The sequence below is a fragment of the Lactuca serriola genome, chromosome 4 (genome assembly GCF_051521515.1).
Source record: "Lactuca serriola cultivar US96UC23 chromosome 4, Lser_US96UC23_V15, whole genome shotgun sequence".
NCBI classification, from domain to species: domain Eukaryota; kingdom Viridiplantae; phylum Streptophyta; class Magnoliopsida; order Asterales; family Asteraceae; genus Lactuca; species Lactuca serriola.
In genome coordinates, this window is record NC_136411.1 from 275,541,494 (window position 1) to 275,613,582 (window position 72,089).

General features: G+C 37.0%; 1 protein-coding gene across 1 annotated transcript; it reads left to right on the forward strand.

The window, feature by feature from the left end:
* Window positions 1-39,337: 39,337 nt before the first annotated feature.
* Window positions 39,338-47,106, forward strand: LOC145097046 (MATE efflux family protein). Its single transcript, XM_079034530.1, has 4 exons — window positions 39,338-39,425; window positions 39,503-39,605; window positions 39,693-40,574; window positions 46,383-47,106. The coding sequence occupies exons 2-4, from the start codon at window positions 39,543-39,545 to the stop codon at window positions 46,878-46,880; spliced, it is 1,443 nt and encodes a 480-aa protein (XP_078890656.1). The 5' UTR covers window positions 39,338-39,425; window positions 39,503-39,542; the 3' UTR covers window positions 46,881-47,106.
* The last annotated feature ends 24,983 nt before the right edge of the window (window positions 47,107-72,089 follow it).

The window sequence follows — 72,089 nt, forward strand, 5'->3', positions numbered from 1 at the left end:
GGGCGTACGAGTGTACGTTGGGCGTAACTCGGATTGGCCCGGTGACTCCTCCTTCGGATAATACCGAATTTTGATTTAAAATTTATATTTTTATTACTTAATAAACTTCAAAAATTCATATCTTCTTCATACGAACTCCGTTTTCGACATTCTTTATATCTACGCGTAGATGAGACTACGCTCTACAACTTTCGTTTAGACGTCGTCGGCAAATTTTGAAATTATTTTTATTATTTATTTTTAAAAGGTCGCGGTAAGAAAATTTAGTTAGAAATTCATAACTTCATTATCCGACGTCTGTTTTTGCCAGACTTTTTACCATTGAAAAACCATTGTCGAGACCTTCGATTCTCATTTAGGTCATTCAGGCCAAAAGTCGCTCGATCTCTGTTTCGAGTTTTTAGTTGTTTGTCACTATGCCGAACTTGGAAAAATCATAACTTCTTTATACGAAGTCAGATTTGGACGTTCTTTTTATGTACGATCACGGTTTAATGATATCTAACATAGTAGGTAATCAATTAGAGACCTTTGGACATTTTTTTTCCAAGTTAATTTCATTATATCAAAAGTGGTTACAATACTTGACTTTTTAGGTCATTACATAGAGTTGAAATATCGGGTTGTCACATCATCCCCCCGTTAGAGGGAATCAGAGAAAAAGATGAGGGTACTTTTGTTTTATCTGATCTTCACATTCCCATGTGAATTCAGGTCCTCGCTTGGCGTTCTAGAAAACCTTCACAATGGGTATGCGACTTTGTTTCGTTCGTTTGACCTCACGGTCCATGATTTCTACCGGTTCTTCCACAAAGTTGAGGCTCTCGTTGATCTCGATCTCGTCGAGTGGAATAACAAGATTATCATCGGACAGACACTTTTTCAAGTTCGAGACGTGGAAGGTTGGATGTATGTTACTAAGTTCACATGGTAGATTGAGTTTGTAAGCTACAGAGCCGATTCTGGCGAGAATCTCGAAAGGCCCTACGTATCTTGGATTAAGCTTTCCACGCTTTCCAAAGCGTATCAAGCCTTTCCAAGGTGAGACCTTAAATAGAACGCGGTCTCTCACCTGGAATTCCAAAGGTTTCCTCCTTTGGTTAGCGTAGCTTTTCTGTCAGTCTCTAGAGGCTTTCAACCGTTCATGAATCTGAACGATCTTCTTTGTCGTTTCTCGTATGATTTCCGGACCGGTGAGAGTGCTTTCAGGAACTCGTCCATTAGCTAACTGTGTGTCGCCAAATTCAACCCAACACAGAGGGGGCCTGCACATACGGCCATAAAGGGCTTCAAATGGAGCAGCCTTTATGCACGTATGATAACTATTGTTGTATGAAAACTCGACAAGGGGTAAATGGATATCCCATGCCTTTCCAAAGTCAATCACACAGGCTCTCAGTATATCTTCCAAAGTTTGTATCGTTCTCTCACTTTGCCCATCTGTTTGTGGATGGTAGGTTGTACTCATGTCCAGCCTAGTCCCCAGGTAACTTTGTAGTGACTGCCAGAACCTCGAAGTGAATCTACTATCTCTATCGGAGATAATGGATATTGGAACACCATGCAGTCATACTATTTCCCTTATGTAAGTTTTTGTAAGCCTTTCCATCTTGTCAGTCTCCTTGATTGGTAGAAAATGCACGGATTTGGTCAATCTGTCGACGATGACCCATATGGTATCGAGTCCACCCGTTGTATTGGGCAACTTGGTTATGAAGTCCAGAGTAATTCGTTCCCATTTCCATTCTGGTATCTCCGGTTGTTGTAGTAATCCTGAAGGTTTCTGATACTCGACCTTAACCTTAGCGCAAGTAAGGCAATTACTTACGAAGGTAGCAATTTCTGCTTTCATGTTAGGCCACCAGTACAGTTTCTTAAGATCCAGATACATTTTGTCTGAACCTGGGTGAACGGAATATCTCGTGTTGTGTGCTTCGGTCATGACCACGTCTCTGAAGCCACCATGTTTCGGTGTCCAGATACGGTCCATGAGATAATATGCTCCGCCACCCTTGATTTCTAGATTCTTTTCCATTCCTCGTATGGATTCACCAGTCACATTTTCAGGTTGCAAAGCTTCCATTTGTGCCTCCTTAATTTGTGTGGATAAGTGGGAATGGATAGTTAAAGTTAGAGATTTGACTCTCCGACCAGTGTATTCTTTTCGACTGAGGGCATCAACTACTACATTGGCCTTGCCAGGATGATAACGAATTTCGCATTCGTAGTCATTGAGTAACTCGACCCACCGTCGTTGTCGCATGTTGAGCTCCTTTTGATCGAAAATGTGTTGAAGGCTCTTGTGGACGATGAAAATAGTACTTTTTGTTCCATATAGGTAGTGTCTCCAGATCCTCAGAGCAAATACTACTACTCCTAACTCAAGATCATGTGTTTTATAGTTTACTTCGTGTATCTTAAGCTGATGGTCGGCATAGGCAATAACCTTCCCTCTTTGCATAAGAACACCACCAAGTCCTTGATTTGATGCATCGCAATACACTACGAAATCTTATATCCCTTCGGGGAGGGATAGTATCGGTGCGGTACACAAGGCCTGTTTCAGTGTTTGGAACGCCTTTTCTTGTTTTGCTTCCCAGTCAAAGGCCACGCCTTCTGGGTTAATGTAGTAAGAGGTTTCGCAATGCTAGAGAAGTTCTTTATGAATCTGCGATAGTAGCCAGCGAGACCTAGAAATTGACGAATCTTTATAGGCGTCATCGGTGCCGACCAGTTCTCAATGGCCTTAATTTTGGAGGCGTCCATGTGTATCCCTTTTTCGCTAACAAGGTGGCCCAGAAATTCGACTCTTCGAATCTAAAATTCACATTTAGAGAACTTCGCATAGAGCTTCTCCGATCGTAATGTTTCTAAGACTTTTTGTAGGTGCTGACTATGCTCTTCCTTACTTCGGGAGTAGATAAGTATATCATCGATGAAGACGATGACGAACTGATCTAAGTAAGGATGACACACCCTATTCATTAGGTCCATGAATACCGCTGGTGCGTTGGTTAATCCGAACGGCATCACTACAAATTCGTAGTGTCCATAACGAGTTCGGAAGACTGTCTTCGGAATATCCTCCTCTAGTACTCATAATTGGTGATATCCGGATCATAGATCTATCTTCGAGAAGTAGTTTTCTCTTTGAAGATGATCAAATAGGTTGTCAATGCGGGGCAGAGGATAACGATTTTTGATAGTAAGCTTGTTCAGTTCTCTATAGTCAATGCATATACGGAACGATCCATCTTTCTTCTTTACAAACAAGACCAATGCTCCCCAAGGTGAGAAGCTTGGTCTAATGAAGAATCCTTTTTGGTGGAGTTCGTTCAGCTGACTGGAAAGTTCTTGCATCTCTGCTGGTGCCAGACGATAAGGTGATTTTGCTACTGGGGTAGCCCCTGGAACTAAGTCGATTCTAAATTTGACTTAACGTTGCGGTGGTAATCCCGGTAGTTCTTCTGGAAAGATATCGGGAAAGTCGCGTACTTCTGGAATGCTCTTAATGTCCTTTACTTCCTAACTCGTATCGACGATGTGTGCAAGAAATGAATGACAATCCTTCCGCAAACACTTTCGAGCTTGGATGCACGAAATGATGCAAAGGTTTGTACTTGATTTGCCGCCGTAAATTACTACTGTTTCATCGTAAGGGAGATTAAGACGAACTGCTTTCTCAAAGCACATGATGTCGGCACGAAGAAGACTTAACCAATCCATGCCGACTATGACGTCGAAACTTTTAATTTGGACCGGCATGAGATTGATTGGGAAAGAATGACCGTCTAAAGTTAATGTACAACTCATGTATATGCAGTTAGTGTTTTCCGTTTTTCCGTTTGCCATTTCTACAGTGAATGATTTTTCTAACATGCTAGGTTTATGTTTAAGTAAGTGAATAAATTTTTGGCTCACGAAGCTTCTCTCTGCTCCACTATCGAATAGTATGCATGAATAAGAATTATCGAGAAGAAATGTACCAGTAACTACTGTAGGATCAGCTACGGCTTCTTCGTGACCTATAGCCAAAACTCGTCCCACTCCACCGGTATTCGCTGCCTTCGGGCAGTTTCTTTTATAGTGGCCCATCTCACCACAACCATAGCAACTTTGGCCTACACCAGCATTGGGAACTGGAGTGATCGGTTTTACGGGGGCTTTGTAGAAGTGGACAGTGTGTCCCTTTCTGTCGCAGTTGGAGCACTGCATTTCCCGACAAGGCCCATGGTGGTGGTAAGTGCATTTGGTGCACTTTGGAAGGTTACCCACATATGACTTTGTTGGGTAGAGATTTGTAGGAACGGTAGTAGGTACAGTAGCAGCATTCACTGTAATGAGTTGTTGTTTCTTCGAGGATTCTTGGGAAGACCCACCCTTCCCCTTATTTCATCCTCTCTTCTTGTTATTGTTGTTGTTGTTTCCCTTTTGTGGTTCTGGTGCAGAAATTGTTGAGTTCTGATGACTTCCGTGATCAATAAGAGATTGTGCCAGCTCTTTGGCACTTTCAAAAGTGTCAGGTTTTGAAGCTAACACGCTTGACTGAATTTGGGGCGACAGTCCCCAAATGTATCTCTCTATTTTCTTGCTCTCAGGAGCAATCATATATGGGCAAAGGATTGCCAGATCGCAGAATTTGTTGGTATAGGTTGCTATGTCAGTACCAATCATTCCATGAGTCCAGAGTTCGTGCTCGAGTTTTTGAATCTCTCCTCATGGACAGTACTCTCTCATCAGCATGATTTTCAAGCTCTCCCATCTTATTGAATTCGCCACTATCAGAGTAAGTACCTTAACGTGGCCATTCCACCAAGTTAAAGCTCCATCAACAAGCATGTAAGTTGCAAACTTCACTTTGTTGTGCTCGGGACAGGAGCAGATTTCAAAGACTGATTATGTCCTTTCGATCCACTACCTCAAAATCATCACACCACCAGTTCCATTAAACATCTGGGGTTTGGCATTCGTAAAGTCTTTATAGGTGCACTCTCGGGGTTGCCCATGACTCTCGCCATGGTTGGAAGGAAGTGTGCCAATTCCCGAACCAGTAGTAACAGGGGTATTGATTTGTGACATGGCAGCCACCACAGCTTCTGTGACTGCTGCTTGGAACATGGCAGTATCAAATTGAGGAGGTGGAGGCGGTGGTGGTATAGGTACTTCCCCACCGTTGTTTCGTCTCGGGTTTCTATGCGGAGATGATAGTATGAATGTGTTTCATGAACTAAATCGCTATAGTTCAACAACAGATGATAGTATGAGTCTCAAAGATAGAAGAATAGAAGTTATTTGTAAATCCGAATATATGAAACAAGCGTATAGTTTCTCCATAATATTTTAAGGAATGAATGAAATACTCAATGTAGTAATAATAGCGTGCCAATTATATTAATATAATAGTTGATACAACGATCACGAAAATTTGACCCTTATAAGGGTCTCCGGTTACAATGTTTAAGAAAATAAAACTTTTAGTCGAGGTCCTAATTTATAACAAAATTTGGGATTTGGCAAGCACTACTTGCGACATAGGTTGCGCTTGGAGCTTGACTCCACATCCGATTGCTTTGATTCCATAAGAAGCTTATCGAAGGCGGCTTGTTGCTCCCTCATCTCGGAGAGGGTTGCAATCATTTGAGCTTGGAATGCTTCGATTTGGAGTTGGGCATTGTCCTAAGCTCTGTCCAACCTACGGATATCAGAAGTGTGAACCTGTACTTCAATGTTGACTTCCCGAATCCGGATAGCTTGAACTTCGGATTGGTAGGACTAGTTGACTAGTTTGCCCACCATGACTGGGAGTGCTCGATCGGCTGAACCTCCTCCGCGAACATCGTAGAAGTATCGACACCTTCCGTAGGGAGAACGTATCCCCTGTTGCTGGCTCCAATGGTGGAGGTGACTTCCCCAAACAGGATTCGGTCGTTGAAAGTTTCTCACGAAGACGGGAGGTTGAGCGGGTGGTGGGTTGATTACTTCCGGCTCTGAGTCGGTACCGGAGTCCTCCTCCTCATCCAATTCTATGGGTTCTTCGTCCTCCTCGGGATCCTCTTCGATCCATCCCCTGTTGCCTTCGTTGGGATAGTAGGGGTCGCCAGGGTGATGAAATCCAGCCATTTGACTATACGAGAATAGGGTTATAAGAATTGAACAAAATTTGGAACATGTAAGACTAAACATGTATGTTAAACTATTTTATGTATCAAATACTCCTATAGTATTTAAATTCGTGTGTTCTCAGATAAATATAGTTGATCATGCTATATTTGGCCCAAATCTGATTACATATATCGAGTCTTAATCATAGTTTCCAACTTGTCTAAATACTTCTTGTATAGTTATAATCATGAAAATAAGTTGTTGTATGCATGTATTTGTACTTAAATGAAGTAACAATTTAAGTTAAACGAAACACGGCTTAGGCGTAAAAAAATGTTTTGTCAGAGAGTATTAGTCCCTTAAGCATTTATAGTTTGTATATCTTATGTGGTTCGATATACTTAGTTCACTATAAACAATGCTCTGATACCAATCTGTCACACCCCCAAACCGGAATGGCAGAAACGTTCGGGGGCGGATGACTTCATGTAGTACCATAACAATTGAATACATAGTAAAGAAAGCAATAAAACCACCATATATATAATTGAAAGTTTACATTATTAAAAGCTACATGTTCAAAACCAATTAGAATATGATGCCAAAATATGAAATTAAACTGGCGACGCTGCGTCCCTTCTTCAAAAGCTGTTTGTTACCTGTTATTACTGAATTCCTGGGACATACAAGTAGTTTTGAAAGAGTAGATCAACATTATTCCTCGATATACATTGGTCTGATCTCGGATAAATATAGTTGATCATGCTATATTTGGCCCAAATCTGATTACATATATCGAGTCTTAATCGTAGTTTCCAACTTGTCTAAATACTTCTTGTATAGTTATAATCATGAAAATAAGTTGTTGTATGCATGTATTTGTACTTAAATGAAGTAACAATTTAAGTTAAACGAAACACGGCTTAGGCGTAAAAAAATGTTTTGTCAGAGAGTATTAGTCCCTTAAGCATTTATAGTTTGTATATCTTATGTGGTTCGATATACTTAGTTCACTATAAACAATGCTCTGATACCAATCTGTCACACCCCCAAACCGGAATGGCAGAAACGTTCGGGGGCGGATGACTTCATGTAGTACCGTAACAATTGAATACATAGTAAAGAAAGCAATAAAACCACCATATATATAATTGAAAGTTTACATTATTAAAAGCTACATGTTCAAAACCAATTAGAATATGATGCCAAAATATGAAATTAAACTGGTGACGCTGCGTCCCTTCTTCAAAAGCTGTTTGTTACCTGTTATTACTGAATTCCTGGGACATACAAGTAGTTTTGAAAGAGTAGATCAGCATTTAAGCTGGTGAGTTTCATACGTATTAAATGACAATATTTGTATGAACTAAAATGAAATGGTTTGTTTTTGTTTGTTTCTTCCTAGAATATCCCATATTTTCTACTGATATAAATGTAGCCTTCTATCAAGACCAATGTTTGTTTTTAGAAAGTTATGTTTTTCCGTATGTGGGTGGCAGTTTAGAAGTTCCAAAACTACAACACAAGAATGTTTTTCATGCCTAAAGTAGTTAATTTATCTACGTGTAAAGTCGCCAAGACGTCTGAAAAACCCCGTAAATCAATGTGTTTTTAATACTCCATGTGAGTTTTATAACCATGCTATTGACTGGAATTGCCTATACACAACGTTCTTCAGGCGTTGGAATGTTCTGACGTTTGTCACCCCAAATGGTGTACTGTAGCTAACAGTCAGGGGGCAGGGTTGTCAATACCGTATAGATCTATACACAAACACCGTGCTCCCCCTCCAAGGGATTCTGGTATATATTACAGGACTTAAAATGTGTACTCGAACGTACGTGAAGTTTAATGTCTCACAAAATTTAGTATAAAACAGATTTACGTATGAAAATGTTTGTTTGCTCTTGTATATGAATGTATCTCTTTGAAATAGTGTTTTTAGTATGTAAAAGTTCGTGATGTTCTCGTAAAACTATACCTATTATATGTTTATAAAAGTGTGTCTCGTTTGTATAGTAAACCCTAGTGAAATGCTCACTTGTTATGAAAGTATAACTTTTGTAGTGCCAAAAATGGACACATATACATACAGTACAAGCAGAGTGATTGATTTATATATATATATATATATATATATATATATATATATATATAACAACATTTTTTATTTCAAAAGACAAGATGTTATCGTGATATATTTTGCATACGAAAGTTTCCCTAATATAGTTATAAATCACATATGATTCCATTGATAAAAAGTGTATAATGAAACTTTATATAACACACGATAATAATCGTGTGTTTTACTTGTATCCCCCCCCCCCTTAAAAGCATATAAAAGCATTTATAAAACATTTAAAAGTGTGGATTATAGGGGTATGAACTCACTTGAAAGATCGGAGAAGGCGAAATGAAAACCGAGCAGAACTTCGACTCCAGAAAGCGGATTTTCTCGGGATTCTCGAGACTCTCGGGAGCACAAACGACCTTTGGGACTTGAGCAAGGAAGTCGGGGCTTTGGTATATCACGTGTACGAAAAACGAGGCAAAAACGCAAGAAAGATGAAAGGAATTGTGTGACAACCCGGTATTTTCATTCGGTCAAACCCTAAAAGTCAATTACTCCATATTATAAGTCAAGTTCACTTTTACTTGTTTTTAGGAAATTAAAGTTCGTTTGATTATTTTATTAATTAATCTTTAAACGAACGAGTGAACGGATGGGTCATCTTGGGACTTGAAATTTCTAAACCGAGAATATCACGTAGCTTAGAAGTTCACGACCAAACTTTTATGTTTGGGCCGTAAACAGCCTCAGAAACCATATACTCATGCCTTAAGCATGAGTTTACTCCCCAAAGTAGATCACTTTTCACTTTCACCCAAAAGAGTAAACTCCAAAAACTCTCTCAAGTATCATCCAAGTTTTTTCTCAAAATCATCAATCTAATAAGTGTTTCTAGCCCTTTCAAGTTAGTATAACACTTAATCTAGTGACTGTACATCTTTTCATCCACCCATTTATGTGTTTTGACTAGATTTCCAAAACACCAAGAACACCAAGAACACATATTAGTGTTCTTGGACTTTAAGTTCATTTCAAGCTTTCCACAGAGTAAGTACTTTTATCCTAGAGTCATTTAAATCTTGCTATACATATTTATACCAAGGAAAAGTCCCAAGAACACCAAGAACAAGGTGTTCACGGTTTTGGGAGGCTCCCAAAACCGTAAACACCAAGTATAGTGCCATAAGGTGCTTTAGGATGTCTAGATGCTTCACAATGCCTTAAGGACTTGTCTAGATCCATCCTTGATGTGTTTATCAAATAAAAGAACAAGAAAACAATCATTTATATGTGTTTATGGTTTGGGATCTCCCAAAACCGTAAACACCCCAAAAGGTGTTTAAATGTCCCATATTTACTCCTAATGCCTAGAATCTAACCTAGGCTTTTACCTTGAAGTGTTTAGGACTTGAAAACACCAAAATACCTTAGTCCATAAGAGTTTACGGTAGTAAACTCATGGAGAAATGGTTCTTAGACCGTAAAATCCATTTAGGAGTCTTTTGATGCCACACAACACTTCGTAAGCCTTAAACATGAAGTAGGAATGCTTGGAATAGCTTAGAAGACTTCAAAACAACAAATGGTCAAAAGGTTAGGAGTTTACAACCGTAAACTCAAGATTTTACGAGCGTAAACTCAAGGGGTGTTGGTCTTTAGGGAGTAAACTCATCTTAGGGGTTCCCTTGAACCCTAAAACCCAATAGCCTTGCCCTACAACACTTAGATGCACTCCTTAGCACTTATAACACTTGTGCAAAGTGTTTGACATGTCCTAGAGTGTCTTGACTTGTTTATTAATTTTTTAAATACTATTTGTTTATATACATATGTCTTTATATGTTATTAGGATCTTTGTGCGTGTCCAAGTCTCCACTTGACACCAAGCACTTATCCGACACTTCCTTCCGATCCACTCGCAACAGGTGAGTTCATACCCCTTGAATTATCCTTTTAAATGTTTTAAACGTTTTATGGGGGGATACAAGTAGAAATCATGCTAGTTATTATATCAATCACATGTGATAATAAGCAGCATTCAAATGATTTACTACTAATTAGCCGTTTTACCAAACGGATTTCTTCAAATGAATTTCATAAACGTTTTATATGTTTAAAACTCCTTATTTTACATTGTATTGTCATTTCAAACTCATTTACAATTGTGTTTCCACCAAATGTTTCTTTATACTTAAACTGTTTTATCAAACCCATGCTTTCAACCCGTTTTATAGATTGACAACAAGTCGATCTTTTCTTAGATAATAATCATGTTCAAAGGTTTTACTAAACTTATTTTATCCTTTTATATTATCAATTGCATGCCTATGTATGTATAGTTATATAAGAAATGTTTAAAAGGCTTAGGAAGGCCTGCCCGCCCTATTTCCTTTTCGCGCTTGAGATGTGGTCTGGTGGAACATCGGGTATCCGTCCGAAGCTTGTTTAAATATTAGTTATATATCATGTGTACATATATAGTCATAAAGGTTTTCCCAGTTCATTCAATACCCTTGGGTAGCAAGGGTATACTTCCATGTTCATACGTGCCAGTTACATTACTAGTAAGCTACCATATAGGTAGTTTAGGAAGATACTAGAACTATTACTAGAACACGATATCATACAATGAGTCAGTTCATTCATGAGTCAATACTTGCAAGATAGAGAGAGAACACACGTCACAGCTAGTACACATAGTACATTACTATACTATTACATAGATATGTTTACATGATTACATTTACATGAGTACATTTACATGATTACATTTACATGATTACATTTACATGATTACATTTACATGATTACATTTACATGAGTACATTTACATAGATACATCTACATGAGTACATTTACATGAGTACACTTACATGAGTACGTTTACATAGATAACATATGATGAATTACTAGTACATTTTATATGTATCGATTCTGTTATATAATCCTCATTCTTATCTTCACTTTGTGATACAATCACATAATTGGCGAGATGGATTGGATTTAATATCCTAGTACCAAAGGATACTTTGCGGGATTAACCATTCCTAAAATCTCTGTTAGCTACAGAGGTAAAAGCACATCCACGGATGTCAACGGTTGATACCATTACAGGTATACTTTAAGGGACTAACTATTCCTATACCCAGCTGTTAGCAACAGAGGTAAATGTACATCTACAGATGTCTTCAGTTAACACTGTTAGTTACCCTAGTACCAAAGGGTAATACTTAGGTTATTTATATTATTACCTTTATCTTGTGAGTCATTCACATAATCGATGAGGTGAATTATATTTAAGTATCCTAGTACCAAAGGATACCATTTTTATAATAATAATAATAGTAGCACAGTTAAGTCTTGGTAGAAGACTACATTCATAACAGTCAAGTCTTGGTAGAAGACTACATTTAGAACAGTTGGGTCTTGGTAGAAGACTACATTTAGAACAGTTAAGTCTTGGTAGAAGACTACATTTAGAACAGTTAGGTCTTGGTAGAAGACTTCCTTTTATAATAGTAGGAATCATAGGGATTTCTAGGGTTTTTCAAATGTTTACAGTGGTTTTTACAAACCTTTTCATATTTACACGAACTTTCTTTCAAAATATTTTCAAGTCTTTCATTACATGTCATACAAATACTTACATACAAATTAATACACATTAATATTTATGATCTCACCAGCTTTAAAGCTGATACTCTCTTTCAAAATAACTTGTATCCTCAGGTCAACAGTAGACAGGTACCGATGCAAGGTTTAGAGAAGATGGAGCTCGTTCAAGACTCATCTTTCATTTTGATTATACTTTAGTGTCTACTATAATTTGACAGAACACTTGTATTAAAATGATATTATTAATGCAATGGATGATGTACGTTGTTGCTTGTTTACTACTTTTCATTGTTGTGATACTGTACATGACGTCCTCCGCCCCAGAACGTTTCCGCCGTTCTTGGTTTTGGGGTGTGACAAATTGGCCCTTTCTTCGGAACCCTCGCATCGCTTTTATAGGGGCTGGGAACCGCCTCGGTACGCTGGGCATACGCGTGCATCATGCATGACCGCATCCTCGACTGGTTCGGAACTTCGGATGGGACGATGCATAGCCTCGCATAAGGGCGACGTGGACGATTAAAGGCCTAGTCCTCGAGTACGTTGGGCGTAAAAGTGTACGCTGGGTGTAACTCGGATTGGCCCGGTGACTCCTCCTTCGGATAATACCGAATTTTGATTTGAAATTTATATTTTTATTATTTAATAAACTTCAAAAATTCATATCTTTTTCATACGAACTCCGTTTTCGACATTCTTTATATCCACACGTAGATGAGACTACGCTCTACAACTTTCGTTTAGACTCCGTCGGCAAATTTTGAAATTATTTTTATTATTTATTTTTAAAAGGTCGCGGTAAGAAAATTTCGTTAGAAATTCATAACTTCATTATCCAACGTCTGTTTTTGCCAGACTTTTTACCGTTGAAAAACCATTGTCGAGACCTTCGATTCTCATTTAGGTCATTCCGGAAAAAAGTCGCTCGATCTCTGTTTCGAGTTTTTAGCTGTCTGTCGCTATGCCGAACTTGGAAAAATCATAACTTCCTTATACGAAGTCAGATTTGGACGTTCTTTTTATGTACGATCACGGTTTAATGATATCTAACATAGTAGGTAATCAATTAGAGACCTTTGGACATTTTGTTTTCGAATTTAGTTTCATTATATCAAAAGTGGTTTCAATACTTGACTTTTTAGGTCATTACATAGAGTTGAATTATCGGGTTGTCACATCATCCCCCCGTTAGAGGGAATTTCGTCCTGAAATTTAAAGTAAGAAAGATACTTGTGAATCAGAGAAAAAGATTAGGGTACTTTTGTTTTATCTGATCTTCGCGTTCCCATGTGAATTCAGGTCCTCTCTTGGCGTTCCAGCGAACCTTCACGATGGGTATGCGACTTTGTTCCGTTTGTTTGACCTCTCGGTCCATGATTTCTACCAGTTCTTCCACAAAGTTAAGGCTCTCGTTGATCTCGATCTCGTCGAGTGGAATGACAAGAGTATCATTGGACAGACATTTTTTCAAGTTCGAGATGTGGAAGGTTGGATGTATGTTACTATGTTCACGTGGTAGATTGAGTTTGTAAGCTACAGGGCCTATTCTGGCGAGAATCTCGAAAGGCCCTACGTATCTTGGATTTAGCTTTCCATGCTTTCCAAAGCGTATCAAGCCTTTCCAAGGTGAGACCTTCAATAGAACGCGGTCTCCTACCTGGAATTCCAAAGGCTTCCTCCTTTAGTCACCGTAGCTTTTCTGTTGGTCTCTAGAGGCTTTCAACCGTTCACGAATCTGAACGATCTTCTCTGTCGTTTCTCGTATGATTTCCGGACCGGTGAGAGCGCTTTCAGGAACTCGTCCATTAGCTAACTGTGTGTCGCCAACTTCAGCCCAACACAGAGGGGACCTGCACTTACGGCCATAGAGGGCTTCAAATGGAGCAGCCTTTATGCTCGTATGATAACTATTGTTGTATGAAAATTAGACAGGGGGTAAATGGATATCCGATGCCTTTCCAAAGTCAATCACATAGGCTCTCAGCATATCTTCCAAAGTTTGTATCGTTCTCTCACTTTGCCCGTCTGTTTGTGGATGGTAGGCTGTACTCATTTCCAGCCTAGTCCCTAGGGAACTTTGTAGTGACTGCCTGAACCTTGAAGTGAACCTACTATCTCTATCGGAGATAATGGATATTGGAACACCATGCAGTCGTACTAATTCCCTTATGTAAGTTCTTGTAAGCCTTTCCCTCTTGTCAGTCTCCTTGATTGGTAGAAAATGCGCAGATTTGGTCAATCTGTCGACGATGACCCATATGGTATCGAGTCCACCCGTTGTCTTGGGCAACTTGGTTATGAAGTCAATAGTAATTCATTCCCATTTCCATTCCGGTATATTCTGTTGTTGTAGTAATCCTGAAGGTTTCTGATACTCGACCTTAACCTTAGCGTAAGTAAGGCATTTACTTACGAAGGTAGCAATTTCTGCTTTCATGTTAGGCCACCAGTACAGTTTCTTAAGATCCAGATACATTTTATCTGAACCTGGGTGAAAGGAATATCTCGTGTTGTGTGCTTCGGTCATGACCACATCTCTGAAGCCACCATATTTCGGTGTCCAGATACGGTCCATGAGATAATATGCTCCGCCACCCTTGATTTCTAAATTCTTTTCCATTCCTCGCAGGGATTCACCAGTCACATTTTCAGGTTGCAAAGCTTCCAGTTGTGCCTCCTTAATTTGTGTGGATAAGTGGGAATGCACATACGGAACGATCCGTCTTTCTTCTTTACAAACAAGACTGGTGCTCCCCAAGGTGAGAAGCTTGGTCTAATGAATCCTTTTTGGTGGAGTTCGTTAAGCTGACTGGAAAGTTCTTGCATCTCTGCTGGTGCCAGATGATAAGCTGATTTTGCTACTGGGGTAGCCCCTGGAACTAAGTCGATTCTAAACTCGACTTGACGTTGCGGTGGTAATCCCGGTAGTTCTTCTGGAAAGATATCGGGAAAGTCGCATACTTATGGAATGCTCTTAATGTCCTTTACTTCTTGACTCGTATCGACGATGTGTGCAAGAAATGCATGACAATCCTTCCGCAAACACTTTCGAGCTTGGATGCACGAAATGATTTGAAGGTTTGTACTTGATTTGTCGCCGTAAATTACTATTGTTTCATCGTTAGGGAGATTAAGATGAACTGCTTTCTCAAAGCACATGATGTCGGCGCGAAGAAGACTTAACCAATCCATGCCGACTATGACGTCGAAACTTTTAATTTGGACCGACATGAGATTGATTGGGAAAGAATGACCGTCTAAAGTTAATGTACAACTCATGTATATGCAGTTAGTGTTTTCAGTTTTTCCGTTTGCCATTTCTACAGTGAATGATTTTTCTAACATGCTAGGTTTATGTCTAAGTAAGTGAATAAAGTTTTGGCTCACGAAGCTTCTCTCTGCTCCACTATCGAATAGTATGCATGCATAAGAATTATCGAGAAGAAACGTACCAGGAACTACTGTAGGATCAGCTACGGCTTCTTCGTGGCCTATAGCCAAAACTCATCCCACTCCGCCGGTATTCGCTGCCTTCGGGCAGTTTCTTTTGTAGTGGCCCACCTCGCCACAACCGTAGCAAGCTTGGCCTACACCAGCATTGGGAACTTGAGTGATCAGTTTTACGGGGGCTCTGCAGAAGCGGACAGTGTGTCCCTTTCTGTTGCAGTTGGAGCACTGCATTTCCCGACAAGGCCCATGGTGGTGGGAAGTGCATTTGGTGCACTTTGGAAGGTTACCCACATAAGGCTTTGTTGGGTAGAGATTTGTAGGAACAGTAGTAGGTACAGTAGCAGCATTCACTGTAACTAGTTGTTGTTTCTTCGAGGATTCATGGGAAGACCCACCCTTCCCCTTATTTCATCCTCTCTTCTTGTTATTGTTGTTGTTGTTTCCCTTTTGTGGTTCTGGTGCAGAAATTGTTGAGTTCTGATGACTTCCGTGATCAATAAGAGATTATGCCAGTTCTTTGGCACTTTAAAAAGTGTCAGGTTTTGAAGCTAACACGCTTGACTGAATTTGGGGCGACAGTCCCCAAATGTATCTCTCTATTTTCTTGTTCTCAGGAGCAATCATATCTGGGCAAAGGATTGCCAGATCGTAGAATTTGTTGGTATAAGTTGCTATGTCGGTACCGATCATTCCAAGAGTCCAGAGTTCGTGCTCGATTTTTTGAATCTCTCCTTGTGGACAGTACTCTCTCATCTGCATGCTTTTTTTAAGCTCTCCCAGCTTATTGAATTCGCCACTATCAGAGTAAGTACCTTAACGTGGCCATTCCACCAAGTTAAAGCTCTATCAATAAGCATGTAAGTTGCAAACTTCACTTTGCTTTGCTCGGGACAGGAGCAGATTTCAAAGACTGATTATGTCCTTTCGATCCACTGCCTCAAAATCATCACACCACCAGTTCCATTAAACATCCGGGGTTTGGCATTCGTAAAGTCTTTATAGGTGCACTCTCGGGGTTGCCCATGACTCTCGCTATGGTTGGAAGGAAGTGTGCCAATTCCCGAACTAGTAGTAACAGGGGTATTGATTAGTGACATGGCAGCCGCCACAGCTGTTGTGACTGCTGCTTGGAACATGGCAGCATCAAATTGAGGAGGTGGAGGCGGTGGTGGTATAGGTACTTCCCCACCGTTGTTTCGTCTCGGGTTTCTACGCGGAGGCATCCTTCAACTATAGGTTGAGAAGATAAAGATAAGAATTTCATAGCATAAAAAATGAATGTGTCTCATGAACTAAATCGCTATAGTTCAAAAACAGATGATAGTGCGAGTCTCAAAGATAGAAGAATGAATGTGTCTCATAGAAAATGAATGTGTCTCATGAACTAAATCGCTATAGTTCAACAACAGGTGATAGTGTGAGTCTCAAAGATAGAAGAATGGAAGTTATTCGTAAATCCGAATATATGAAACAAGCCTATGGTTTCTCCATAACATTTTAAGGATTGAACGAAATACTCAACGTAGTAATAATAGCGTGCCAATTATATTAATATAATAGTTGATACAACGATCACGAAAATTTGACCCCTATAAGGGTCTCCGGTTACAAAGTTTAAGAAAATAAAACTTTTAGCCGAGGTCCTAATTTATAACAAAATTTGGGATTTGGCAAGCACTACTTGAGACGTAGGTTGCGCTTGGAGCCTGACTCCGCATCCGATTGCTTTGATTCCATAAGATGCCTATCGAAGGCGGCTTGTTGCTCCCTCATCTCGGAGAGGGTTGTAATCATTTGAGCTTGGAATGCTTCGGTTTGGAGTTGGGCATTGTCCTGAGCTCTGTCCAGCCTACGGATGTCGAAAGTATGAACCTGTACTTCCACGTTGACTTCCCGAATCCGGCTAGCTTGAACTCCGGATTGGTAGGACTGGTTGGCTAGTTTGCCCATTATGACTGGGAGTGCTCGATCGGCTGAACCTCCTCCGCGAACATCGTAGAAGTCTCGACACATGCCGTAGGGAGAACGTATCCCTTGTTGTTGGCTCCAATGGTGGAGGTGACTTCCCCAAACGGGAGTTGGTCCTTGAAAGTTTCTCATGAAGACGGGAGGTTGTGCGGGTGGTGGGTTGATTACTTCCGGCTCTGACGTTTGTCACCCCAAATGGTGTACTGTAGCTAACAGTCAGGGCGCGGGGTTGTCAATCCCGTATAGATCTATACACAAACACCATGCTTCCCCTCCGTAGTTTGTTTTTGCCAGACTTTTTACTGTTGAAAAACCATCGTCGAGACCTTCGATTCTCATTTAGGTCATTCCGGCCAAAAGTCGCTCGATCTCTGTTTCGAGTTTTTAGCTGTCTGTCGCTATGCCGAACTTGGAAAAATCATAACTTACTTATACGAAGTCAAATTTGGACGTTCTTTTTATGTACGATCACGGTTTAATGATATCTAACATAGTAGGTAATCAATCAGAGACCTTTGGACATTTTGTTTTCCAAGTTAATTTCATTATATCAAAAGTGGTTACAATACTTGACTTTTTAGGTCATTACATAGAGTTGAAATATCGGGTTGTCACAACGTAGAATAAAGAAGTAAGTCACAGTAAGTTCATATGTGAAATCGTAGGTGTACAAAACTCCAAGATGTCTTGAGAAATGAAGAAGTAGTCTAAAGAATCATAAGTAATCGAACAAAAACTGACCTGCGATTGGTATAAAATCTATATTTTAGGGAAAAATATGAAGAAAAAGTTGAAGACTCTTATTAGAATAAAAGATTGTAGCTCGAGAGACTCGTAATATGATTCCAATAGGAATGAAGAAATTAATACATGTAGAAATGTGTATTATGTTGATAAGGACAACACTATTTTTATAGGAAATATGTCATCTGATTGGTGATACAAGTTCAGGTAGGTGATTGTTTCCATGGAAGAAATGGTAAGAAGGAAGAATGAAAAACATTTGTGAAGGTTGATGGAACTTGTAATGTCAATAAATGACAAATGAATTCCTTAAGGACCGTAAGATGGTGATATATTTATTGAGTTGATAATTGAATATTTGAATCAAAATTGTTTGAATCAACTATTGATTAGAAGTAGTACAATTAACGAAGATATATTAAAGGCATATAAGTGTATATGCAAGGAAGTAATGAAATTACTTGACTTTAAGTATTTTAAGTTTCAATTCTTATGTGAATCATACATTTTGTGAAGTTATCTATTTAACAAGTAATCCTGGACGATAAGGAAGTTTTAACTGGAAGTCGAAGGATTGATAATAGTTTACGATTATTTAATAAGGTAACACTGATGTCGAAGTAATTGCATGCCAATTGTTAAATAGTCTGAAGTTATTTTTTTTAGTAAGAGTAGTGGGGTATCTAATTATATATTTAAGAAGTTTTGAAGTCTTAACTAGTATCGATGTTCATATAGTTGGTAAATTTATTCATGATATGTTGGGTAAATTAAATATTATAAAAGAAGGAAATTTTTTAGAAGTAAATAATACCATCAGGAGGAAGTTTATCAAAAGTAAATAATTTAACCTGAAGGAAGGTTATTAGGAAAAGGAAGTTTGCTGGTGAGCCTATGTGGCAAGAGACAATGTGATTATTTACTTTTGAGCCTATATGGCAAAAGACAATGTGGTTGTTTACTGTTGAGCCTATGCGGCAATAGATGGTATGATTATTTATTAGTGAGTCTTTATGGAAAGAGCCAATGACGGTTATTTGAAGTTAATAATGTTACCTGAAAAAAAGATTATTTTGAAGTGAACTTATTATTTGAAGAAAAGTAATTTGGTTTTATGTGAATCAACTTATTATTAAAGTAAAGTGAACTATTACTTTGCAGTGAAGCAATTTACTTATTATTTGAATCAAAGTAAATTAATATTGAGATGAAGTGAAGTGTATTATTAATGAAGGGAAGAGTTTTATTAAATAAAGATATGTCTCTTATTAGAAAGGAAGTATTTCACTAAAGAGAAGTATCAGCCACAAAATTACTAATCAAAGGAAGTACTATTTAAAAAAGGGAGTGTCTTACTTAATGAAGAGAAGTGCTTGATTGACTAATACTTTTAAATAAGTAACTATATTATTACAAATCATCTTACTATCAAATATGTGTATCTCACAAGTCTTGCAGACTTACGTGTTGTGTGCTGTCTAATCAAATTAAGGAAATTAATGAAGCCATAGACTTATATTGATAGTTTGTGTTGGATATAAATAGTTCCAGAAAGAAATCCTACTCATTAGAATGTTGGGAAGAGATGATAAATATGGATAATCTTAATTTGTAGAGAACTATAATGATACACCATTACATAGTATAATAGTTACAAGTACACATTGTATACTTAATGAAAATGGAGGAATATCATGTCGAAAAAAGAGTATGATATTGCTTAGGATGTTGAATGTATTTGGTGGGAAGAATATTATCCACTCATTGGAAATGAAGGGATAGTTGTAATTTACCCACAAAACTTCTACGACTCAACGCCGACAAGCATGGCAACGTACAACAACATGCTGGTTCAACCATATTTGGCAATGGAACAACCCAATTGCCACTATACCCAGCAAACACCGAACCAAGATTGCCTCCCAAGAAGCATAACCTCGCCATTCGTGAAAGATCTCTTGGACTATGAGATACCCAAAACTGAAAAGTTACCCAACCTCAAAACCAACAACGACACCACGGACACGGACAACTATATCAACGCGTACGAATGGACCATGACATCCCTCAAACTTGATGAAAATTTTTGGTGTACAAATTTCTCTACAATGCTTGATGGTAACACAAGAACGTGGTTCAAGACACTTTGACTAAGAAGCATTTACAACTTTGGCCAACTAAAGTACCTCTTCTTAACTAACTTCATGCAGTTGTGCAAGTACAAAGGAGATTCACACTCCATAGTCGGATGTAAACAAAGTGAGGGGGAGACAATCAAGGAGTACTTTTCCCGGTTCACAAATGCAAACCTCGAAGTGCCAGGGCACGGCGAAGGATTGATTGCAGGGGCATTCACATGGGGCATCCTTCCTGGCTCGCTTTCCTAGAACTCATGAGAAAGAAACCCTAGACGCAGGCAGATTTGAAAGAAAAAGGTGGAAAGATACTTATGACAGAAAGAAGAGGAGGCCTCAAAACAAGCGTACCTAAAAACCATGGCAGCCCCAGCCACAAAGAGCCACCGACCAAGCTGGGACAACAAGCGAGGATGGTATAGGTACCACAGACGAGATAGACGGTTCAAAACTTTCACAAGAGTCGACAGAGGGGACGACGAGAAAAAATATACATTGTTGCCGATAAACTGGCAACCAAAGGAACGAAAACGCGCTGCTGTGAATATCACAAGAGCAGAACGCATGCCACAAACAACTGCTCGGTCCTGAAATGCAAAATGGAAGAAAAGCAGCTAAAAGGAAACATAATGGAGATCGCTCGAATCCTACGCTCGAAGTTCGACGTAGAAAACCCTAAAGATAACACCAGTGGAGGAAATTGCCGCCAGGAGATTTTCACGATACACCACAAGCGGGGATGGACAAAACATGCAGGGGACGTAAGTGGCATTACAGAGGCAATGCGAGGCTTGGATTTCTCAACAACTGACCCAAGGCCGCTGGACTGGAGAGGGGATGACCCACTAGTAATTCATGTGTCCATACGGGACGTAACCATTTACTCATATATGTCGATACAAGAAGCGCAACGTATATCATATATGAGCACTTCTTTTGGTTGCTCCCGGACAAATGGAAGGGAGGTTTGAAACCGGTGCCAGGCCAGCTTACCGGGTTCATGGGGCATAGCATATGGCCCCTAGGTACGATTCATTTACCATTCACACTCATTAACCATGAGAAAAACAGACGCAATACAACCCTCATTGACTTCGTCGTTGTACGACACTCCTCCAAGCACAATGTCATATTGGGACGGACAACCCTACTTAGATTCAGGGGAATGTCATCCAATATCCATGGGGTATTGAAATTTGGATCGAGCCAAGGGTCGGGAATAGTCTTGGCGACCCCACCACAAGTTCTAAAGAGATATGAGATCATGTAACCAAAAGAAATCTCCAAAGAATCAAAGAGGTCTCACGTGGAAGGACCTGAAGCGAAGGAGGTCATCAACCGGGATTACCCAAACCAACGAGTCAACATAGGGGTAACCCTTCCCCAAAAGACAAGACAAGCATTGATAGAGATCCTAAAGAAATAAAAGCATGTATTCGCATGGACTCTCACTGATATGGTCAGAGTCGATTGAGGAGTCATAGAACACAAGTTGATGATTAGGCCCATGACCAAGGAGATAAAACGGGAAAAACATGTCCAAGGGGGAGACATGAAAAAGGGAATAAACACAGAGGTGGCCAAACTAACCAAATATGGCATCCTTCGTGAAGCAATCTTCCCATCATGGATTGCCAATCTGGTCATGGTCAAAAAAACACGACGGGACATGGCGTATATGTATTGACTAATCAAACTTAAACAAGGCATGCCCCAAGGACCACTATTCGCTCCCAGAAATAGACCAAAAGGTATAATCCCTGCATGCTTTCTAGTGGAAATGTTTCCTAGATGCATACAAAGGGTACCACCAGATCCTCATGAGCAAGGAAGACGAGCAGAAGTGTCACATACCCAAATTTATGGTCATTTTAAAACTTTTATTTATGCTTAATTAAAAATCAGAGTATTCATTTTAAAGAATAATATTGCGGAATTTGTTCACAGAAAACATGATAAATATATTATCAAAGCGTTTTCGAAGAAAATGTATTTTTTGTTTATATCAAAACTTTGGGATGTCATCGTCAATACAAAAACATAAGCATAAATAAACCTTAGATTCATTTACACTAGTGATTTACATCTCCTTTAATCTCTCAGTGTAATGTAGCTTCGTATCGACACCTGTGATACAAATAAACTGAGTAGGTAAGGTTGGGAAACCTAGTGAGTACATATGTTTTTCAACCCACAATAATAAATTTATTATGTTTCATCATCAAACAATTAACCTAATTACCCATCCCCATTATCTTCTTTATTCTCAAGCATCTTCCCAAAGAATCAACTAATCCTCGTTATTTATTCCTGAGGGTTGTCCTAAAGAATAGGAACGAACTCCATCGCTTTCAGGGTTCATCCAACATGCAATAAGTTCATAGTGGTCAATGTTATTTGTTAGACATTAAGTCCATAGCTGCCAATATCCATTTATAGGGCATTAAATACATGACTGAATTGATGTATTCAATTAAGTTCCTTGTCATTACAATCAGAAATCGGGAAACAAACTGTTGGACAATGAGAATGCCTCTATTCCGTTTCATTTTTCTACATGATATCTTGCAGAACGGATAGTTATATGACCACTTATCTTAGGACACATTACTGACTAGGTCAGAGTTCAATAGCGGCTTTGAAAGCTACAATTTGCTAGTCAATTTTTGAAGTTATACTTGCAATTATAGTTATTACACTTATTCAAGTGGGAGACTCTTGGATTAGGTGTCTAAGCCTATAACTATAATCGGTATATAGTTGAATTGATAGTAGCACAGTCCTTTTGGGTTGCCTTCACACTAGCAACTAGACGGGATCACATATTGAGAAAGAGGAAGAATTTATTATTTGGAATAATAAATTAATATAGGAAATGATTTCTTAATGTATTATGAAAATAATATATTAATTAGAAATCATATTATTAATTAATATTTAACTAGAAATTAATTTGAAATTAATTTCAGGATTAAAGGAATTAATTAAAAGTATAGGGGTTGTTTAACAATTAATTAATAGTTGTGGATTTGGGCTCTTGGACCATCCTAGAAGGGATGGACGAAAACTTCTAGGGAGTACCTAGAATTTTCTTCCATGGTCTAAGTGATGGGGAGTCCATGGGCTGCTTAGGCCTTAAGCTGGAAATTAGGGTTTCATCCAGCAAACCCTAGCTTTGGCCCAAAGCAACCAAAAACTATATAAAGAGCCCCAACCCCTTGAGATTTCGGACACATGCTTCCAAACCCTAGAATATCCAAATTCTAGGGATTCCTCCTCCTCTCTCCTCTCATCCTCTTGCTTGTTGTGTTTATGAGCAATTAGAGGTGTTACACTTGTGACACTTGCTCTCAAAGTTCAAGATCTTCAAGGAAACCATTGTTATTACTACATAACAATAAAGGTATCTATCCTAACCCTAGTATAATGTAAATTTCGAAAATTGTAGTTGCCTCCTAGGGTTTCTTGTTTTGTGTTCAATGTTTTTATTTCTAATAGAGAAAACATAGATCCAACAATTAGGGTTGCATGCACACATATGATTGTTTTCTATGCTCAAAACCCATCAGTAAAATTGTCTTTTACCCTAGTTTAGACTTTTTGTGTGAGTTGGGATCCAATTACTGACTAGATGATTATTTGGTGATTGTTAGCGCGGGGATTTGAGCTGGCCAGCAACTAGAGATTTTGTCTATGAGATTCGGCAGTGTGAGGTGAGTCTCCTCCCTGTATCCATGGGTCGAAGGAACCATGGCCGGTTCACAATCCGGTTATGTAGTATGCTAGTTTTTGTGTGATATATGTTGTGTTTGCATGATCGGGTTAAAATATACCCTAGGTCGGGGACCAATATGGCATGACGGGTTGAAATATACCCCAGGGGGGCCATTATGAAATGTTCGGGTTGAAATATACCCCAGGGCAGGGCCCATTATGATAAGATCGGGTTGAAATATACCCCAGGGCAGGGACCATACTTGCTTTTTGGGTTGGAATATACCCCAGGGCTAGGCCCCGTTGTATGTTTGGTATGTGGAATTTTGTGGAAACTCACTAAGCTTTGTGCTTACGGTTTTCAGTTTATGTTTCAGGTACTTTTGTTTTCAAAGGGTCCTCGGGATGATTCCAGAACACACACCACATGTTTCCATATTTTGTGATTTACTTTGATATTGATGATGTATTGATACATTTCGATAACCTTGGTTTTATGATAATCATATGGTTTGATGTTTTATTAATCTAAATATGAAAATAGAAAATTATGGTCTTATTTTGTTGGGACGTTACAGTATACGCAGCTAGATAGTTACACCAGTATTTCCAAGTTGATCAAATTAAAGTACTGACAACTCAGCCACTCAAGAGCGTCCTGTTGCGACTTGAGAAATTTGAGAGATTAACAAAATGTGCAATTGAACTTGGGGAACACGACATCGAGTACCACCCTCTAACGAGTATCAAGGGGCAAGCTTTAGTAGATTTCCTGACGGAAATTCCAGACGGGCCACATAGCGTCGACCATACCCACCTGGACAGGATTAGAGAACCTATAGCAAGGAATTATGTCTGGGTGTTATATACATATAGAGTGGCAAGCAAGGAAGGTTCATGGGAAGGCCTCACACTTAGAGATTCTGAAGGCAACAAAATAACTTATGCACTATGTTTTGACTTCGAGACATCTAATAATGAGGTTGTAAATGAAGCATTGCTGATAGAACTTAGGATAGCTAGACAAATGGAAGTCAAAAACTTAAAAGTAATGACTGAATTGATGTTGGTCACAAATCAAGTCAACGGAGCATACAACAAGAAGGATGCTAGAATGAAAATTTTTCATAGAAGCTGTGTATAAAATTTGCAGTGTCTTTCAAAATTTTATCCATAGAACAAGTTAAGAGAAGCGCGAACATGTGAGCAAATTCTTTAAGTAAGTTGACAACCACCGCATTCAATCACCTTTCAAAGAAAGTTTTAGTGGAAATACTTCACCAATGAAACATAGATGAGGAACAAGTAAACACCATCTCCATAGAGGAAAGTAGTTGTATGACTCTACTATATGATTATCCGCCCCATGTCCTACTACCCAATGATGCATTTGAATCACATAAAACAAAAATCAAAGCACTATAGTTCACAATTCGAAATGGAGACCTGTATAGGAAGGGATATTTGATGTTGCATTTGAAATGAATACATGCAAGCGAGGGAAAGAAAGTAGTTGAGGAAATGCACAAAAGTGAAGTAGGGCCTCTACTGGCTAGAGATAAAAACAACAAGAGCTCATTTATTGGCCAGACAGGTATGGAGAAGCAGAGGAAGCCACTAGAAAATTCATAGAGTGTCAAACATTCTCTATTGTGCAGCAAATGCCATCTGCTACATTAAACAACATCACGAGCCCATGCCTTTCCATTAGTTTGGAATCGATATCGTTGGTGATCTCCTAAAAGCACAAGGAAAAAGGAATATTCTTGGTGGTTGTCGTCTACTACTTTACCAAGTGGATAGAAGCAGGACCAATGTTGACCATAATAAGGAGGTCCATGATTAAGTTCATGAGGAATAATATAATAACCCGCTTTGGGACTCACAAAACATTGATCAGCAACAAGGGGTTGTAGTTCATAGAAAATCCTTTTAGAGGATGGTTCCAGGACAGGCACATACAACAACATTTTACTTCAATGGCTCACCTACAAGCCAATGGCCAAACAAAAACATTCAAAAAAAAAACTCTGATGAACGAAATAAAGAAGCATCTGGGAAAAGAAAAAGGAAACTAGGTTGAAGAGATCTCTAGTGTGTTATGGTCCTACCGAACCACTATGCGGAATAGCACCAAAGAGACACTTTTTAGCCTGATATACGTAATTGAAGTAGTGTATCCACCTGAGTTTCTCATGGGATCTATTTGTGAGGTAGAATTTAGTAAGTAAATATTAGAAATCAATCTTTGAAATAACCTTGATCTGCTAGAAGAGAAGCGAGAAAGAGCCTAACTCCATCAAGCATCATACAAGGTGCAAACTGAAAATTATTACAACAAACGAGTACATGGGAGACTCATGAAAGTAAGGGATTTGGTTATGCGAGCAAATGAAATCATCCACTATGAGCCTAGGGGTGTTAAAACATGAAAAGTATCCTTATGCAATGCGAGGTGAAGTTATTCTGAGATTGAAGAGTGTCTGAGATTAAAGAGAATTATGAAGTGAAGACTTGTCTGAGATGAAACATATGTCCAAGATTGTTTTGTGTTCAAAAGTGTATTGCGTCTGTAAACCTTTTCAAATGACAAAGTTTTGTTTTGTATTTTACTATTTGTCTTGTAGTATAGTACAAGAGAAAAGATCAACAGAAATAGCAATGTCAGGCTGTTGATCTTCAGTTCTCCAGTCCATGCACAACTTATCTTAAACCTTGCATCTCTAGTTGTTTCAAAACATGGATATGTTCTTTCCATATCTTCAACAATACATAAGAAAGAGTGTCTGTTTATCTAGAATCTTCTTTGAAATTTGTAACACCCAGAAATTTATAAGGTTAAATATGGACATAAAGCCCTATTTCTAAAGACCAACTCGTCGATTTTAAGGAATAAACTCGACGTGTTGGAAAGTTGGGAAGCGCGTTTTGGAAGACCAACTCGACGAGTTGGACAGGGTTTAGGAAACCCTAGATCCGAGATTTTGCCCCTATTTAAACACCTTATGATTAAGGTTTGGCCTCATTTCCAGCCTCCAAGGCCCAAACCCTAAATCCAGAAACCCTAATTCTATTGTGAGTATTTATGAGCCATTCTAAGTGTTGTAGTGGGTGTTCTGAAGCCATTGGAAGAAGGAAAAGCTTAAGGACACAAGAAGGAGTTGTAGATCCAGAATCTTAGCTTCATTCTCGAAATTTTCTGGTATCAAGTCTGAAACTTTCCTTGTGGTTATTTAGATCTCCTTTTGGGGCTATTTTGAGTGGTTTTGATCCAAGATCATGGTCCTTGGGAGTTGGATGTCCCAAATGAGTTTATACTTCAGATCTACGGTCTAGAAGGATTTCCATGGCATAAAGGGGCCAACTTTATGGCCATGGAAGTCCCATGCAATCTCTAGACCATCATTTTGGTCCTTTGGAGCTTCTTATGGCCATACATGAGGAAAAATCTAGGACTTTACGTGATCATTTAGTCCCTAGAGTCCAGATCTATGATCTTATAGTCTATCTTGTAGATTTGGTGATGTTGGGATTAAGACTTTGGCCTTTTGGGTTAGGGTTTGGACTTAATGGGTAAAGTTGGAAACTTTACCCTTCTAGAAGCATTTTCAGTTGAGATCTAAAGCTTAGGGTCCAGATCCGAAGGATAATGACTTAATGAGTTAAGAAGGGGCTAACAGGCAGAGGAACTCGATGAGTTCAAGGATGGACTCGCCTAGTTGAAGTGGAGTGTCCCTATTTCATTGAAAGGAAGAACTCGGTGAGTTCACGGATGGACTCGACGAGTTGGATCGAGAAATCACGATACCGTTATTCATAGGAACTCGATGAGTTGAAGAGTAAAATCGACAAGTTGAGTTAACTCGGAGCGTTGAATTTGACTTTGACTTGGATTTTCACTTTGACCTTGACTAGACCTTGACCAAGGTTGACCCTGGGAGGGTTATGAAGTATCGAATGAATTCAAAAGGATTGTTCCATGTAGGGGTTGGGCCTAATTTGGAAATTTGGGCCATTGATGGGCTTTTATGGATTCTATGGGTTTTGGGCTAGGGCCTCGATTGTGAGCCTTGTTGGACCAGGCGTAAAACGGTCATTTCACCCCAAGTAAGGATTATGGATTACTGTGTGGAACCTAATGTTCAATTGGGTGATCTTTGGCATGGATAGCTCGGGGAGTCAGCAGGACTACAACTAGGGATTTCGTGCATTGAGCTTCAGTGTTTGAGGTGAGTTTCCTCCTATAGGGATGGGTCAAAGGCATCAATGTCGGCCCATATGTATGATTGTATGTTTTTCATACTAAAGTCGTATGCCTGCGGGGCCCGAGGAATATTTGTATGTGTGTTTCCGGACTACGGTTCGATGTTGGGTGGTACCTGATGAGCATGTGCATGATAAATTATACTTGTTGTCTGTGTGATACTTGTATGTACTTGGTAAGGAGGTGAGTATGGGCGGAGTCCCGTATCTTATCACTAGCTGAGTGTGGACGGGGTTCCATATCTCATCATTAGCGGAGCATGGGGGGCCATGATAAGCGAGGCCTTAGAACTAGAGCATATAGTACTGTGTATAATTCTTTATGTGCTAGTATAATTATATGATATTATTGTATGCATATAGCGGGCGAGACCCAGAGACAGGCGGGGCCTGGAAGAAACATATCTATATACCGAGCGGGGCTCGATGCTAGGCGGGGCCTGATGTTGGATATTGTCTGATGCCGGGCGGGGACCGATGAAGGGCAGGGGCCCAGTTTATGTGATTATATGTATGGTATGTGGTGGTTTGGAGAGACTCACTAAGCTTCGTGCTTACGGTTTTCAGTTTTGGTTTCAGGTACTTCCAGTTGCAAAGAGAAGGGCTCGGGATGACTGCATTGCACACACCATGATGTTTAGCCTGGGATGTTACTCTGATGTTTTGATTTGGGAAATCTGATAATAATGTTTTGAAATACTTTGACACATGTTTTGATGGAATGGTTTAATAATTATGGTTTTATTAATAAATAAAAATGAAATTTTTGGTCATGATTTTTAGGATGTTACAAGTTAGTATCTGAGCCTTCGTTTGAGGGATTCAGGCACACTCTCGGGTGTGTCTGAGCTCAAACTGAGGACTTGGTATGATAGTTTTTGAAAGAAAATCATTTCTATAAAAAGGATTTCAAAAAGAGAAAAGGATGTGGTGCATGCAATTAGCCGAGCTTAAGTAAGTTCTCCCAAATTACCCATACATGTTTGTTATGATATGATATGATTATGAGAACTGCATGCTAGATTAGGGCTAAGGATCTAGGAAGGATGCCTTGTATGGTTGTTGTATGTGTTTGAGAACTGCATGCTAGATTAGGGCTAAGGATCTAGGAAGGATGCCTTGTATGCCTATTGTATGAGCTTATTGAACTACATACTAGTACTGATTAGTCAGTGATATGATGGCCTGATTAGGATATGTTGGGTTTGGGTTACTCAATGCTCGAATGCTGCTTGCTTTGTGATTTTAGGAGTTCTAGTTATCTTTAGCTAACTAGTAAACGAATATGTTAAGTTACATATTATGAGGACTAAATAATTTAAGAAGGTTAGGTTTAGCCCTATTTCGCAGCTCTCGTTTGATTCTAACCGTTGTAGGGAGAGACCTCTCATTTGAAGAATTATTTGGTCTTAGTAATATGTAATGGTATTCGTGTGCTAGTTAGGGAAGAATAACAGGGATTTCTTATGCAGCTGATGGCGGAGAGTGGGTCGGAGATTACCCTAGGGCAAGCCTAGGATGAGATTAGTATTGGGGGAAGTAGTAGTGAAAGGGACTTGGTGGAGTCAAGGTAATTACTGAGGAAAGTACGGATAGATATGGAAGGTAGTATGGGCCCGTACTACTGAAAGCAGAGGATCCATACTCAAGTCAAGGAGGGTTGAGATAAAACCAAGGAACTTGTAATGTGTGTGTGATCCCTTGTTAGTGATGAGTATTTTGATGCTTGTTATTATATGTTGCAACATGGTGACACTACGTACTAGACCAGTTGGCGGTTCAGGCACCGGTGAGGGATCAAGGTCGGGCTTTGGAGTCATGCAGCTCGATGAGCAAATGAGAGAGTTTATTTCAGCCGAGATTAAGTGCAATATTATTAACCAGACTCCTGCGATCTTTGGTATGGTCAAGGAGGGAATATTGGAGATTCTTGATGAGAGGTTGGGTGGGTTCTGTACTGAGATGGCGGCCATGATAGGGGCACGCACGTTGACATTCTGGGAGTTCAGAGCTTGTGGAGCTCCAGACTATCATGGGGCTAGGGACCCCATTGCTAGCAATCGGTGGTTGGCAGATGTCACCAACGCTTTTTGTACTAGCCGATGTCCCAAGGAGGACAAGGTCCGACTCTCCTCCTATCTTCTGAACTACAGAGCACGTGATTAGTGGGAGGAGGTTGGACATGCTATTGGGGATGATGACACTATTGATGTGATGACATGGAGAGACTTCTCGGCCAGGTTCAGGGTCGAGTTTGCACCAGTGATTGAGGTGCAGCAGCTAGCACGGGAGTTCTAGGACCTCCGATAGACTACGGAGACGATGGCTAAAATCACCACCAAGTTTAGGGAGAAGGACCTTCTTGTTCCGTAGTACGTAGCATACGAGGAGATGAAGAAGGCCCGATATCACGAGATACTGAGGAGCGACATCAGGCATTTTGTGATCCGATCCAACTACAAGACGCAGGAGGATATGATCGCTCGAGCCAGGGAGAAGGAGATCGACTTAGAGGCAGAGAGGAAGAGGAAGCCAGACAAGGTTCAGATAGCTGCGAGATCGGGCAATAGGCCCAAGGCCTTGGATTACAGATTGAGGGGTCATCAGGACCGTAGCTGCTATGGCAAGTGCGGTAGGACACACGAGGGTGCATGTAGGAGTGGTAGTGGTGGTGATTCTATTTGCTTCAAGTATGGCCAGATCGGTCATTATAGCAGGGATTGTATTGCTACCACCACCCAAGGATCAGACCTGATTTGCTTTCATTGTAGTCAGCAGGGCCACAAGAAGGCCCAACATCCGAGTTTGGCTGCAGTGGGTCAGTTGATGGCACCTGCCCCTGTAACATTGAGGATCCTTAACGGCCTTCAGGGCCGGGCAGAGGCACCGACAGCGAGGAGCAGGGCTTTCCAGCTGACTACAGAGGAGACACGAGCAACTTCCGATGTTACAGGTGTGTATCTTTTGTTTTCCTATTAGTCTTTATTTATGATTTTATCGCTACTGTCTTGCATCGGCATGAGTAAGTGTATCTTGGAGTTATACTTTCTACTTATGTTTGGATTATATGCCATCTGCATACCATGAATCTTAGAGTAGTAGTGTGAGGTCGTCTCCTTATAGGATGGGTTCCGAGAATGCAGTAGTTGTAGCAAGTGTGATTAAAACTCGGGAGGTGTTTCGTCAGTCTTCAAGAGCTGTACTATGTTAGTGTGGGTTAGGTTTGGAACACTAACAATGGTAAGCGTTGGTTTCCAGCAGATTGATCATTGGATGGTAAGAAGAATTGAGAATCCTTCCATTCTTGTGTGCTATAAGATGTTGGTTGAATCAAAGTGGGGGAGAATCGTTCAGGTATCCAGGAACAGAACAAGGTGCGGAACTAGGATGAGTTTGCATTCCCACTGGGGAGGAAGATGGCTCAATTGGTTGTTTGGATTGAGGAGTGTGTGAGTTGGGAGTTGGGAAACTTCCCAACATTGGGTTCGTGTCTCGTTAGTGTTTGATAGCTGGTGTTGGGGAATCATGTTGGGAATTCCCGTCAGGACGCGAGTTCAGTCAGGATGTTAGACCATGTGTGTGCTCGACTTTGGATGTATTCGGATTGGTAATTAACGATAAGGCCATGTTCAGCATTTGAGTTAGCGTGGGAAGTGTTATAAGACTGTGGGATAGCCATAGCATTCACCAGCAGCCAGATAGCATGGAAAGTATAGTACGACTGTGGGGCAGCCGTAACATTCCTCATGCAGTCAGATATTGTGGGAGAGTGTTGTTATATTGCAGAATGAGTCGTAGCATTCACAGCTTCAATCAAATAAGTTAGGCCAGGGTGGGTTATTTCGTAGGATTGTGGAAAGGCCACAACAGGATCGGAATTAGAAAAGGATAGGTCGTTGGGATTCGAGGTGGAGTTGAGCCTTTGTAGCCATAGATAGGTAGGACCTGTGGGCAAGGCCGCTCCGTGATATGGTTTGGGTGGGACCCGTGGGAGAGGGCCATGTGCTGATAGCAATGCAGGTAGGACCTGGAAGAGACCGTTGGGTCAAGATATGGGATCGAGGATCCCAGGATTTATAGAGCCAAGAGTGGCAATGTGGATAGAGTAGCTTAGATAGCCAAATTTTGCTTCGAAAGTCGCGCGGAGCGACTGGGAGGGTGTTCTTTGGCTTAGAAACCGGGTGGGAATCTGGTATTTCAAATAGTGGAAAAATAAGTTGGAACCTGGGAGGTCTCGGTTCATTCGGAAAATAGATAAGAGGCAGTAGGATGTTTGGGCAACAGTAGTGATGAGAGGAATCTTGTGTGTAGAGTAGCTTATTGATCGAAGGTGCTAAGTCACTTATAGTTGGATTAAATAATCTCTGAGTAATTTATTTAACCCTGTTGCACAGCTCGTATGAGTCTAACCGTTACGGGGATGAATTTTCTACTCGAAGGATTATCTGAGCCTTCTGTTAAGTATAGGTATTCTACTGTTGGCTATGCGTGGGAAGTTTGTCAGGGAGACAGACCACTATAGATTTCAGATTTCGGAAAAGAAAAAGGAGGTTTATGCACGAAACGGAGGGCTCGCCTTTCCTGAGGGTTAAGAAAGAGTCTTGTTAGTTAGGTTCGGTACTGTGGGAAGGCCATCGATTGCGCGGGTGCCAGTACTCATGGGAAACATCAATTAGGTCTTAAGAGATAAGGAGAGCTGCGAGTGTAGGGTGTGAGCAGTTTTCAGGGCAGGTGACTACAACAGACTTCGAGCACGAAATCTAGTTTAAGTGGGGGAGATTTGTAACGCCCAAAAATTTAAAAGGTTAAATATAGAAATAAATCCCTATTTCTAAAGACCAACTCGTCGAGTTTAAGTAATAAACTTGACGTGTTGGAAAGTTGGAACGCGCTTTTTGTAACACCAACTCGATGAGTTGGGGAGGATCAACTCGGAGAGTTGGACAGGGTTTGGGAAACCCAAGATCTGAGATTTTTCCCCTATTTAATCAGCTTATGCTTTAGGGTTTGGCCTCATTTCTAGCCTCCAAGTCCGAAACCCTAAGTCCAGAAACCCTAATGCTATGGTGAGTATTTGTTAGCCGTTCTAAGTGTATAATATGGGTGTTTTGAAGCCATTGGAAGAAGGAAAAGCTTGAGGACACAAGAAGGAGTTGTAGATCTAGAATTTTAGCTTCATTCTTAACATTTTTCTGGTATCAAGTTCGAACCTTTCCTTGTGGTTATTTAGATCTCCTTTTGGGGCTATTTTGAGTGGTTTTGATCCAAGATCATTGTCCTTGGGAGTTGGATGTCCCAAATGAGTTTATACTTCAGATCTAAGGTCTAGAAGGATTTCCATGGCATAAAGGTGCCAACTTTATGGCTATGGAAGTCCCATGCAATCTCTAGATCATCATTTTGGTCCTTTGGAGCTTCTTATGGCCATTCATGAGGAAAAAGCTAGGACTTTACGTGATCATTTAGTCCCTAGAGTCCAGATCTATGATCCCATAGTCCATCTTGTACTTTTGGTGATGTTGGGATTAAGACTTTGGCCTTTTGGGTTAGGGTTTAGACTTAATTTATTTAGGAAAAGGTATAAATGGGTAAAGTTGGAAACTTAGGGTCCAGAGCAGAAGGATAATGACTTAATGAGTTAAGAAGGGGCTAACAGACAGAGGAACTCGACGAGTTCAAGGATGGACTCGCCGAGTTGAAGTGGAGTGTCCCAATTCCATTGAAAGGAAGAACTTGACGAGTTCAAGGATGGACTCAACGAGTTGGATCGAGAGATCACGATTATGTGATTCATAGGAACTCGACGAGTTGAAGAGTAAACTCGAAGAGTTGAGTCAACTCGAAGCATTGACTTTGACTTTCACTTAGACGTTGACTTTCACATTAACTTGAGCTTGACCGAGGTTGACCCTGGGAGGGCTATGAATTATGGAATGAATTCAAAAGGATTGTTCCATGTAAGGGTTGGGCCCAATTTGGAAAATTGGGCCATTGATGGGCTTTTATGGATTCTATGGTTTCGGGCTTGGGCCTCGATAGTAAGCCTTGTTGGACTAGGGGTGAAACATTCATTTCATCCCTAGTAAGGATTATGGATTACAGTGTGGAATCTAATGGTCAATTGGGTATTTTTTGGCATGGAAAGCTCGGGGAGTCGACATGACTACAACTAGGGATTTCGTGTAGTGAGATTTAGCGTTTGAAGTGAGTTTCATCCTGTAGTGTGACATTTCCAAAATCACGGCCAGAAAAGACCGATTTTCATTTATGCTTTTAAAATAATTTCAGAGTAAATCCTTTTGATTTGAAAGAGTTGCGGAATTTGTTCTCAAAAACAAAGTATGATAAAATAATATTTACCAAAGCATTTCATAAAGAAATGTATTTTCATTATATAATCAAAACTCAAGATGTCATGTTCCGATACAGACCATAAAGCATAAACGATAACATTACAAGTCGTTCAAAAAATATATACATATACATACTTGTAAACAAAACAACTTGATGATTCATCCATCTTATGCCCTTGCGCCACTTCCTGTAATACAAATAAAACTGAGTGGGTCAGGCTTGGGAGCCTGGTGAGCATATAGGGTTTTCAACCAGCAATAAATAATTATATTTACTTTTACCAACAACAATAACCCGATTACCCATTCCCGTTATCCTCACTTTACGTCCCTAAAACAACATCTATCTCAAGGGAACTAATCTAGGATTTTCATCGAGACGGACATTATTGCTAAGGGGTTTCCTCAACAACAGATGTCCTAAAGGCAACCATGAGGGGGATAGAGTACACCGGTGAACACATCGTTCACAACACCTACAAGTTATGAGCCTGCTAGCGTTCCACATGACTGTCTAGAAAAAGTCTGTGGTCGTTATCCATACTCCGCTGAATAACTAGATCAACAACAACAACATCGAGGCATCTCATCTGTTTATCACACATCAACTATCTACCCATGTTCTACCCAACATATTAGTAGATAAAAATATATATTTTTATACATAGTTTAAAACCTGTATAGCATGTTCAATCAATACATATTCCACATAACAGATGAGGCACACACACATAACACGTATTTCATAGAGAATAAATCAGATCTATGAGATAGAAGAAAGTGAATATACATTCACACATATAACAACAAAATATACACATAACACGTATTTCGTATAAAATACTTCATAATTATGTGTTAGAAGAAGGTAACTACACACTCACTTGATCAGAAGATGATCGGACAACACTACGACTTGTAGAAGTAGTATTCTTCGGTAGATCTGGAAGATCTTCACAAAAATTGGCTTCTCGTGATCTGCGGGGCTTCGAGACTTGCTTCGTGGCTCAGGATTAATACCGGGGCTTCAGGATATTTCTAGCACGTAAAGCAATGCAAAACGGGGGAGAGAGGAGAGAATTTGGCAAAAGAAGCCGGCTACCCTCGCATGCCTTTTATAGAGTCAGGATCCTCGATTTACGCTGGGCGTAAATCTAGGTACGCTGGGCGTAACCTGGATAGGATCGCTGACTCCCCCCCTTTGGATAATATCGGATATTTTTAATTTAAATTAAATACCGAAATTATTAAATAAACTTCAAAAATTCATATTTTCCTCATACGAACTCCGTTTTCAGCGTTCTTTATATCCCCGCATAGGTGAGACTACGCTCTACACCTTTCGTTTAGACTCCGTCAACTAATTTTGATATTATTTTTATTATTTATTTTTAGTAGGCCGGAACAGGAAAACTCCATTATAAATTCATAACTTCTTTATCCGACGTCCGTTTTCGCCTATCTTTTTATCGTTGCACTACCCTTTACGAGATCTTTGATTCTCATTTAGATTGTTTCGGCTAAAAACCGCTCGATCTCAAATCGAGTATTCGGGCTGCATGCTGCTAAGTCGAAACCTCATAAAATCATAACTTCCTCATAGAAAGTTAGATTTGGACGATCTTTTTATGCACACTCTCGGTTTAACAAACTCTACGACTTCCGTTTACATTACTAAGGCTAAATATCGCTCTATCGTAAATTCACTATTTACGTCATTCAGCGTTGCCGGTTCTGCCGCGAAACTTTGACAGGTCATAACTTCTTCGTTATAACTCAGATTTCGGCATTATTTATATATTCGGAAACGTCGTTTCAACTACTACAACATTATTCATAGATATCAGCTTTATCTAACATTTTATTTTGATGCTTATTTTCATTCTTAATTTAATTAAGTCACACAACTAAGCACAAAACACATAATACTCAAATAATACACATTTATTATTTCAAGATGGGTTACACAGGTTAACCTAGACTATTACATTGCTATTAATGACAAGCCCAGAAACACGGGCGTTACATGTAGGGATGGGTTGAAGGCACCAATGTCAGCCGGTATGTATGATTGTATGTTTTCCGGACTAAAGTCCGATGCCGGCGGCGCCTGAGGAATATTTATATGTGTGTTTTCAGACTACGGTTCAATGTCGGGTGGTACCCGATAAGTATGTGCATGATAGATTATACTTGTTGTCTGTGTGATACCTGTATGTGCCTAGTAGGGAGGTGAGTGTGGGCGGGGTCCCGTATCTCATCACTAGCTGAGTGTAGACGGGGTTCCATATCTCATCATTAGCGGAGCAGGGGCGGGGCCCATGATAGGCGATGCCTTAGAACTAGAGCATATAGTACTGTGTATGATTCTTTATGTGCTAGTATGCTTATGTGATATTGTTGTATACGTATAGCGGGCGAGGCCCAGAGACAGGCAAGGTCTGGAAGAAACAAATCTGTATATCGAGCGTGGCTCGATGCCAGGCAGGGCCTGATGCCAGACATTGTCTGATGCCGGGCTGGGACCGATGAAGGAGCGGGAGCCCAGTTTATGTGATTATGTGTATGGTATGTGGTAGTTTGGGGAGACTCACTAAGCTTCGTGCTTACGGTTTTTAGTTTTGGTTTCAGGTACTTCCAGTTGCAAAGAGAAGGGATTGGGATGACAGCATTGCACACACCATGATGTTTAGCCTGAGATGTTACTCTGATGTTTTGATTTGGAAACTATGGTAATAATGTTTTGAAATACATTGACTCATGTTTTGATGGAATGGTTTAATAACTATGGTTTTATTAATAATTAAAAATGAAATTTTTGGTCATGTTTTTTGGGATGTTACAAAATTTGTCGTCACCAAAGTTTGCATTATTAACAAAGTAATCTAGGATCAAACACTTTTTCTGCAGCTTCGCGATCTCCCTTCACATGAGTTCTCGAGTTCCTATAAATGTTGAATTTATAGTATCCTAAAGAATAACTTATTCAGCTCGAGAAATTATTGCCAAATGATGGTATTTATTTTCATATTTGAATAAAGATGAGAAAGAGGATTTGTTTATGTAAATTATTACTCACAAACTTCACCAGAACTAGTTGTTGAATCCATAGAATTAGATAAAGTTGGAATGGAATTAGAGAGAGTTGGAAAGCAATTTAAGAGGTCTGAAATGAAATTAGAGAGATTTCAAATGATTTAAAGTAGTTTAAGTATATTTTAATTTCTAACAGTTAAGCAACAATCAAAATAGAGAAGAAAGACGGTAGGAGCAACTTTTCCAAACTGTCCAACCCATAAATTTGCAGTACCACATTTTGGCAGATCCGTGACGTCGATAGTACCAGCCTCAAATCGCTTCCAATTTGTATTGTCGACACAAGCCTCAAATCATTTCCAGTCTCTATCGACTCCGTGAACTCCGATATTGCATATTAGTTCACATGCATGAATATGTTTCTTAGTTAAATTTTAATATTCGATATCATGTATCACGTAATCATGACATTTTGTTAAAACCTATTGTAAGTTTTGGCATGCCATTCTTTGTGTTGCATACAAGGTGAAATTAATATTTGATTTTTTTTGTGTACCCCTCTTATCCCCCTTCTACTCTTTTTTATTATTTTTTTATTTTTTATTTTATTTATTTTTTGTTTTTTAGTTGTTTTATTTTGTTGTTTTTTACATTATTTTTTTTGTTTTTAATATTTATAATAAATACTTTATTATTATTATTATTATTATTATTATTATTATTATTATTATTATTATTATTATTATTATTATTATTCACATTAAAAATAGTTATATTTTTATTCATACTATCATTGTGTTACTTTTCGTTTGGACTATTAATGTATTATTTTTTTGTTCAGATTATCCTTATGTTATTTTTTTCGTTTTCACTATCTTGTGTTATTTTTCTGTTCCAACTATGCCTGTGTTATTTTTTGTGTCCGGACTATTCATCTGTTATTTTTTCGTTATTTTTTCGTTCGGACTATCGATGTATTATTTTTTGTTTCGACCATCTCTATGTTTTTTTTTTTGTTTCGACTATCCATGCGTTATTTTTTTGTTAAGACTATCCTTATGTTATTTTTTTCATTTACATTATCCATGTATTATTTTTTTCGTTTGGACTATCTAGTATTATTATTTTGCTGCGATTTTCGTAGACATTAAATACAACTCACACAAACATACATATAATTGTTCGTAGATTTTTTAAAACAATGATAGTCAGGTCTGGACAAATAAAATTCACAATGATAGTCCGAACGAAAAAGAAAAAAATAAAGTTAAAGTTAAAATAACATCGGATCAAATCAATTATTTAAAAATAATAATAATAATAATAAAAGACAATATATATATATATATATATATATATATATATATATATATATATATATATATATATATATCAAATTAAAATAGATTTATAGAAAAGAAAATGACAAAAACAAAATATGCACAATGCAATTTCATAAATTATGGATATATACAACACCGTTCATATTTATGCAGTCGTATTTTCTTATTTCTTTTATTAATTTATGCTGCAAACTAAACTGATTTAAAGCAATATTGTTACTATTTATAATCATTGTTTTTATTAATTTATGTAATAAAATTATTTTCATGCTGTCTTATATTGATAATTTCTATAATGAATATCAAATCTTATTTATTATGTAAATTAAGAAAAATTAACATGATTGAACTTTTTTTTAGAACGGCGGAAGAAAATAAAAATAATAGTTGGAAAACAATTCCTACAAAAAGTTAATCTGTTTTATAATAAATAAATAAGAATATTGATTAAAAGACAAAAGAACATATAATATTTGACAAAAATTCCCACATTTATGCGTATATAATATTTCCAAATATTGTATATCAATACAAGACTACCCACTGAAATATGACCTCTGTTTCACTCTTCTCCAAAATCTTTTCCATTCTCCACATTCGATCCCATCTCCTCTGCGGCTCTGCCAGCCAGGTTGCTTCCTGCTCATCTCTGCGACTCTGTTCGTCTTCCCATTAATATCATCATTCTTACTGTTTATGTGTCTGCAGAGATCCAAATCGGTTGATTCAATCGTTTGAATAGCTTATCATGGAGCTAATGAAGAGTTCCGATTCACAATACTATAACAACAAAGCGTTTACCCCATCAGAGGTTAGTCTCAACTCTGTCGTGGGATTGTTTTGTTTTAGGGTTTTATATTTTTACAGAGTAGATGATGTAATACATATATACATATAGATGATGGAGGAAGTGAAGCAACTTCTGTCTATGGTTATCCCAATCACGGCGATGAACTGCCTGGTTTATCTTCGAGCAGTTGTGTCCGTGCTGTTCCTAGGGAGGCTGGGCAGCCTGGAGCTAGCCGGCGGTTCTCTGTCGTTAGGTTTCACGAATATCACAGGGTACTCGGTGCTAGTCGGACTAGCATCGGGGCTAGAACCGGTGTGCAGCCAGGCGTACGGCAGCAATGGCAGCGACAAGTGGGATCTATTGTCTGTATCTCTTGTCCGGATGATATTCATACTATTGATGGCGATCATACCGATCAGCCTGCTATGGGTAAACCTGGAACCGATCATGCTGTGGATGGGGCAGGATGCAGCGATCACATCAATGGCTGCGACGTACTGTATATATTCTTTACCAGACCTTTTAACAAACTGTTTGTTACAGCCGTTAAGGGTCTATCTAAGGTCACAGGGGGTGACGAAGCCGATGATGTGGTGCAGTTTGATTGCAGTGGCGTTCCATGTGCCGTTGAACTACGTGTTAGTAGTGGAGATGGGATTGGGTGTGAGCGGGGTGGCAATGGCTTCGGTGGTGACTAACTTGAACATGATGGGGCTGATGGCAGGATACGTGTGGATATATGGGAGATGGAGGTGGACATGGAGATGGACGGATGGGATTGGGATTACGGGGGTGGGTCCATTGCTGAGGCTGGCTGTGCCGAGTTGTATGGGAATATGTTTGGAGTGGTGGTGGTATGAGATCGTGACCGTTCTTGCTGGTTATCTGGCCAATCCGCAACTAACAGTGGCAGCGACTGGGATACTCATCCAGACAACTAGTCTTATGTACACTGTTCCCATGGCTTTGGCTGGCTGTGTATCTGCCCGAGTAATCTCTCTCTCTCTCTCTCTCTCTCTCTCTCTCTCTCTCTCTCTCTCTCTCTCTCTCTCTCTCTCTCTCTCTCTCTCTCTCTCTCTCTCTCTCTCTCTCTCTCTCTCTCTCTCTCTCATACGCAATCTTAAATTTCCTTTTTGAGCAAGTCTTCTGATTTCTACCTAGGTGAGTGTGATACTGAAAATAAAAGTAAAATATAACATATAGTACGGGGGATAGTAACTTAAAAATAATCATGTTTGTTTTAAATTTTCATTAAAAGAAACTAAAAAAATTATTTTAAAAAAAATGTCAAACTAGTTAGGAATGGTGTTATCTCATAGTATAGTTTTTGACTAAAAATATATTTTTTTCGAAATTTCAGACCGGACGTGCTCCCAAAAAATTTTACTTTTCAATTTTTACTTTTAATATAAATTTGAAATCCAATGAACAATAGTGATTTCGAAAGATACTTTAATTTTTTTATAAAAGTGTACCAAAAAAAATAAAAGTAAAAGAAAATGAAAAATATATACAATATATTGGTTTAAAATAGACACTTGATTTAAATTGAAAAAAAAGTTGATATTAAACTTTTTGAAATAGAAATTTTAGATGATATCTCCAGAAAAGTCCTAATATTTTGAGTAAACTTTTAATAAAGTACTATATTTTATTTTTTGAATAAAAAAGTCCTGACTTTTTCAACTTTTGAATATAAAAGCCTAAGAAACCGGCTAATTTATTCATTTTAGCCTTTTTAACCTGTTTAGTAGGTCATGAGACCAAATTGTTAATTTTTTGAAAATAATGATTTTTTTTGCAGATTTCATCAAATTTTCTATATAGTGTATAAATATTTTTTAAATATCTATATCTATTTTACGTATATGTGTATTTTTATGTTTTATATGTATATATTTACATATTTTTTTATGTATTTTAAATGTACAAACGAATTTTTTACTTATTTATATGTATTTTAAACCATTTTACATATCTTTTTATGTTTTATTTTTTTTGTATTATTTATTTATATGTATTTCTATGTATTTTTACATATTTATGTATTTTTTGAAGCTTTTTATATAGATGTTTATGTATTTTAAATGTGTAAACGTATATTTTACGTATTTATATCTATTTTAAGTATTTTACATATTTTTTTTATGTATTACGTACTTATGTATTTTTAAGTGTTTTATGAATTTTAAATGTATATATATATATATATATATATATATATATATATATATATATTGTGTGTTTTTATATGTTTTTTTATGTATTATGTATTTATATGTGTTTTTGCATATTTATGTATTATTTAGTTTTTTTATATAGATGTTTATGTATTTTTATGTATATTAAATCTTTAATTGTATTATTTTTATGTGTTTATATATTTTTTTACAATTAAACATTTAATATACATAAAAATAAATAAACATCTATATAAGAAACTAAAAAAATACGTAAATAAGCATATATATATATATATATATATATATATATATATATATATATATATATAAGAAGCAAATAAAAACACACAAAAATTATGTAAAATACTTAAAATATATATATATATATATATATATATATATATATATATATACACACGTTTATACATTTAAAATACATAAATATACAAAAACATCTATATAAAAAACTTTAATAAAATACTTAAATACGTAATACATAAAAAAAATATGTAAATACATAAAAAAATACGTTTATACACTTAAAATACATAAACATCTATATAAAATCCTTAAAAAAATACATAAATATGTAAAATATATAAAAACATAAAATATATAATACATAAAAAATAACACATAAAAATACATAAAAATATGTAAAATGGTTAAAAATACATATAAATAAGTAAAAATATACATTTATAGATTTAAAATACATAAAAATACATACATATATATATACATATAAAAACATAAAAAATACAAAATACATAAAAATAGATATAGATACGTAAACATTACATAAAATTTTTGACGAAATCTGCAAAAAAGTCCCATTATTTTCGAAAAATTAACAATTTGGTCCCATGACCTGCGAAACAGGTCAGAAATGGCTAAAGTGAATAAATTAGTTTGTTTTTTGGGCTTTCCTATTCAAAAGGTGAAAAGTCGGGATTTTTTATTTAAAAAATAAAATTTAGGACTTTATTAAAAATTGGCCTAAAATATTCTAACTCTTTTGGATATATCCCAAATTTTAGACATAAGAAAAACATGTTTTTTAAAAAATTTATGTGATAATGAGAAATAATACATATTATATATTTTTTATTATTTCAAGTTTTTAAAGAAAATTCAAAAGTAGCCACTTAGGGAATGAAGATTATTTTTTAAAACTATAGAACATAATTATTTTGTTAGACTTGTCGTTTATAAGGTTTTTTTTTTCTTGAACAACAAATCTAAATTATTTATAACCTAACACTTAATTGCATCTATATCTACAATGAAACTTGAACCTTCGACCTCAAAGAAGGAGGACAGCTCCTGATTAGTTTAATTATGATTATAGTCTAGTTTTTATGACGTCATAACCTAAGATTTTAGTATTGGTAGTATTAAAACATCATAACCTAGATTTTATATTTTCTATTAGAGCAATTTTTCGTATTATTGTTTATATTGACGTTAATACCTATTGCGCGTAAATATATTTTAAATTTTTATCAGTTATTTATTAAAAGGGAATATAAAAATTGTTTATGTGGTTTACAAAAATATACCAACAATTTTCTTTCAATTTTTTTCGACTTGCCGCCCTCTAGAGCAAAATATTATCTTTTTTATGGTTTTGGACTTTTGGTCTTTTAAAAAAACCTAAAATATTGATTTGTCTTCTTTTTTTAATACTTTAATATGTTTCAAATTTAAAAAAAAAAATAAAAAATAACTCTCTCTCTCTCTCTCTCGTCGGAACCACCACTATCTTAACGCCATTTGTTGTTCAGAGTCGCAATTTTCATCGAGCCAACTGCCTTTGCTTTTAAACCTTAAACCTATGTTGAGCTGAGCTGGTGAAATACGTGAGTTAGCTTCACATTAAATCCTAACGCTATCAGAACCTAGGATGGTTAGGGTTTTCTAGCTAGGGTTTACCGATTCAGAGGAAGGATTTGAGGGTTAGGATTTTCTGGCGGCGACAACAATGCTAGGTTGGCTAGGGTTTTAAAGATTGGAAGTCACCACTATTGTAATCATCCCTCTATTTCTTTCTCCGACGAAGGTGATGCCTACCAATGGTGAAGGGTTTTAATATGTGGTTTTTTGAAAAAGGTACTAGTGACGACAATGGTTCTTGACAAAGACGCTACGTTTCGACGGATTTTGCTCCGCCGAAAAACATGTAACAAACTCGTGTCAAATCTGGCGACAACGACATTAGGGCTAACGTCGTTTCTTCCCATTTCATTCAATTAACTATATACTTTTTTCTATTTTTTTCAATTTAATTTAACTTGCCTACTAAATCATAACATTTTACATTGTATTAAATACTTCACTTCTTTCACTTGCACTCAAAATGGCATCTTCGTCTCATAAAAAAAGTGACAACCTTGATACCATTATCTTTCTATTTTAACAATCATGGATGCTTTTAGACTAGGGGAGTCCAGATGTTAAAAGGCTCTAGCCAAAGTTGTTAGCATGGATGAACACCGCCCTCTAGCATGCGTTAGGGGGTGCGCCAAGAATAAACAACCCATTGGGTTAGCGATAGAGAGAAGGGAAGGAGCGTTTTGATCGGTTCTTTTTTTTTTTTTTCATTTTTTCTCTATTTTGTTTTTGTATTGTTTTTAATTGTTATTTATTTATTTATTTATTTATTATTATTATTATTATTATTATTATTACGTTAACCGTATAAAGTTTGGACAACATTTTAAAATTTGGATGAAATTTTAAAATTCAGACGGCATTATAAATTCGGACGACATAATAACGTTGTCCGAATTTTATATGGTTATCGAAATTTATAATAAATTTTATAATGTCGTCGGAATTTATATGTTGTCCGAATTTTATATGGTCAAAATTTATAATAATAATAATAATAATAATAATAATAATAATAATAATAATAATAATAATAATAATAGAAAAAACAAAAAGGAAAAAAAAGAAAAAAGAAAAGAAAAACAAAACGAAAAAAAAATGTCAATTTAAAAGTAAAATTAAAAAGTTGATTAGATTGATGTCAAGCGGTAAAGTTGGTTAAAAGAGATACTTATAGCATAATCCTATACTAGTTGTGAGATCCGTATGTTATACGGGTTGGATAAAAAAAATATGAAGTTTTAAACAAAAATTTATTTAAATTTGAAATTTAAAATTTGAATTTAAAAGGAAACATATTAAATACTATATGAGTTGTAATATAATAATTTATCTGTTATTTTCAATTAAGACAATTATTAATTAAGTTGTAAATAAGATGTGTTAATTAAGAAAGATAAAATATAATAAGAAAATGACAAATAGAAAAAACATTTATTTAAAAATACCACAAAATGATAAGCATCGAAACTTATAAAAAATTGAATTTAATTTCTGATATTTCAAAAGAACTATATTTATTAAAAGAAAGTACAAATAGGAAGTAATGATTACTAGAGATTGTGATAGATGGTGGGTTTCAGTTTAGAGCTATAAAAGAAAAAGTGTTTTGTCTTCTTCAGAGTAAATGATATTGAAAAACTTTAGATTTTGCTTTGTAAGGCCTTCTTACTATAGAATTAATAAAATGATACCATTTTGGTATTATTAATAAGGATATATAGTAATTATATCTTTTACTTTGCATAAAGAGAAACATCATTAAACTTATTCTATATATAAACGTTATAAATTAATTTGCTAAAATATATAACAGCACATACATTTTATGAAAGTTTTAAAATATAATTCAATGTTAAATGTAATATTTAAAATTTAAAATTTATATTTTTACAAGTTTTTATAAAACTATTATTATAATCAAGTAATAAATAGCTATATGTTTTAAATATAGATAAATACAACATTACACAATTAATAATGACGGTATGTATTATTTTATTATATTAAAATTAGAGTAAACTACACGAATGGTCCCTATGATTTGGAGTAATTTGCACGTTTGGTCCCTAACTTATTTTTAACTCGGAAAGTCTCTACTTTTTGTTTTTGTTACGCGCTTGGTCCCTTATGTTTGTTTTTGTTACACGATTGGTTCTTGTCTTACCTAAAATGACTATTATTTAAATAGGAAAAAATTATGGGATAGATGATGAGGTTGGGTTTGGGGTGTGTTTATTTAAATATTTTAAAAAATCAAGGCAAAATAGTTTTTTTAGGTAAGACAGGGACCATGCGTGTAACAAAAACAAACAGTAGGGACCTTCCGAGTTAAAAAAATAAGTTAGGGATCAAACGCGTAAATTACGCTAAACCATAGGGACCATTCGTGTAATTTACTCTTATAATTATGTTTTCTATGAAATTTTTTGTATATATTGGACTTGGAATTTAAAAGAAAAAGCACTTTTTGATGTGTATTTGGAATTGTAAGATTTTCTATAGTTGTTATGTTGTGTAATTGGTTTATGCTATTTATTTTGTAATAATAAAAAAATCATTCATAAAAGTTTGGATATAATATATATACAAAAAATATGAAATGTGATATAAGCTTTGATATACTCTATATATAAAAGATTGTTGGGAAACGCTTTATACTACTTAGTACTAATAGTGGGTGGTAGAATATTAATTATTTAATTTGTTTGATACTAATTAGGTGGGCAATGAGCTAGGCGCCGGAAGGCCAAACAAGGCAAAGCTAGCTGCAATGGTGGCACTATCGTGCGCATTTGTAGTTGGTTTGATGAATGTGATTTGGACCATCATCTTTAGAGACAAATGGAGTGCCCTTTTCAGCAATGACCACATGCTCACATCACTTGTTTCATCAGTGATGCCCATCATGGGCCTTTGTGAGCTCGGCAACTGCCCGCAAACCACAGGGTGTGGGATCCTCCGTGGCACTGCTAGGCCTGCGGTTGGTGCCCGGATCAACCTTGGGTCTTTTTACTTTGTGGGCACCCCGGTAGCTGTAGGCTTAGCCTTTTTCTTTGGGGTCGGCTTCACTGGTTTGTGGATTGGGCTCTTATCGGCTCAGTTTGCATGTGCGGTTTCGGTTTTGTATTCGGTTGTTGTTCGTACGGATTGGGAAGGGGAGGCTTTGAGAGCTCACAGACTCACCAATACTACTTCTTTAGAGATGGTCATTAATTGACACTAATGTTTGTGAAAAAGGATTCTTGATGATGGGATAAGCGTATTTGACCATGTTTTGGAAACAATATGATTAATAGGTCAACGTAATGATTTTTCTTTTTTGTTTAGTTAAGGCGATTTGCCATCGGTAGTTTTGTTTTTGTTTGATCGTATATATTTTTGGATAAAGACGATTAAATTTTGAGAAGAAATCAAATAGTACTGACCGATGATCCTTGCCAAAACTCTCTTCCCCGCACGTCTTGTGTGCATATTTGTCTTAACTACATAAAAAAAACAAGTATCTTTTGATGAAAGTATTCTTGGAATAGCGCTTACTTTTTCTTTTTCACTTTGTCTTGACATTTTGATTTCCACATATGTTTAAGCATGTCATTTTCTTTATTTTTTTGTTCTTATATAGATAAACTGAAATTAAAGTTATAAAATATAATTATATAAGTTAAATCAGGTTAAAAACTTGTCAAAAAATAAAATATCATATCTTCTTTAAACTATTTAAATTGAAAATTGTTCTTAATATTTTAGATGAACAAAAGTAATCAGGGACGTGTTAACAACTAAGTCTAGTTAAGCACTTCGCTAACGACATCTGGCATCGTAGGCTAGACCTCTAGAACATAAATTTTTAAAAACAAATATATATATTGGGTTTTACTTTTTACACACCATCCTATTCCAAGTCTACTGCACACCAACCTAATATTGTGTTGACCTATATATTTGACTCTAACTTTCTCTTTATTTCTTAAACACAGCTTTTAACACTAGTGACGCAATGATTAACTACGAGAATAGGAAAACAATAAAATACATTTAATTTAATATTATGTTTATGCCCCTTTATTTATATATTATTTTCTATTTTCCTCCCTTTTACTTTACAAACATATACGACATATTGTCTTTTATTAATTTTATTTTTGAATATATTTATTTTGTGTTATTTTTAATATAAATAATCTATCTCGCATATAAACAAATTCGACATGTATGATACTTCATTAGTTATATTGGTTTCTATTTTTTTTTAACATTAAGTATCATTACTTTGATCTTTTTTTAGTGATATATATATATATATATATATATATATATATATATATATATATATATATATATATATATATATATATATATATAATTTTTGAAATAAAATAATAATGTATTAACATTAAATAAAAGCATTTATTCTTTAACATATGAGTTTATATGAGTTTATGACTATTTTTTTTAATCATGTGTTTATTTAATCTTTTATATTTTTATATCAAGCAATTAAATTGTTAAATCAAATTTGTTGATGAAGTGAAATAATATCTCCAAATATTACATTTATAACCCTTTTTATTTACTCAATGTTGGGCATTAACAAACCCAAAATCTTTCGTAGGGGCATAGCCGCACAAAATTATTGTTGTCGTTTGTTTTTGTCATGGATAAGGTAAAAAAAATATTGATAAAAATTTATTTTGAATTTTATTTTTTATAATACTATTTATATTATTATATTATAAAAATAAAATTATTATTTTTTTTATCTTAATAAAAAATAAGTTTAAAATTGTTAATATTAATAAAGTTAGCAATAAAAATCTAATTATTAAATAATAAAATTTTATTGATTTTGTTATAATGAAATAATGATAAAAGTTAGTCAAAATAATAATTATATTGTAATCATAACCTAAAAAGTAATGCAAATGATAATTATATAGTCATCATTTACCTAAAAAGTAAGCTCAATGGTATAGGATGGTGTTGTAGGTTGGTGTGTGTAAAGTATATATTTAGTGGTGGCGGACACATGCCTTCATAGGGTACAACACAATTAGGTGATGCTAGGTTAACTTATTAAATGAATATTGTTAACTTGACATCTTTTAGATTAGAGATGACGATGGGTCGATCTGAGTTAGGTTCGGGTCCAATCTATTTATTAATTGAGCCGAAGATTTTAACCTAATCCAACCTATTTATTTAAAGGGGTTGATATTTACAACCTAATCTAACCTTTCAAATAAATGGGTTGTCATTGGATTGACCTGTTTATATAGTTTCCAATCCAACCAATTACATAAAAGAGTTAAACTTGAGTTTGACCCATTTGAAATAAAAATAAATAAATAAAATAACTAATAACTATACCACTTAAATTAGTTATAGACATAAATAAAATTCCAAAGCGTGATAAAAGCACAAACCCAGTTTACATATACAAAGAAATTATTCAAATAACATTAAAGATATATAATTTCGAAGTGTTTTTGGAGAGTGGCTAGAGTCGTCGGTGCCAAGAAAAAAAGATTGGTATTAGGATTTCACTTTTTTAAAACATAAATAATAACATGAACATTGTAATTCATAAATTAATACTTAGATTAATACATGATAATATTTAAATAATTATCAAAATTTAAAGATAAATTAAAGTTAGATGGGTTGAAAATGGATAGATAATTTTTACCTGACCCAACCCTATTTAATTAAATGAGTTAGGGCGTGTTGACCCATTTAACTTAAACGAGATGAAAATCTCAACCCAACCTGCTAATTTTGGGTTGGGTTGATTTTTTTCAGCTCTACCTTAGACACCATATGACCACTTTTATTTAAAGTCAACCTATAATAAATTATTTATAACTTATTTTTTCGAAAAAGAATGCAAATTCAACTAATAAAAACATCTTAAAAATCAAATAGGATGTCTATATGGAAAAATGAAGTATCTTTTTAGCCAACCCTTATTAAAGTTGAACTCTTATTTAATATATTTTTTTTATATGCCAAGTAATCGACAACATACAATCAAGTTGTAAGACCAATTCTTATGCTACATTAAAAAAATACAATTTTAATGTTAGTTTTCTCTTTAATATTCCAATCGATCTTTAAAATGAACTATTTTAATGTGTGATACACTTAAACACCAAATATGAAGTCCAAAGTGTTTGACCTTTAAAATAAGCAATTTTAGTGTGATTAGATTGATTACACCATTTTAATGTGTAAACTCACAATTTTTATGTTTTACCATTGGAATTGGTCTAGTGAAACAAATACTTAATTACAAAAATCATGCATATAGTTGGAATTATAGATAGTTTCTTTAACTATTTTTTATTACATATGGTTTTTATGTTTATTTTTTGAAGCGGTATTGGGACGTTGTGTCGAATAATTTGTCACTTATGTATCCCATTTTCATACCCATTATTAGAGACATAGAGTTTATAAAAGACTTTCGACCTATTAGCTTGATTGGATGCCAATATAAGATTATTGTCAAGTTGTTAGCAAATAGGCTTGCAGAGGTGATCAACAATGTGGTCAGTATGGAGCGACTGGCTTTCATCGAAGGTCAACAAATTTTAGACGATTTGTTTCTCTTGAATGAGGCTGCCGCTTGTGTAAAGCACAATAGAAACGAAAGATGATCTTCAAAATTGATTTTGAGTATGCTTATGATTCATTTTTTGGGATTATATCCTTGAGATTATGCATATAATGAGATTTGGCTCGATTTGGTGCAGGTAGATTATATTCTTCCTATATTTTGCTAGAGCATCGGTGTTGGTTAACAGGTCTCCCACTAAGGAGTTTGAGGTTTAGAGGGGGTTGAGATAGGACATTGTAACGTCCCAAAAATTACGAGGTAAAAAATTCATTTTTAATTCAACCAAAACATCAGTTATCTTTTATTCAAACATTCAAAAGTATTTCATAATAAAACAGTCATCAGAGTACAATCCAAAAGCATCATATTGTGGAAACATGGGTGGATGCACTGCGATCAAACCGGACCCTTCCTTTTCGAACCGGAAGTACTAAAACCATAACCATAAACCGTAACCACAAAGCTTAATGAGTTCCCCAAAATACCACATACGATACATACCATTGGGCCCAACCCGCATCTTAGGGCAAGCCCACCACAATACGCCTAGCCCTACCAAACCAATTGGCCTAACCCGATTATACAAATGCAAAAGTCATAGAGACTGTTAACACCCTACATAACATACAAACATACTAATGGGCCTAGCCCAACCTACCATGCAAAAGTCACAAAGACAAATAACATAACGTATCCTAGTGGGCTAACATTAGTGCCTTGGACCCACGAATACAGCGAGGAGACTCACCACAATCTGTTGATAACCAAGTAACTACTCGGGTCGCTGAACTGGATAACCTCGCATCAACTAACAATAAGTACAACCTTAATTAATAATTAACCCGATAACCCAGAATCCAAGGCCCAAATCATAATCCAACTTCCTAAAGGGTACAAGACCATTTTACCTTTCCCAAAACTAGTCCAATATCTCATGACCCAAACCCTAGAAGGCCCAAAATGTACTCCCCAGGAGTACCGCCCCCATACTGCGTACTCACCCCGAAGCACAAGGTACAAGCTGTTGATGCACATAACCATCATTACGCTAAGCGTACTCTTGCATACGCCCATCGTACTCATCAGAGACCCAATAACATAATAAGCTCTTAATGGTTAAGATAAAAGCATCCAAACACATATCTGACCGTAAATGATGTCTTAACACGTAAAGTTGGCAACTTTACTCATTTGCATGACTTAATGAGACCAAATCCTTGTTTTTATCCATATTAAGAACACCAACTCATGCATGAATCAACAAAACCCCTCGAGATGACAATTTTTATGACTTAACAACTCAATAAGGACCAAATATAAGGCTCAAGGGTCATGGAGTAGCTTCTATTCACAAGATTAACAACTTTATAACCAAAACATGGTAAAACACCGCTCAAAACTAGATTTATACTAGAGAACCATAAAGTTTGAAGCTTTATACCTCCAGAAGGTAGATCAAGATGCATAAGGCCTGGATCTACATGTTGAAAACATATGCCCAAGAATCATTATGGAGCGATATTGCTAATAATATATAATCATATAGAGTAACACCTTTATCAAGTTGGTACATTTTTTATTATTAATGTGATTATTAATAAATAATATAGACTCTTGTATTTTAATTAGGGAATAATTTTTTTGATGAAAATAATAATCATAAGAGAGTAGAACTAGTTATATTTCATGTGGTATGAATTAATAAGTCATGCACAACATTTTGGACTACTTGGGTTCTTTTGTCTTTTACCTAAAGACAAAGTTTATATTTTATAAACTTAGAGTTATAAAAATTAAAGAATCCACCCCCTTTTGAGAGGTATGACCCAAAATATTAAAATAAGATGGAGGTTGCTTTTTCAACCTCCATGTTTTGTCTCCCGTGCTTCTAAAGGCTACCATTATTTTAGAGTATTTTAATGTTTAGACCTTACCTTGCATGGAGTATATAAAGAGTGCCTTATGCATGAGAAATTAGCACTTCTTCTTCTTCTTCTCTTTTGCTCTCTAAAATCGTGGGTGTTTAGCTCCTAGTACCTCTCTCTTTTGAAGTTAAGTTTGGGGTTTGAAGCTTCATTGAGTTATCTCCTTCAGTGCTTATTTGAGTTAAGTATTTAAAGTCTAAAGACACTCAAGAATACAAGAAGGAACTAGCATTCCAAGTGCCTTAATCGTGATGGTATATACTTGTAGAGAAGTTCATGTTCTTTGATCTTTACATCTTTATCAACACCCCAAAACCAAATGGGTTCAAAGGCTTCAAAGGTTATCTCTAAAACATCCTATTGTTGCTTTAATATCATTCTAACCTCTATAAATGGATCCTAGATGGTTTGGTTTTGTTATAAACTCGAAAACAATATTGTTATTTTTAAAGCTTACGTTGCCGGTTTTTATGAAAAACACATTTATATTTTGTATCAAAACTCATCAATGGTATCATAATCATCTTTTATATATTAGAATGATTTTTTATGTACGATAATCTTTCATTTTTGGAAAAGAATAATGAATTTCCTTTGTTTAAGAAAAATCCACATTTGTCTTCTTTGACAATTTCTTGGTTAAAATTGTATATTGTTATATATAACAATTTTTCATGCATTTTAGTTATATAAACGTTGCCTTAGAAAAAAATAATGAGTTGTTTGTTATAATATTTGGTATGTTGTTGTGTATAAACAAGCTATTTGGAACTTTATGTTGTGTTTGGTTGATATTTATTTATTCATAAGATGTAATAGATAAATATGTATCGTTTCATTTGTTGATTTGTTGTAATAAATGTAACAAGATGAAGAAATGACCTCTTTGAATATGACTTAACCATTTAAGACAATAATCCCAACCATAAGATTCTACTTTTGGTTTTGGGCTTAATTATAGTCTTAATAGTTTAAGTGTTGCAACTTTCACAACATGAAGATTTGAAGTTCTTTTTGCAAGTAAGAGTTAACTTGGCATTTGGGAGCTTCAAGATTTTTTGAAGTCTCCCTTAAATCCTTTAGGAAATACTTAATAATTCTTGTTATGGCTCACAAAAAGTATTACTAGACATGGCTTGATTTATACACATTATAATGCATGCATGTGATGTTTATTTTTATGTTATTATATGTTATGTTTTGTGTATGAACATTATTTTTACATGTCAAACAATATTTTAACATAAGATAAAATCACTTGGATTTTGAGTAAAAAATATTTAAAAGATAACATAAGATGTTTATAAATGGATATTTATAAAAACGTTTTTACCGGTTACCTGTTCACCGGTTAAAAATAAATTTTTTTGTTGAAAATAGTTTTACTGTAAAACTTATAACTTTAAAATATTTGAAATGATTCAAAATATGTTTAAACATCATACAAACTTTATGTCTTTATAATAAATAATAAGTTTTTATTAAAAAGGCTAAAATCGGTTTATAGCGTTATAACGCCAAACAATAAAACTAGTAATTCTTTTTTGCGTCGAAACTTATTATATGATATTGGTGTTTTACACATTATGCAACATGTTGATATTATGTTTTATGCATGCCAAATGAGATTTAAAACACAATTATCATCACCCAAGTTTTGGTTTATCAAAATATAACTTTTATCATAGGATGCATAAAATTGAGTTTATAAAATAAAATGAGTTTATTTTACAAATTCATGAAGTCATAAGATTTTGATTGTTAAAAGGAGATTTAAAATGATGATTTTATAACTTATCCAAAACTCCAAGTCTTAAATATAAAATGAAGTTTTATTAAGACTATTACTGTTTTTTAAAACCGATCTACGACTAAACTTTGAAATACCAGATTTTAGTTTATAATTGATCGAGACTAATGAAAAATAAAATGAAGTTTTATTTGGCACCTAAAGAACCTCATAACAAGTGATATGAATTTTACAAAATGGTACATGAATTGTTGGATGCATGCAATATTCATAAGACCATGTTTTTTTTATAAACTATTAATGTAAAACATATATAAAACATTTTTTAAAAATACAAGTCATTGTCGTTCTTTTGAAGAACACTCGTTATCATTTGTATGGTCTTAATGTCAAAGGGTCACCTGGTTATTAGGATTGGATTATGATGTTATTGGTAGTTTTGTAGTTTCTGGTTTCTAAAGGGTCACCTTGTCACTAGTTAGTTGTAATACTACAAGTTGTTTCAAGTATGATGACTTGATCGGAATCTTGTGTGATCAAGGTCACCTAAGCATGAGGGGTCCGTGGCATAGATGAGATAAACATGTCAAGTTAAGCAATAGTTGTTTGGGAACATTATCTAGGAATTACATATTGTACGCAATTGGTAATCGGTACCTATCGAGTTTGATTAAGTTTATGGAATAAATGTCACCTAACCATTTACTTGTTTCGTTACTTGGATCATAGACTTTAATAAATTAATGTTTTAAGAAACAATAAAAAATATTAATTTTTAAAGACTAAATATTGAAAATATTAAATGAAACTTTGTTAAATTCTTTTGATAATTGTTAATAATTTTATGCCCTGCAAAACCCTCTCTTGTTGAGTTTCAAGAGAAAGTAACATTTGATGATTATAATTTCTATAACTGGTATAATATCTTCAGGTTCTACCTTAAGGATAAATAGAATTTATATATACTAAACGATCTCATACCTGAACAACCTCTGCAAACCAGTCAGTCTGATCATGATGCTTTGATGGAAGCATTATTGTGATGATGTTGATGTGTCTCACAAGTCACATCATACTAGAGTAATTAACTTTGACTTACAGAAAGTCTTGGATAATTATGAAACATATCAGATGTCTCATCAAGTAAAACATATATTCAACCAGGAGACTCAAAAGTGCTTCAAGTTTGTTCAAGCATTGAATGAAAGGAAGTCGAAGAGATTGTGCACTCAAATAGATTTATAGTTCAGTTAAGGGAAATACAACATAAACCCAGAAATCAAGAAATGACCAAATGATTAGTATTGTTTCTATTGTGGAAGAAACTAGACACTAAAAGAGGAATTGCTCCTCTAATCTCATCAAGCTGAGGAAGTCTGACTTGGACACGACTTCAAATATCTATATTATAGAATTATTTATTTTCCCATCATTCAATTGAGTGTGTTATACTTCAAGAGACACTAATAGTTGATATTATATGATGATGTTTGGAAGAAATAATTAACTGATTGCAAACAAATGATATTTCGTGCTGAAGATGCAAGTGATGTTATAGTCTTTTTTTAAACAATAGATGTTTTTTACGTATTCTTATAAGGACATTTAACAGTTGAAATTTATGAATAAATCTAGATTTACTTATTATTAATGGATGTCCATATTCATGAGCTGAAATGATGTATTTTGTGTTAAAGAATATTTTCTCATAATTTCAATTATGAAATAAATCTATAAGCTTTCATTAAATTGAAAGTTCTGATCATAACACCTATATAATCAAATGATATTTGATTGAAACTTATCTATGTCATTATCATCATGACTATATAAATATGAAACATATATACCATCTTCAAAATGATGAAATTTTTGAAGGCAAATGAGCTTGATTTATTTGATATATGTGAATCCTATTTATATGGGAAGATGATTCACAAGCGTCTTTATCTATTAGTAGTTAAATTGTTGAGAGAAAAACTTTGATACACACTTGAACAAACGTTAGAGCAAGTATATAGCGGAATAGTTAATCTCGAAGGATCTAAAATCTCAAAATAATATTAAGAGTTAGAAGTTAGGGAGTTAGTTGCGGAAAAGTAAAGAAATGTAAATGACAACAATTGTTATATCAAGTATACACATAAGCTGATGCATAACGAGGAGTGCATTCAAACCAAGTTAATAAGTGAGATCAAACTTAGTGATTAAGTCACAGATGACTTGCTCCAATGAGAGATTGCGATTGATTAAGAGAGTAAGAAGATTGGATAAGTAAGATAGAAAGAGAACTTTGAGATGTGTATTAGAATTGGATGCGATATCTGATTAATACATGAGGATGAGATCTATTTATAGAGACTCAAAAGATAACAGACTTACAACTCTAAGAGTAGCCATGCAAGGCATACTGGACAATAGAGTGTTTTACAGAAAAGACAAATTTAAACTAGATAGAGACTGCGGTACTGAAGACTTCGGTTGATGATTGCTGATGAAGCTTGCTTGACTGCGGTGGCTTGGAGGCTGCGGTAGCTGATTGTTCAAGAGGGTCACTTTTTTGCTTCAACAATTTCCCCCTAAGTGACCTATTTAACTTGATCAGCTATCAAGTTTACGGAACTTGATCAGGATCCACCAAAACTTCCTGATGTTATCCAACCAGTTAATTCTTCTAAGTATTTCGAACTTGACCTCTGCGGTGGTGTGCTTGGATTTTTCAACTGCATTTCGGCAGATGTCAAGTTGCTTTCCGGTGAGACGATGCATGGCAGTCATAGGAATGAAATATTTGACATTGTCTGTCTTCCTCTTGAAAATGACTCCAAGCTCAGGATAGTTGGTTGCACCCAAAGATCTTTCTTCAAAGCCTTCAGAAGGCATCGGTGCGAGGTCAAGTGGTGGCATATCAGCAATCTTGGAAATGATGGGGTAAATGTCTGCGTCTATCTTGGCGAAGTCACAAACTGTTTCCTTAAGAAAAGTACTGGCCCTTTCAAGTGCAATCTTCATCTTCGGATGCTTCTCAGACTTGTGCTAAAATACCTTGGCGATGAGAAAGACTTCTTCAAGGTTCATACTTGGAAAATCAGACTAGGTGCGGATGTAGTCGTGTTCCCTCCTGGTCAAAGTGTACTGGATGAACTCAACTTTCATAAACTTCCGAATCTTGTAACTTTTGACTACGGATGGTCTATCGTTAGACCATATATGTTCATCGGGAGAGGCATGCTTAGCATAGAATTGGCTAAGTCTCTCAAATTCCATTGGAAGTCTTTTATTGTCAGGAAGGCTGCGGTCGAACTGCTCAAATACAGTGAAGTATCTAGCATTTGGTGAGATTGGGACATCCCAGTAACCATCTAAAGGGGGTTCCGCATAGGTAAGATGTGGGATGTAGTCAACATCAAGCAATCTTCTGTGTGGATTGACCCAAGAGTTTATCAGGGACTCATCCATGACCGTGTCAAATCCGCAAAGTCTCTAAACTTCTTCAGCAAGCTTGGCTGCCCTCCAATCACTTTTTCTTTGAGCAGTGGTAGGTGAGTCATTTGAACTCGGAGAAGACATATATTCCACCAGATTCTTGAAGTGAGGGGGATTCTCTGGTTTTTCAGGAGTGTTTTCAGTTTGAAGTGGAGATTTGTGAGGTGGAGTGTGATGAGATGATTGCGGTGAAGGGTGTGGTGTAGGAATTTTTCCAGTAGAGACTGGGGAGTTTGATTATGTGAGATGGAGTGGTTGGAATGATGGACTTCTTCACTTCCTCCTCTTGAGGAGTTCAGACCCGGAGCCTCCTCAAGCCATTGAAGAAGGCCATCAACCTTGTCAAACACCACTTGGAATTGTGCTTTGAGGGCTTCGGCCAGTTGCTGATTATTGGGATGGAGGGATTGAAGAGTAGTTTGTGGATCTCCTTGGTGAGTTGAAGGATTTTTGGACCATGGAAGTTAGCAGATAGAGATCGTTGCATTCTGTTGATTGTTGTTTGAAGAACGGAGATTGCGGACTCATAAGCAGTGTGAGTCTCAGCAATCAACGTCTCAGAATGTGAGGCTTGATCCGCAATGGTTGCTTGGAGATCAGTTTTGATTGCGGTAACCTCAGAGATGAGGCGTTCCGCAGCAGCCATAAATTCTCTGTGATCAGCTTGACGATTATTGTCAAGTGATCTGATCCCCATTTTGACTTTCAGAGAGATACGCTCCGCAACCATTCTCTCTCTAGTTTACAGCCTTTCGATTCTTTCTATCAGGGACTGCGGTCCAGGAATGTCTTCTGGTTGCGGTTGATTTGGCTTGACCGCAGCTAAGATTTGATCAACCTTGGCCTGTAGACTGAGAAATTCTTTTCTTGTCACCGCATTCTTTTTATTCTTCTTCTTTTCCTTTGGCTTAGAAGTGGAGTGATGAGAACCACTGGATTCTTCATCTTCATCAAACATCATCAAATCGTCATCAGAAGGAGAGGGTTTGTTTACCTCTTGTAGTTCATCATCATCGAAGCCAAAAATGGGAGCAGAGCTCACTTTGATTTCCGGTTCGTCATCTTGTGAACCTGCAGCAGTGGGAGAGGGGGAGCTTGAGAGACATGCTGATTAGCAATGGCTTCCTGAGCTTTTTGAATTGTTTCGGCCATTGCGGACATCCAATCTTGAACTTTGAGGATTATGGCTACGATATTGGCATTGTTGATGGCATCTGCCCAATACTTAGCCACAACTTGTATCTCTTGTTCCTTGAACTGCTGTTGTTTGATTTGCTGATCCTTGCGAGCTTGGAATGCCCTACGAAAAGCGGCATATTTCTTGGCTTCAGCCTCGTTAGAGGGTTGATACTTGCTCCAAGAATCATTCAAGTCTTCACCGTCAATTCCTGTAAATCGCACCAAGGTGTCCCTTGGGTTCACGGATGCTTGCACATTTGTGCTCACCATGCCTAAACCACCTGTTTCTAATGAAAGCAGAGTAGGATTTCCTGATCTTCCTTGGTCTGCTTGACCCGTGGTCAAGTTTGGCCTCGGCTCAGTTCTGGCATGGGCGGAAGAAGTGCCCTGCGGATGGGTAGGTGTTTGTAGTGTTTGGGTGACGTTCAACAGGATGGAGTTCAACTCCTCGGGTGAAAAGATATCCAGTTGGGAAGCCCTGGAGACCTTAGGGAGAGAACTAGTATTATCCATTTGGGAATGTACTAGGGGGGAGTCTCCTCTTTGCTGTGATTCAGACTCACTTTCAGAGTCTGAAAGGAAAAAGATGGTGGTTTCGAATGGATGTTCAGGCATCCCAAGGACTATCGGAGCCCATTGAGAGGCTAAGGTATCTGTCCGGTCATGCATTTGGCTAGTAGGATCAGGTTTTCGTTTCTTGAGGATAGAAATAGGTTGGTTATCCTCTTCAGAATCACTGCTGGAGTCATGGCGACTTGGTTCAGCAGTTGTGATTGCGGGTGGTGTTTTTCTTTTCTTTGAGGGTTTGGATGGTTTAGAGGCATCCTTTTTGGGAGTTCCAAATTTCTTTGGGTTGCGGGGACCATGAAGAGAAGAAACCTTGTGTTTGCGTCTCTGAGAGACATTAGAAAGAGTTGTAGTGGAAGGGAATGCGGTACCTTCAGTGTTTAAGGCTGCGGATGGAAGAGGCGGGGTAGGAAGGTATGGGTCAATACCTTCCGTAGCCTCAATGTGGTCTGAGACATCAACAGTCTCGAGACCAAGGGTAGAAAGAATATGAGTAGGAAGTCTGCAGATTGGACCAAAGATTGTTTGGTCTAAGGAAGGATTGTACCTTTTTAGATCCTTGGTGACGAAGAGATTGATGTCACCGCCAATGTCAATTCCAGCATCCGCATGCAAGTCAGAAATGCAGAAAGACCAGAACCTAGCAAAAGTGAGCTCGGTTGGGTTCTGCCTTGGGCTCTCCTTCAGAATGTATTGCAGAAAGTCATCCCAAAGGATCTGACTGTAGTTTACATCATGGCCTGTGTAGATGCTCCAAACCAGTTCCAAAAGTTTTAGGCCCATGTTATCCGTGCCTTTGGTTCTGCCGGATAGACTGCGGATGATAAAATGGCATACGAACTGCCAGACCACAGGCTATTGGTTTTTCTTGAATTCACCAATTCCTTTGATCTTCTTCTGATAGTCCATCTGGTACAGAGTTGAGGTGATGTCTGCCATTGATGGTGTGAAGAACTTGATGGAGGGATGAACAAGAAGATTGATGGCATCGAAAAAAATTTCTTTGGACAGAATGACCAAAGAATCATTGATAAGATTTAGGTGGACTTCCTGGGGGTTATCGATTGGGCGATAGGCAGAGAAAGCACATTTGTAGAGAGTGGAGAGTGGAACAACGTCTGTGAAAGCATCGAATGGTCCAAACAGGGGATGATTCTTCAAGAATTTGATCATCAGTTTTGTGGGAGCATTGTATGTGGGTTGATCTTCGAAAACGGATCTGAAATTGCTCGAGGCAATTGTGGGAGAGTCTAAACCACTTGGGTTTACTGATCCAGAGGCTTTTGATTGTTTCTTTGACACACCGGATTTCACCATTGTTGAGTTTTTGAGAGAGCTTGAAGAATGCAGAAAAGAATTAAGGATTTTGAGAGCGTAAACGTTTCCTTGTGAAGAAGAAAAGGGTTTTATAGTGGTTTATTGGAGCGGGAAACGTTTTTTTACCTAAGTGAAATTGGGTAAAAAACGTTTGGGTTTATCTTTTAGATTAGCATCTTTAATCTTATCCACAGATTGATAAAAAAAGGGATAAAGATTGGAATTGGGATTAACCAGAAAAGGACTCTGCATTTAATGAAATGTCAGATGTTGAATCACGTCTTGAGAACGTGTGGAGGGAGTGAGAAAAATACATTGGATAAAGTAGAAGTTGTAACGGATGTGATGGTTTGGGGTAATAGGAAAAGACATATTAGAGGATTTGATTTGGAAAATCTTTTATTTTGTCATCATACCGAAAATAGGTCTGACACAAGGTTTAGAGAAAAAGAATGAGACAGTATTCTCAAAGGAATGCTTTTTTTAATGTTTTATTTAATGAAGGATCATTAAATAGCACATTTTTTATTTGAGAAAAGGATCAGTCTGAGAAACAATTTATGTATCTGCGGATGAACACCTCATTGCGGATGGCTTCTTTGTCATTGTGGATGACTGCAGTGGGAGAAACTGAGAAGAGCACTTATACAAAAGTTAGTGAAAAAAGGCAATAAAGACCCATGAAAGATAGATATAACATATGGTTGCGGTACATAGACTACGGTACACAAGATATACCAAAACCATCTGTTATAAATGTCTTTCAGCTAGGACCGTAATGGAGACCAAGAGGGTCTGCGGTACCTATCAATTCAAGAAGAATTGAGGGTCCGGATTCATCATCCCTAACATTTGTAAGAACGCATTGAGTTTGGTAGAGTCAAGTGCTTTTGTAAAGACATCAACAATCTCTTCATGAGTAGGGACAAAGATGAGTTCGATGTTACCTTTCAGAATGTGATCTTTGATGAGATGATACCGTAGTTCAATATGCTTCGTCTTGGAGTGCTGAATAGGATTATGAGAAATCGCTATGGCACTTTCAGAATCACAGTAGACTGGTATCTGCAACATTCTGTATCCGTAGTCTAACAATTGTGTTTTCATCCATAGAACTTGAGAGCAGCAACTGGCTGCGGTCACATATTCTGCTTCTATGGTAGACAAAGAAACACAGCTTTGTTTTCTTGAGGACTAGCTGACAAGTCTACCTCCCAAAAATTGACATCCACCAGATGTACTTTTTCGATCAAGTTTGCATCTAGCATGATCCGCATCGGTAAAAGCTTGCAGACTGAAATCAGTGTCTGTGGGGTACTATAGACCAAGAGATTTGCTTCCTTTCAAGTACCGGAGAATTTGTTTGGCTGCGGTCACGTGTGACACTTTTGGGTCAGCCTGATACCTTGCATATACACCAGTAGCAAAGACAATGTCTGGTCAGCTTGCGGTGAGGTACATAAGAGAGCCAATGATGCCTCTATAAGTCTTGTGATCTACATATTCGCCAGAGGGATCTGCAAAGATCTTATATTCGAAGGCCATAGGGACCTTAGCTGAGGAGCAGTTGTCCATAGAGTATTTCTTCAAAAGTTCAGTGGTGTACTTCTCTTGATGAATGAATATCCCTTGCTGAATTTGTTTAACTTGAAGACCTAGAAAGAAGTTAATCTCTCTATTCATGATCATTTGAAATTTGTTTGTCATGAGCTTAGCAAAATCATTCACCATTCCTTGATCAGTCGATCCAAAGATATCATCCACGTATATTTGTACAAGCATAAGGTGGTCACCTTTTGTTTTTCTAAATAGCGTGGGATCAATCACTCCTCTTTTATAGCCTGAAGAGACTAGAAATTCAGAAAGAGTCTCGTACCAAGCTCTTGGAGCTTGCTTCAGACCGTAGACTGCCTTTTGAAGCTTGTAGCAGTGGTCAGGGAATTCAATATTTTCAAAATCAGGAGGTTGTTGCAAATAAACCTCTTGTTTCAATTCCCTATTGAGAAAGGCACTTTTAACATCCATTTGGTGTACCTTGATGTTTTTTTGGGCAACATATGCTAAAAAGATTCGAATTGCTTCCATTCTTGCCACCGAAGCATATGTTTCATCGTAGTCAACACCTTCCAGTTGACTATACCCTTTTGCAACTAGTCTTGCCTTATTTCTGATAACCGCACCAGATTCATCTAACTTGTTCTTGAACACCCATCTTATTCCGACAATAGTATGGCCTTGTGGTATGGGAACAAGTTTCTACACTTTGTTTCTTTCGAATTCTTCCAGTTCTTCTTGCATAGCAGAAATCCAATCAGGTTCCAGTAATGCTACTTTGATCGATCGTGGCTCGACTGCGGACATGAATGCTGCATAATGACAATGGTCAGAAAAATCCTTGGCAGATCGAGTCTGGATACCTGCGGATGGATTGCCAATGATTTGACCTGGTGGGTGGTCCTTCGTCCATACGTGTAGACGAGGCATCAGATGGTCAACGGCTGTAGTAGAAGGAATGTCTTCAATATCAGAGGTTTCTTTGGATGGGGATGGTAGTTCCCCCTGGATTTGAGAACATCCTGCAGAGTTATCTTGGCTTGTTGGAGCGATAATGAAATTTTATTGAGCAGCTTGGAGAGGTTCCCCTTGGATTGCTGATGGGAGTTCCTCTAGAACCTGAGAAGGTTCCCCCTGGACTGCTGATGGGAGAGGAATGATTCTTGAATCGGTTCGAGTGTCAATGGTCTCTATGATTTCATCATCCGAATCCGAAGATACGTTTGATGGTAGTAATCTTCTGAGGAGAGGAGCTTGAGCATCATCAAGTATTGGAACCTCGATGGTTGTTGCTTGATCCGGAGTAGAGCTTTCCCCCTCAACCAGAGAGGTGAAAGTATTGAAAGATGCTACTTCGGATAGAGATGAACCAAAAACATCAGCGTGTTGTTGTTGAGCAGTTGGTGACACAAGAACTTCAGAAAGTTTTGCAGTTTCAACAGGGTTGAAAAGATCATCATAATTGACTTCAACCAGGTTTAGAGAACCTGAAGAAGCAGCAATATCACTTTCCATGATGGAAATGGTTTCATTGGATGGAGGGGCGTTGTAGATGTAAGAATCATCGAATTTCACATCGAAGCTCTCAATGATTAGCCTCGTACGTCTGATAAAAACCCGGTAAGCAACCTTGTTCGTAGAATAGCCAAGAAAAATGCCTTCATCGGACTTCGGTGCAAATTTGTTAAGCTGATCTCTGTTATTGATCACAAAACATCTACACCCAAAGATATGAAAGAAACAAACATTTGGTTTCCAGTTGTTGAGACCCTGATATGGTGTTTTATTGAGGCGTTTGCACACAATGCTTCGGTTTTGAACAAAGCATGCAGTTGCTACGGCTTCAACCCAGAAGTAAAGAGGAAGGTGTGTGAAGTTGAGCATGGATCTGGCTGCTTCAACTAGAGTACGGTTCCTTCTATCTCTACTACACCATTTTGCTGAGGTGTATAAGGAGCTGAGAAGTTGTGAGTGATACCTTTAGACACCAAGAAGCTGTTGAGTGGATGGTTAGAGAATTTGGCTCCATTATCACTGCGGATGCGTCTTACGGTCAGCTTGATCTGAAGTTCTATCTCTTTGATGAAGTTGATAAGAATCTGCGGAGTTTTGGATTTGAGTCTGAGGAAGAATACCCAAGTGAATCGAGTGAAGTCATCAACTATAACCACTACGTACTTTTTGTGATGAAGACCGGCTACGGTTGATGGAACATAGAGATCAATGTGTAGAAGTTCAAGTGGTTCGGATATTGACGAATCAATCACCATAGGGTGACTTGCCTTGGACTGCTTTTTTGGATAAGGTGTCTAAATCCATAACTATTTTTGGTATGTACTTGACCCGACCCGACATGGTCCATTTGGGTTGCATGGAACCATGCAATTGGATAGACTAAATGAGAGAAATAACACTTATGGTTTATTAATATATTATAAGTTCTAATATATTAATAGTATTATTTAATTAGTTTGATCAAGAATTAATTTAGAATTAATTAAGTGATCAAAAGATAACTAATTAAATATATGGGTTGATTATGTAAATCATCCATAACTTGTATAGTGGGCTAAGAGGCTCCATGGATTATCAAGTTGGGTTAAACCCATAGGATGCTCCATGGGAGTTACAAACCCATGGGTCATGGAAATGAAGAGCCATGACACATTAGGGTTTACATGGTGTAACCCTAGATGTGTCAACACTATATAAAGAACATGTTCTCCACCAAAATCGGCTACACAAAGAGAAGGGAGGGCTAGGCCGATTTTAGAGTGTGTGCATTCTCTCTAATGTCATTCCAAAAGCATTTGGTGTTGTGTGAAGCATTTGATGCATCACACTTGGGGTGCTAGGCTCACAAGGTTTCAAGGAATCAAATTCAACTACAAGGTATGTATTTCTAGCTATCCTTTTAGGATTAAAGTTCCCATGTATGCTAGATAGGATTATGAACCTTGGAAACCAAATTTTGCATGTATTTAGACAAACATAGATCCAAGATTTATTAGGGTTGCATGTACACTTAGGAAGTGTTAGAATGCTCAAAACCCATCATGCTTACCACATTCACAAGCGTGACGTAGAGTGTTATTGCTGAACTTGAGAATGGGTAATCCTCTGACCACCTCTCCAGTAACCAAGGTGTTGATATACTTGAAATTGAGATGAGCAAGCTTGCGATGCCATAACAAGCTAACTTCGGATACAGCTTTAGAGAGAAAGCACAGCTGCGGTTTTCCAATGATGAGTGAGACATCCAGAGGATACATGGTACCCTCGGATCGTGACTTGATCAAACAGGTGCTTCTATCACTTGTCATAACGTAACAAAATCGATCATCAAACTCAACTCGATGGTCTGCCTTACATAGTTGGACAACACTGATGAGATTGTGTTTAAGGCCTTCTACATAAGCAACCTTCTGAATTGAAAAGTTCCCCGCAGTGAGTACACTGTAACCTCGGATGATTTCGTTCGCATTGTTGCCGAATGTAACATTTCCACCATTGCATATAGGCCTGAAATCCCGAAGGTATTCTAACCTTCTGGTCATGTGCAAGGAGCAGGCACTGTCAATTAACCATCCATCTTCTTGTTCCTCCTTGCACAAAGCCTGAGAATTACACAGTTAGTTTAGGCATCCAAACTAGTTTGGAGCCTGGGACAACAGGTGAGTTTCTGAGTGATGCATGGACCGAGGTTGCAGGGACTGATTTCGTGTCAACATTTAAACCTAGTCCTAGACGTTTCTGCAATTTTGGAGTGTGGTGTGTTTTTGTAAAGTTACGAGGTTTCTGATTTTTGCAACTACACTAACAATCACAGGTTGAGATTTTGTCTTTAGTTCTGATACCTCGTTTGATCAGCGGTCTAAAGGAAGAGTTGTTTGATTTTTGGCTAGACCGAGGTTGAAAAGATCTAACATGAGTGTTGTCTCATTTTTCTAAAAACTTTGTTTTGAAATAGGTTTAGAACGTGTAGATCTTTGTGTCCTTTTTGTTGGATTTGGTAAAATACCCTTCCATTTGTGAAAAGTTTGACGTGACTTCAAATGTGTTGGAGTGGGTAAAATACCTTTCCATTTCGGATCATCTGAGGAATAGATTTGAAAAACACCGTTTTGAAAAGACTTTGAACCCTTTTTAGTCGTGTCAGATGACTTAGGAATGACTGTTGAAACTGTACATTCCTTTTTGGATGTTTTCTTGGTGGTAGGCTTTTGAAAAATAGTGTGAGAAAACAAATTTTTCTGGACTTTTGGACTTTTGGGATCTGACATGCCTTTTGTTTTTTGAAAATATTTGTCTATTTGTGCCTCAAGAGTGAAGTTCTTCTTTGAAAGCCTTTTTAGCTAAGGATTTTGGTGAACCGTAGTCTTTGTTATTCAACTGCAGTTTCCAAGAATCCTTGGAAATTTTGTGAAAATGTGGGCTTGAGTCATCAGAACTTGAGGATTCTGGAATTTGGGAACATTAACCTACTTCGAAATTTTCTATGGGTAATTCATGAAAAATTGTTTGAAGAGTGGAAAAACTTTTGTTTGAAGACTGCGGTGAGGATGACTTGACAACCGCAGAGTATGTCTTAGTTGGGACTTCAGTGGGGCTTATGTGAGACTTTTGACTATAGTGAGGAGCACTGCGGTCTGAGGACAGAGATGTAAAGTCTTTAGAGCTTTTGGTGTTCTCAATGACAATTTCTTCATCGACTACGAATGAGTTTTGAGAACTTAGGAGAGTAGTGCTATTGATAGGAGTTTGATCACATGTGTGATCAGAAACCCCGGGCACAATTTCCTCAATGACACAATTGTTTCTTAGATTGTGCAGTCTCGCAAAGTGAGTTTTGATATCTTCTGGAAAAGTCTTGTCATTGACTAGGAAATGAAATTCTTAGTCTGGAGGGACATAAAGTCTGTCTTTGTTGAATCGGGGTGAGGAATCCATTGCGGTAGGATAACCATTGGACTAACCCCAATTGTATGTATTGTCCACGGTTCCATTATTTACCAAGTTTTCAATAGCTTCACTTTCATTGAACAATTTTTCGATTAAACGATTTAAACGTACAATTTCAGTTTGAGCTAAATCTCTCTGATTCAAAGCTATCTCTAATTGGGTTTCACTCAACATTCTTGCATCTTTTTCTAACTCTAAATATCTTTCTAACATATCCATTTTAAGTCTTTTGTTGTCCAGTCGTCCTCTCACATGGAACATCTCCTGGGATGCAATGTTCTTCTCATCTAAGGCTTTGTTATAGTCTGTAAGGACGACAACACATGTGTGATTAAGATTATCTATGTAAGGTTGACAATCATGCATGCTATAATTTAGAGTTTGGATCATGAGTTTTACCTGTTCAACGATGCTCAGAGTTCCATCCTTTGCCATGTAACAGTAGTTTTTGTTTGTGCTTGCAGACCCATCATCATCCGTAGTTGCCATCATGCAGATTTTCCCTTTGCCATTTATACTGCTGATAGTTTCATATTCATCTCCGGATGACCAGACTTGATGGTCTCTCTTGACATGGGCTACGTATGCCCTTGCTTTCTCCTTTTCTTCCAGCTCTTGATCCATTCTAAGGTAGAATGCTCTGTATTTAACTACATTAGCCTTACAATCTCTTGCGAAGTGATTCTCTTTGTTGCATTTGTGACAAACAACAACATCAGTCTTATCTTCTGAGGGTGTACCGGAGTCAGAGGTTTGAGTAGGATGCAGTGCTTCCTTAGGTTGAGTATTGTGAGATTGCGGTGGTGGATGAGAATTTTTAGGATAATGTGAGTGATTTGTTTGAGGATTGAAATAACGATTGAAGGGTGGTTTGTTGAATTGTTGGTTTTTGCGAAAGGAGTGAGGCGGTAGTCGATTGAATTGTTTGCTGACAAGAGCGATTGCCTTTTGAAATTCTTCTTCATCGTCATACTCTGTATCAGCTTCGTATGACTGCGGTGAAGTATCATACGAGGGAGTGTAAGCTTGATTTTGTGGGGTTTGTGTTATGAGAGCCAGAGGTCCTCCGGAATCAGCACAGTCTTTGAGTACGGTGGATTCCTGTGCTTGGAGTTCCCCATAGAGTTTATAGAGTGATAAGGAATGAATCTTTCTATCACCTTGGACTATCATTTTGGCCATAGTCCAATGTCTTCCCAAGCCATTAAGGAACTGAAGGTTTGTTTCATGGTTACTACGAATGGTGCCCGCATTGAATAACTTGGTGACAATCAGGTTGAATCTTTTGAATGAGTCTTTCAAGCTTTCGCCAGTGTGAGCTTTGAAGTTGTTGAACTCGTTGAGTGCAGTTGTGAGCTTCTTGTCTTGAGCTTACTCTGAGCCTTCGTACAGATTTTTGAGAACATCCCAGATCTTTTTTGCTGATTTGCAATTTATGATAATATCAAAGTTGTCAGGAGCAACTCCACATGAGATTTAATAAAAAGCAACAACATCATTTTCCATCTTATCGAGATCATCCTTGGTGGGACGGTTCAAAGCTAGTTGACCTCCTCCTAGCCTTGCTGTGGCTCCGTCAGTTTGGACTGGTGTAAGGACCGGGACATGTGGTCCTTCTTCTATATATCGCCATACATCTCTACCAAGTCTTCTGAGATATCTTTCCATCCTTTGTGACCAGTGATGATATTCATTCGCAACCAGTATTGGGGCTCGATTTGAACCACCAACACTGTTGGAAACATTAAGAGATAACGATTGTGCCATTTTGAAGTTTTTTTGTTTGTTTTTTTTTGTTTTTAGAAATGAGCTTCAGTGGTATAGAAGGCTCTTCGAAAAATCAGAGTTCCAATTTTCAAAAAGCAACCACTATGGCTCTGATACCAATTGTTGAGAGAAAAACTTTGAGACACACTTGAACAAACGTTAGAACAAGTATATAGCAGAATAGTTAATCTCGAAGGATCTAAAAGCTCAACAATAATATTAAGAGTTAGAAGTTAGAGAGTTAGTTGCGGAAAAGTAAAGAAATGTAAATGACAACAATTGTTATATCAAGTATACACATAAGCTGATTCATACCGAGGAGTGCATTCAAACCAAGTTAATAAGTGAAATTAAACTTAGTGATTAAGTCACAGATGACTTGCTCCGAGGAGAGATTGCGATTGATTAAGAGAGTAAGAAGATTGGATAAGTAAGATAGGAAGTGAACTTTGAGATGTGTATTAGAATTGGATGCGATATCTAATTAATACATGAGGATGAGCTTTATTTATAGAGACTCAAAAGATAACAGATTTACAACTCTAAGAGTAAACATGTAAGGCATACTGGACAATAGAGTGTTTTACAGAAAAGACAAATTTAATCTAGATAGAGACTGCGGTACTGAAGACTTCGGTTGATGATTGCTGATGAAGCTTGCTTGATTGCGGTGGCTTGGAGGCTGCGGTAGCTGATTGTTCAAGAGGGTCACTTTTTTGCTTCAACATAAATAACAAAAGGATTGACAAAGAATTATAAATAAGTGATGTATGCTATCTTTTTAATCCGTGAATAGATTGGTGATAGATGTTTAATCAATTTCACTAACAACTTTTATTCGTTATTGATGAAACCTTAGATTTGCTCAAACTGTTTCATTGTGAATATTGAGATTTGACTTAATGAGATCATCACTAACCTTTCCTTGTGATAAAGAAAATGAGTTTTGTAAAGCAAGTCTTCTTGGAACATCTTAGGAGCTGTGGAATTGATTCACAACTCATTCCAACAAAACACTGACTCGTCACTAGTATGGTTCTTGTGGCACAGGATCACCTGGTCACTTGGATCTATCTTTTGATGTTCGAGGTAGCCTTAATATTCTCTAGTGGGATAGGGTCACCTGGTCACTGGTTGAATGTCGATGGTACAAGTTTTTGAAATGGATAACAATAGACCTTTCAGTGATGATGTTTATTAAAAGAACTATTTACTTTATAAAATTTTGGAATTATGCTTAGTGCAACAAATATATATTGAATATATTTATTTTCCAACCAAACAGGTTGATTAAATACTTTCATTAGACTAAGGATGTAATGGTTTGTCCTTATCTAAAACGTATGAGGTTATAAAGCTTATGTTAGACAATAAGCTTAACTACTCTAGCATCTACAAATTACATTTATATAGACTATCCTACATGATTGTTTAGGATGAAGTCTCTACTAACCCCATAATTATCATTCCATAAAACAAGTACTTAGAAAGTTCTTTTTTGAAGTGGGAGCAATATAGAACTTTAAGAGCTAAGGAACCATAAGCTAAATGCATCATAGTTTGGAATTAGCAAGTTTTTCAACTGTTGGTGAATCTGCTCAATAGTTGATCAGAAACTAATAAAACACATAGAGATGCATTCATGTGTGACTATGAAGTATGGTCTTGATTAATCTTCCTCGATATAGTTTGACAATAAGAGTAAGTAAGTTTTCAAAGGAGAAAACATACATGAATGAAAATCTTCTCAGATTTAAGCTAAATCTCAAAGTAGAATCTTGTAACGCCTGTGTTTCCGGGCTTGCCATTTTTAGCAATGTAATAGTCTAGGTTAACCTTTGTAACCCATTTTGAAATAATAGAAGTGTATTATTTGAGTATTATGTGTTTTGTGCTTAATTGCTTAATTATGTGGTTTGATTAATTAAGAATAAAAATAAGCGTCAAAATTTAAGTGTAAAATAAACTTGATATCTTTGGATAATGTTGTAGTAGTTGAAACGAGGTTTCTGAATATATAAAGAGCGCCCAAATCTGACTTCGTATGAGGAAGTTATGATTTATCAAAATTTCGGCTTAGGCGTATGCAGCCTGAAATACTCGATTTGAGATCAAGCGGTTTTTAGCCGAAGCAATCTAAACGAGAGTCGAAGATCTCGTTGTTGGTATCGAAGCGATAAAAAGTTAGGCGAGAACGGACGTCAAACGAAGAAGTTATGAATTTATAACAAAAATTTTCTGTCCCGGCCTATTAAAACTAAATAATAAAAATAAAGTTAAAATTAGCCGACGGAGTCTAAACGAAAGTTGTAGAGCGTAGTCTCACCTTTGAGTGGATATAAAGAACGTCGAAAACGGAGTTCGTATGAAGAAGATCTGAATTTTCGAAATTTATTAAATAATTAATAATTAAATTTAATTATTAAATCCCAGTATTATCCGAAGACGAGTCATCGGACTCATCCGAAGTACGCCCCGCGTACTAGCCTACGCCCCGCGTACATTGAGGTATGTCGACATTCGCACTCGAGTATTTCGGATACGTAAGCCATGACGATCCGAGACGTACGCCCCGCGTACTCTGAGGTTCCAGCCTCTATAAATAGGATCCGAAGGCAGCCGACTCCTTTGCTATCTTTCTCTCTTCTCTCTCTCTCTCTCTCCCATTTTACCTCGATTTGCGTGCCAAAAGTACCCAGAAGCCCTGGTAATATTTCCGAGTCCCGAAGCAAGTCCCGAGACCCCGATGATCCCGAGAAGTGCGATTCCCGAGCCGAAGCTCTGCCCGCGAGAAGTTCGGTTTTTGTGAAGATCTTCCAGATCTGTGGAGAGATACTACTTCTACAAGCCGTAGTGCTGTCTGATCATCTTCTGATCAAGTGAGTGTATACTACCTTTCATAAACACGATAATAATACAAGTATGGTTTGAGTGTATTAAGTATATTGTTGTTTATATGTGTGAATGTATATTCACTTTCTTCTATCTTATAGATCTGATTATTTCTCTATGAAATACGTGTTATGTGTGTGTGCCTCATCTGTTATGTGGAGTATGTATTGATTAAAGCATGCTATACAGTTTTTTTAAACTATGTATAAAAATGTACATTTTTATCTACTAATATGTTGGGTAGAACATGGGTAGATAGTTGGTGTTTAATAAACAGTTGGGAGGCCTCGTTGTTGTTTGATTTAGTCATCTAGTGGATTTTGGATGACGACCACGGACTTTTCTAGACAGTCATGTGGAACATTAGCAGGCTCGGCACCTGTAGGTGTTAATGAACTTGGGTGTTCATTC

Coding starts and splice junctions, on each gene's coding strand:
- LOC145097046 (XM_079034530.1), top strand. CDS start 39,543: ATGGAGCTAATGAAGAGTTCCGATTCACAATACTATAACAACAAAGCG. Junction 39,606..39,692: donor AAGCGTTTACCCCATCAGAG/GTTAGTCTCAAC, acceptor ATATACATATAG/ATGATGGAGGAAGTGAAGCA. Junction 40,575..46,382: donor CTGGCTGTGTATCTGCCCGA/GTAATCTCTCTC, acceptor GATACTAATTAG/GTGGGCAATGAGCTAGGCGC.